Genomic DNA, 71,683 nt, shown 5'->3' on the forward strand with positions numbered 1-71,683 from the left:
CTCCTCCAGTGCTGAGAACCCTCCCCAGCTGGCTCCTTTGGAGTCCTGGCGCTGGACATGCCCTTCGGGAGGCTGAGGGGATGCTGAGCCCCACTCCAACATCAGCACCATCGTCCCCTGGCCAGACGTTCCAAGACAGGAGCTGGGCTTACAGACCACAGGCAGTGTGGGCTGAACCAGAGGAGACATCAGCTTTGTCTTTCTGCCAGTCCTCAGTGCAAGCTACAATGAGCTTTAAACAAGTCTGATTGACTAAAGTCTCGGGACTGATTAGGTGGGAGACTGATTTTTGAACGTTTTTAAATCGTGAAATACATTCTATCTTAAAATGTATATAATATATTTACAGTTTAAAATAATAAAATGAGGAAGCACATACCCACCGTCTCGTTCAAGAAATAGAACATCACCCTGTGTGGCCCTCCCCAGCCCCATTCCCGCCAGCCCCCCCCACCCCCCCACCCTGGTCCCACTCCTCTGGAGTTTCTCTTTACATTCCTTACTTTTTTTCACGGCTTTATCACATCACATACATTTTCCTAAGTTGAATTTTAGTTATGCCCATTTTTGAAATTTAAATGTGTCTACTGTATATATATGTTTTGTAATTTGCTGGTTTTGTTCCATACTTTTTAAAATTCACCCACATTGATGAATATGGCTGTAGTTCATTTATTTCCACCAGTATATATTATTACACAGCATGCATTTATGCATGCATTTATCCAGCTTGCTGTTAATGGAGAGTTGGGTTGTTTTTAGGTGTTTTGCTTTTACAAGTCATGCTGCCATAAACCCTTTTGGACATAGCTTCTGGGGTACATATACAAGTTCTCTTAGGGCAGTGGTTCTTAACACTAGTGCCCCCCTTATGACAAATATTTTGTGATGTTCTTTTTACTATCTTGAAATGAATTTCTTAGATGCTGTACTATAACGTACTTACCCATAGAATTTCAAGCAATCTAATGCTCTAATTGTAATATAAAAGAGAAATAAAACAAAGCAATTTATAATAAAAGAGGGTTGTACCAATATGTAAATTTTGGGGAACAATTACACTAGACGCCAGAATAATGATGTCAAATTCTTTACACCTGTGTGTGGAACCTGCACGATTTATCCAGCTGCAAAAAACAGACAGACATAGGTGTTTTGAATTGGTGACCCAAATACCATGTGCGGGGTTCCCAATAGAGACATGATTTTCTGAAATGTTGACCGATTCTAGGCAAAGTTCCAACAACAATAGCAGAAAGCATAGCCTGTAATTTAGAAGGTAGCTGCATTCCTAGAAAATTCAATAGATCAAAAGTCATGAAAACAACTAGTTTTTTATACGTAAAACACAGTTAGAGTTAGGCATCAGGATCAGATAATCATGGACAGATGCGTCCCCGCGTAATTACAGGTGGTTGTGTGGGACGGGCTGATTCGCCTCTGCGTGGGATTGCCCCACAAGCACTCCTTGCCCCACCTACTAAATGCCCCCCACTCTGTGACATCCACAGGTTTCCAACACTCCCCCAGGGTGCGGTAATGCCCCCTTTGGGAGCCACTTTTCTGGGGTATTCATTTAGGACTGAAAGTGCTGGGTTAGACGTAAATACATGTTTCACTTATCAGGTAATAAGGAGTGGTTTTCCAAGATGGTTGGATCAGTACACTGTGGCACCGTCAGTGCGTGAGCATTTCTGTGGCTCTGCTTCCTGACCTGTACTAGGAATTGTCAGACCTCTGCATTTTTGACTGTCTGGTGGGAGCAAAGTTGTGTTTTGTTGTATTTCCCACATGTTTAAGCATTTTTTATATGTTTATGGACCATTCATGTTTTTTCTTCTGTGAAATTGACTGCTCATGTCATTTCTTGTTATTTGTAAAGGTTCTTTATTTCTATTGGATAGTAATCCCAGGTCAATTATGTTTACACAAATATATTCTCCAAGTTGGTGGTTTTGTGTTTTCATTGTTTTTATGGTGTCTTCCAATGAGAAGTTTGTAATTTTAACTTCAAACATAAATATATATGAAATTTTCTAGTCTTATAACTTCCTCTTGGGAAAGGATCATCTGGTGGGCTCAACGAGCTCACTGTTTGTCCATATTTTTCTGTCTTAGTAGAACATATCATCCTCTCTCGGCCATGTCCCCCACACGTATGCACTTTGCACTTTTACCTCTAGGAGGGAGATTTCCACGACATCCTTAAAACAGCTGTTGGCATGGTGGGATCCTGCTCTCCCTGTTGTCCTGAGTGTTGACTTAACAGATGGCCCTTGGTGAATATGGGATAGAAGTGCTTAGAAATGGAGCGTCTCTGACTCCAGGCCCCCCGTGTGGAAGCGGGGTCTTTTTGAGGATTCCAGGGTTCACTGAACCCTCAGAATCATCCAGCCAGTCTCACACAGGTTCTGAGAGAGGCTATAAGGCTGAAATGCCACTATCTCCAGATGTGTAAGTGGAAAAGACAACAAGTTGAGAGGGGCTTTTGCATCTCGGCCTCACCTTTTAGGCCCAGCTTCCCCGTCTCTGCAATGAAGTTACCCCCTGAGCAAGCTGGGTGGACCGATGGGTTGGTGTGAGTAGGGAATCTGAAAGCAAAAGTCTAGTGAAGTTGGTATGAAGGCAGATTCACCCATTTTTCCTTCTTAAGCTTTATCTCCTGGTGGGTAAAAATGTAAAGCAAGTTGGCCAATTATAATGATACAGACCTACAGGCAGACAACGGCTTCCAGTGTTAGCAGTCAGTTCTAGTCTCTTCCAGAGACCCTGGAACGTTTCACAAATTGACATTTCCTGAGCCACCCCAGGTCCCAGCTCGCCTCTGGTGCCGGGGGCTAGAGCCTACCAGCGTGGGCTGCAGCAGATTGCAACATCACACTTCTCTGACCCCTGCCCTCTTGGTGGGGTCTGACCAAGCCTTTAGATCAGGGATAATTAGATGGATTTGTGCTTAACGCATTTTCCAATCAATGCAACAACTTGAGAATTAATTTATGAAAATTGAATATGGTGACAAAATGCTGTGTTAAAATCCTACTTATCTTTATGGATTAAAAGTTAGTGTTCGGGATAGATTTACAGCCTGCTTGGGAAGCCCACTAGACAATAGAGAATTCTCTTCCCTCTTTCCTTATGGACTGATAGTGTCCATAACGTGGGAGGAGGGCTGGGAAACTGAAGGCTTTTCCTGGGGAGGGGGTATATCTCTTCATTCCAGTATGTTCCAGTGTGTTGCCTCTTATTTTTTATTCCAGTGACAGAACATGGACTCTTGGGTCTCCTAAACCCCACTCCCTCCCTGCCCTATAATGAGATTTGAGAATGCGTCTTAATGTCTGAGCTAATTCCCAGGGAGCCAGCTCTCTAAAGCAAGGCCACTTTCAAGAGAACCTGACCCAAATGGCCAGGGGTCTCCACAGTCCCTCTGTGTTTCCTTCTGGGCAGAAAGGAATCCTGCATCCTAGAGCCTATCCCTGGACTCTGATGCTGGGATGGTGGGTCCAGTAGACCTGTGTTCCTGCTCTCTAAAAGGCTTTAGAAAACAAGCTGACAACAACTCCCCCACCCCTTATACTCCCCAAACACGCAGAAGACCTCACAGCCCTTTGGAAAGCTGCCGGAGAAAAGGGGATGAGAGAAATGCTGGTTTTACTGCACTTTGTTCCTGCAGGGCTGGGGAGAGTGTACAAGAAGAAAGCCCGAGGGTCTTTGTGGTTGACATGAAAGGCAGCATCTGGCAGAGGAAACGCTCCGATAGGACATGGGTGCAAATGCTACTTGACAATTCTAACCCAGGAGTGTTCTCGTTAGCATCCGTGATGGCTGGGATGATGAATTAGAGGAATAATTTTGGTTCTTTGTCAGGACTTGGATGATATCTTCCTGTGATACATCTGTAGCTGTGCATACTTAATTACTAACTAAAGAACAGACAGGAGGCATGAAGCGCGGGCACATCCTTATGCTACAGAACCAACACATGTGTTCAACGGGGTGTACAGTAAAGGAAAAAATGGGTTAGCAAGCTCCTCAGCCAGGGCCCTCCTGGGACCCTCGGATGAGCAGAAGGCCTGCCATTTTAACCTGGAAACAAGGAGGTGGCTTTGATGTGGGCAGGGTTAATTTAGGGGCTGCGGCTGGCTCGCTGCAGCAGCCACGTCTCTGCCTAGGCTCCCTTCAGACCAACTTTGTGTTCCTGGATTCAGACAAACGCATGAACAGTAGGTCTTGTGGAGTCTTGGGAGAAAGTTGACCTGCCTTTTCCCACTCACCTGTGTGTCTGTGTTCTGGTTCTGGCTGAGTTATTGGACTCACACATCCTTCACTTCCTGCGACTTCTCTCCTCCCGACCCCCCACCACCCGAATGGGACTCAGTCGGTTCCCTTGTTCCCCACAGCTGTCAGTGCAAAGCAGAGGCTGGCGTGGCCTTCAGAGGGTGGATGCTGCCTGCGGTCTGCAGGGGTGGTGAGGACCAGTTCCAGGTGGGGCTGCCTCAGCAGCAAAGACCAGCCTGCGTGAGGAGGGGGCAAGTTACTCAAGGGAGCCTCTTCCTGGAGAAACCGGCAGGCAAGTGGAGGCTCTACGTGAGCAGGAGCTGGGAGGCGGGGAGTATGGGCAAGGTAAGAAACAGTCCCCACTTTGGAGACTGTTTTCTGGGGCCAGTGGGAGATGGGCTGCTAAGGCAGTAGAGCCTAGGTCCTGCCTGGTCCTCAGAGGCCCGGCTGCCGGATTGCTCTCTGTTGGTACCACTGAAGAGTCACTGACAGCTCCTGAGCAGACCATCCACTGCTGAGACCAGGCCTTCTGGAAGAGGGTGCAGAAAAGGAAGGCTGGTCAAAAAGCTGTGTCCATGCCCAGTTGGAGGAAATAGGCCTGGAGCAGACGTGGCCAGAGGTGGGAGTGCAGGCTGGAGAGCTTGTTGCAAGCTCAGGTGAGGGGATCAGGGCAGAGTAGGGCGCACACCAGGGGGCCCTGGAGCCTCTGGAGCAAGACAACAGTTGGATGGGTGGGAGGAGAGCCAGAGGAGTGTCAAGGCTGGAGGCTGCCCGGAGAGAGGCCGAGGACAGGCCCCTTGCCGTGCCTTGTTTATGCCGGGTGCAGGCATGAGATCACACAGAAAGAGTTCCAGCCTCTAGAGCAGATAAAACCATCAGCAGATGCTGCACAGCCTGTGGTTGTCATGGGCAGGACGCACATCTAAGGAGCAGTGGGAGCCGAGATGGGAGACCCTCTGTCTTTGGAGGAGGGGATGGTGCACCTGCTAGGAGAGGGGGCTGGAGATGGTCCTTGGAGACTAAGGAGTTTTACAGGCAGAGGGGAGGTGGGGCTGTGGGGAAGGAGGGCATTGTGGGCAGAGGGGACCACCGAGGGTGCAATACCGAGGCTGCTCTCGGGGGTCAGAGATCTGGTTTCAAATGCCTAGTCCATTGTGGTTGGTTTTCTCCTAGAGAGTGAGGGGAACTTATATCAGATCTCTGGTGTCCTGCCCCAGGACCAGGGCTCTCCTCAGACGCATGGGCTCCTGGCTATGAATTTCTCATTTGCAAAAGTCCAGCAGGGGCAGCTCTGACCTGAGCCTGTGCCGAGGGAGCTGACGCACGAGAAGGACGGAGCACGGTGCTCCGTGCGCGACAGGTGCTCAACATTTGTCTCTATCATCGTCGTCATTATTTTGTCAACAGATCTCCAAAAGACAGAGAAAAAGCGTTCTGTGCACATCAGTCCTTAAGTGTCCAGGGAGTTCATGGAAACCATGACACATGCGCCCCGAAGGGATGTGGTGGAGGGATCGCAGTGTTTGGAACACGCAGTTTCTTTGCTTCCCTCTAATCGTTTCTGACTCGTATCAAGGACACGGACGAGAATGAATGCCTCGAGTCGAATAGGGGAGCGTGTGAATGCTGCCGTCCTCCGCGTGTGGACAGCAAGGTTATCTGCTGATTTAGTAAAGTTCAAGGAACTCGCATAACTCTCGTACCACGTGAGAGGAAGGAGGATGTAGCATCACCAAGCACCATGAAACATAGACTTTGGAGCTGGGCTGTCTGAGTTAAAGAGCCAGTGCCACTAGGAGCTTACCCCCGCTCATTGTGTGATCTTGGACAGGTTGTCTCACTCTCTGAGCCTCAGTTTCCTCATGTGTACAGTGGCACCTTATATGGACTAAAGAAGATAGTGTGCACTTGTAAAGTGGTTAGCACACTATCTGGCAATTAGTTGTATGTTTGTTACCTGTGTGAGTAGATACTTTGCTTGTATAAGGTCAAATATTTAAAACCACATATTTGATCTTATATTGATATAAACTGAGATTTAGCAGCAAATGGGACCATCTTCAGGTGTGCAGAGTGGTTGGTGAGGCCCCTCGATGTCACAGTGTTTGAAGGAAGAGTCAGCCATCCGCGGTGGTCTCTGGCTCGTCCACAAACACTCCTCCGACGTGTTTGTCTAGAGGTTTGGTATGTTTGTCAAACCCTTTCCTCTACTTCACTAGCAACCTGACTGTAAATGAATGAGTTTGGGGAAATTTCACGTTAAGGTTCAACAGGGATTTAATGTTTGTCTGCTCTTGACGTGAGGGGTTGCTGCTGCCGCCCTGGTGGGGCCCGGCAGGCTGAGGTGCGCCGGGAGGAGGGCTCCTCCCTTCACTCTTGTTCTGAGCGGTGTTGGGGGCTCAATATTCTTAAGTGCTGGCTGCTCTGAGTGATCATTTATGTGCCAGCTTGGCCAGGGAGGAAGATTTGACGAACACGTGCTTTTCTGAATGAACTGGATGAAAGGCAGGTCAGGCCATGTTCAGCAGCCTCCCCGCTGCCGGGGGGCCGCGTCCGCGAAGGCGGTTAGGGGTAGATGTGTTATCCTGGAGGAACCAGCCGATGGAGACGGGGAGCCCGTTTCCTTATCTTACAGGTCAGACAAGGAGACCTGGGGAGGGGCAAGGGGTTTCTCGAGGTCACAGCCATGCACCCAGAAACATTGTGTGAGCAGCTCAGGCAGTAATTGGCTCTGTGGTTTAATTTTTGCAGTTTTATGTGAAAAGTTGCTTTATTGCCAATGGGAAATTGTCTTCTGGGCTCTTGCAAGTGAAGAAGGTCAAATGGCTACAATTAAAGAAAACCTTAAACTAGGAGTTCAACAACTCACAAAGGGAAAAGTGGGCCCAGGGGGAGCCACGGGCAAGTGGAGGAGGCAGAGCCCCATCCAAGAGACTGGCCCCCACTCAGTGCCAGAGGGTCTGGCCTCAAGGGATTTCAGGCAGAGTTATCCATATCTATAGTACTTCCAGTTTTCACTGTTGCTCTGATTTTTCTACAGAAGCTGGGAATCCAGAATTTTATGTGAAGCCCTCAGTTGTTCAGTGTTGGCAACTCAGTGGGCCAAACAATTCACTTCAGCAGAAGCCCGCCAGTCTGCCACGTCTGGCTGGAACCCGCAGCAGGCTGGCCCGAAGTGTGTGGTGTGGGCGGGTGTCAGGAGGTGAGTAGCTATCACGGAGAGCTCATGCCGTCTCGGTGGTGTGTACAGCTTCCCCCAGCAAAGAGAAGATGGATGATCCCGCATCCCCTCTACATCCTTGTCTTATGTCATCAAAGATGACACTCTTGCCATTGATTCTGAAAGCAGGACTTTCAATCATTCTGAAGAACTCGGAGTCTAGAGTGAGACGGAGGAGCGTGTTTCAGTGTCTGCAATGGCAAAATCTTGTGGAGAAACTTTGTCTTGAGTGCTCCTGTATGCAGCTGGCTTCCTGTGACACCCTGGCTTTGCTCTCCGGCCTTTGCTGCCCCCTTGGTGGGCCTGGGCAGGCTGAGGTGCATCAGGAGGAGAGGTGGACGCTTAGGCAGAGCACGGCCCCTCCCTCTGCTCCTGGTTTTGAGCTGTGTTGGGAGCTCAGTATTCTTGAAATAGTGCCCCAGAGCCCATCTCTGTCCAGAATCCAAACACTGGGCTTCTCTTTCTTATTCCTTATGCCCGAAGGGAGAAGCTGACTGGTCTCAGAAGCCGGTGTGTGCTAGTGGGAAAGGGTAATCACCAGAGAACGTTAAATTGAGGTGTAATTCACATTGCAGGTCAAGTGTGCCCTTCAATCAGTTTTGACACGTGCACATCAAAACGGAATGTGTACCTCATCCCAGAACGGGTCCTTGTGCACCTTCCCACCATTCCCCCCACCATTGTGCATGTACTATAACTTCCTATAAATGGAATCATATAGCGTATACTTTTTTGTGTCTGGCTTCTTTCACTCAGCCTATTTTTGAGATTCAGGTTGTGTGGCTAAGTAGTTTATTCCTTGTAAGTACTGAGGTGAATTCCCCTGTATGAGTACATCACAGTTTATTTATCTGTTGATGGACATCAAGGTTTTCTTAAGTTTGGTGTTATTGTGAGTAAAGCTGCTATGAACACTCTTGTGAAAGGCTTTTTGTGAATACACGTTTTCACTTATTTTGGATAAATACATGGGAGCAGATTTTCTGGGTCATGGGGTAGATGTATGTGTAACATTTTAAGAAACTGCTGAACAGTTTTCTAAGTGGTTCTACTCTTTTATACACTCGCCAGCTATATATGAGGGTCTGATTGCTCCACATACTCTCTAGCAACTGTTTCATTTTGGTCATTCTCATCAACTTATAGTGGTGTTTTGTTGTGGTTTTTAGAACATGCATTTTTAAAAATAGATTTTAATTTTTACAGAAGTTTTGAGTTCACAGCAAAATAGAGCAGAAGGTACAGAGGTTTCCCATATACCCTCTGCCTCCACATATACATAGCCTCCTCCACTATCAACATCCTGCACCAGAGTGGTACCTTTGTTGCAATCAATGAACCTACATTGACACTTCATTATCACCCAAAGTTCATAGTTTACATTAGGTTTCACTCTTGGTGAACCTCATTCTACGGATATAGACAAACGTATAATGACAAGTATCCACCATTATAACATCATATGGAGTAGATGCACTGCCTTAAAAGTCCTCTGTGCTCCATCTATTCACCCCTTCTTCCCCCAAACCCCTGGCAGCCACTGATCCTTTTAGTCTCCATAGTTTTGCTTTTTCAGATGTCATATAGTTGGAATCATACAGTACATAGCCTTTTAGATTGGCTTCTTTCATTTAGTAATACACATTTAAGTTTCCTCCATGTCTTTTCATAGCTTGATAGCTCTTGTTTTTCTTTAGTGCTCAATGATAATCCATCATTTGAATGTAACACAGTTTCTTTATCCGTTCACTCACTGAAGGACATCTTGGTTGCTTCCAAGTTTTGGCAATCATGCATGAAGCTGTTATAAATATAAATATAATATATTAAATATAAAAATACATGCATATTTTTGTGTGGACATAAGTGTTCAACTCTTTGGGTAAATACCAAGGAGTGTGATTGCTGGATCATATGGTAAGAGTATGTTTAGTTTTGTCAGAAACCACCGAACTGTCATCAAAAGTGGCTGCACCGTTGCATCCCCATCAGCAACGAATGAGAGCTCCTGTCGCTTCACATCCTCACCAGCATTTGGTGTTAGTGTTCTGGATTTCAGCCATTCTAATAGGTGTGTAGTGGTATCTGATTGTTGTTTTAGTTTGTAATTCCCCAGTGGCATCTTTTTATATGTTTGTTTGCTATCTGTATATCTTCTTTGACGAGGTGTCCGGGTCTTTTGCCCATTTAGTAATTGGGTTGTTTGTTTTCCTATTGCTAAATTTTCAGTACTTTGTATGTTTTAGATAAGTCTTTTTTTTTTTTTTTTTGGTGAGGAAGATCAGCCCTGAGCTAACATCCACACTAATCCTCCTCTTTTTGCTAAGGAAGACTGGCTCTGAGCTAACATCTATTGCCAATCCTTCTCCTTTTTAATTTTTCCCCAAAGCCCCAGTAGATAGTTGTATGTCAGTTGCACATCCTTCTAGTTGCTGTATGTGGGATGTAGCCTCAGCATGGCCGGAGAAGAGGTGCATCAGTGCGCACCCGGGATCCAAACCCGGGCCGCCAGTAGCGGAGTGCGTGCACTTAACCACCAAGCCACGGGGCCGGCACTAGATAAGTTTTTTATCAGATATTTCTTTTGCAAATATCGTCTCCTAGTCTGCAGTTTGTCTTCTCATTCACTTGACAATGTCTTTTGCGGAGCAAAAGTTTTTAATTTTAATGAAGTCCAGCTTATCAATTAGTTTCTTCATGGATTGTGCCTTTGGTGCTGTATCTAAAAAGTCATCACCTTACCTAAGATCATCCAGGTTTTCTCCTTTGTTATCATCTAGTAGCTTTAAAGTTTTGTATTTTACATTTGATCTATAATCCAGTTTTTTTGAAGGATATAATTCTATTCTAGATTCATTTTTTACATTTAGATGTCCAGGTATTCCAGCACCATTTGTTGAGAAGACTACGTTTGTGTTATTTTATTGTCTTTACTCCTGTGTCAAAGATCGATTGACTATATTTAGTAGGTCTATTTCTGGGCTCTTTATTCTGTTCCATTGATATATTGGTCTATACTTTTGCCAATATCACACTGTTTTGGTTTCTGTAGCTTGTAAGTAAGTCTTAAGTCGGGTAATGTCCCTCCTTCAACTTTGTTCTTGTCTTGCAATATTACATTGGCTTTTTTGGGTCTTTGCCTTTGCATGTAAACTTTAGAATCAGTTTGTTGATATTTAAAAAATAACTTGCTGGAATTTCAATTGTAATTGCCTTGAATCCATAGGTTAAGGTGGGAAGAAACTATATTTTGACAAAATTAAGTCTTCCTATCCATGAACATGGAATATCTCTCCAGTTACTTAATTCTTCTTTGATTTTTTTTATCAGGGTTTTTTAGTTTTCCTCATATAGATCTTGTACATATTTTGTTAGATTTATATGTATTTTTTTTGAAGGATGCTAATAACTGTTATTGTGTTTTTAGCTTCAAATTCCACTTGTTGATTAGTAGTATATAGGAAAGCAAATGACTCTTATATATATTGACTTATATCCTGCAAACTTGCTATAATTGCTTATTAGTTCTAGAAGATTTTTTTTTTGTTGATTCTTTCAGATTCTCTACAGAGACAATCATGGCATCTGCAAACAAAGACAGCTTTATTTGTTCCTTATCAATCTATATACCTTTTTTTTCCTTTTCTCGTCTTATTGCATTAGCAAGGACTTCGAGAACGATGTTGAAAAGGAGTAGTGAGAGGGGACGTTCTTGCCTTGTTCCTGATCTTAGTAAGAAAGCTTCTAGTTTCTCAAAATTAAGTATAATAGCTGTAAGGTTTTTGTAGATGTTCTTCATAATGTTGAGAAAGTTCCTCTCTATCTCTAGTTTGCTGAGAGTTTTTTTTTTTTTCCATCATGAATGGGTGTTGGATTTTTGTCAAATGATTTTCATGCATCTATTGATTATGATCATGTGATTCTTCTCCTTTTAACCTGGTGATGTGATGGATTATATTAATTGATTTTCAAATATTGAAACTCCTTGCATACCTGGCATAAATCCCACTTGGTTGGTGAATATAATTCTTTTCATATTTCTTCGTTGGAGTTGATTTGCTAATATTTTGCTGAGGATTTTTGCATCTAGGTTCCTTGGAGAGATTGGCCTGTAGTTTTCTTGTCTTGTGATGTCTCTGTCTCATTTTGGTATCAGGGTAATGCTGACTTCATAGAATGAATTAGGAAATATTCCCTCTGCTTCTATCTTCTAGAAGAGATTGTAGAAAATTGATATATTTCTTCCTTAAATGTCTGGTAGAATTCACCAGTGAACCCATCAGGGCCTGGTGCTTTCTCTTTTGGAAAGTTGTTATTTATGGATTTGATTTCTTTAATAGATATTGGTCTATTTATTTATTTATTTATTTATTTTTAAAGATTTTATTTATTCATTTTTCCCCCCAAAGCCCCAGTAGATAGTTGTATGTCGTAGGTTCACATCCTTCTAGTTGCTGTACGTGGGACTCGGCCTCGGGTTGGACGGAGAAGTGGTGCCTTGGGGCGTGCCCGGGATCCGAACCCGGGCCGCCAGCATCAGAGCGCGCGCACCTAACCGCTAAGCCACGGAGCCGGCCCGATATTGGTCTATTTAAATTGTCTATTTCTTCTTATGTGAATTTTGGCAGATTGTGTCTTTCAAAGAATTGGTTCATTTCATCTAGGTTCCAAATTTGTGGGCATAAGTGGTTCATAATATTCCTTATTATACATTTAATGCTCATTGGACCTATAGTGATATCCCTTCTTTCATTTCTGATATTAGTAATTTGGGTGTTCTATTTTTTTCTTAGTTAGCCTGGCTAGAAGCTTACTGATTTTAGTGATCTTTTCAAAGAACTAGCTTCAGGTTTTTTGATTTTTCTCTGTTGATATCTTGTTTTAAATTTCATTGCTTTCTGCTCTAATTTTTAATATTTATTTTTTTCTGCTTACTTTTGATTTAATTTGCTCTTCTTTTTTCTAGTTTCCTAAGATGGAAGCTTAGATGATTGATCTTAAATCATTCTTCTTTTCTAATATGTGTATTCAATGCTATAAATTTTGCTCTAGCACTGATATTGTTGCATCCTACAAATTTTTATAAGGTATGTTTTCGTTTTCATTTAGTTCAAATATTTTAAAATTTTATCTTGAGATTCCTTCTTTGACCCATGTGTTATTTAGAAGTGTGTTGTTTAATTTTCAAATATTTTGTGATTTTCCAGCTATATTTCTGTTATTGATTTCTAGTTTAATTCCATTGTGGTCTGAGAGCAGACATGGTATGATTTCTATTCTTTTAACTGTGTTGAAGTGTGTTTTATGCCCATAGTATGGTCTGTCTTGGTGAATGTTCCATGTGAACATGAGAATAACGTGTATTCTGTAGTTGGATGAAGTAGTGTATAGATGTCAATTGTATTCAATTGATTGGTCATGCCATTGAATTCACCTGTGTGCTTGCTGATTTTCTGCCTGTGGGATGTGTCCATTTCTGATAGAGGGGCACTGAACTCTCCAAGTATGACAGTGGATTCATCCCTTTCTCCTTGGAGTTCTATCAGTTTATGCCTCACATATTTTGACACTATTGTTAGGCATACACACATTAAGGATTATTAAGTATTCTTGGAAACTTGACTCCTTTATCATTATGTAATGCCCCTTTTTATCTCTGATAACTTTCCTTGGCCTGAAGCATGCTGTGTCTGAAATTAATATAGCTATTCCACTTTCTTTTGATTAGCGTTAGCATGGTATATCTTTATCCATTCATTTATTTTTGTTTGTTTGTTTGTTTTAATCAATTTTATTTTATTAGTCAACACTTTATATATTTTGACATAGTTTATCAAAAGAGGGTTACATCCTCGTAGCAAAGAAGCTTCTTAATAAATTTTAATGCATCAATTGATAAAAAAAGTTTTATTTTAAAATAAAAATTTAAAAATAAAAATGCATAATTTTGTTTTAAGCAATCACTAGATAATACAGTGTATCTATAAATTAATGATTATATTCTTTTTTTTGGTAGCCATCCTAGCAAATTTTCCAGAGGAATCATTGAAAAAAGGTATTAAAAAAACCCTTTATTGAGGTATAATTGACATACAAAAAGCTGTACATGTTTACTGAATACAACTTAATGAGTTTGGAGATAAGTGTACACCTTTGAAATCATCACCATAATCTATGCCATAAACACATCCATCCCCTCTAAAAGTTTCTTCTTACCCCTTTATTTATTATTTTTTGTGTGTGATAAGAACACAGCATAAGATCTACCCTCAGCAAAATTTTAAGTATGTGATACAGTATTGTTAACTATAGGCACTATGTCTATATGAGTCTTTATATTTAAAGTGGGTTTCTCGTAGGCAACATATAGCTGAGTGCTGTTTTTGGATCCGCTCTGAAAATCTCTGACTTTTAATTGGGATATTTAGGCCAATAACATTTGAAGTGATTATGGATGTAGTTGGATTAACATCTACCACATTTGTTACTGTTTTCTATTTGTTGCCCTTGTTCTTTATTCCTCTTTTTGTCTTCCACTCTTCTTCTGCCTTTTGTGGTTTTAGTTGAGCATTTTATGTGATTCCATTCTCTCTCCTTTATTAGCATATCACTTATAATTTTTAAAAACTTTTTTTAGTGTTTGCACCAGACTTTGCAATATACCTTTACAACTAACCCAAGTCCACTTTCAAATAATGCTATACCAATTCATAGGCAGTGCAAATACTTTATAGAAACAAAATATTCCTAATTCCTCACTCCTATTCCTTGCATCACTGCTGCCATTCATTACACTTATACATAAACATACATAAAAATATAGATAGAAACATAGATAGGTAAGCATAGATAACAATATATTGTTGTATTATTATTTTGAACAAATTGTTATCTGTTAGATCTGTTAAGACTAAGAAAAATAAAAGTTTCTGTTTAACCTACCTTATTACTTTCTGATGCTTTTCCTTTCTTTCTTTATGTAGATCTGAGTTTTTGACCTACAGTAGTCTCCCCTTATCTGCAGTTTTGCTTTCCATGGTTTCGCTTACCCACAGTCAACTACAGTCAGAAAATATAATGGAAGATTCCAGAAGTAAACAATTCATAGTGTTAAATTGCATGCTGTTCTGAGTAGTGTGATGAAGTCTCACACTGTCCAGCTCCATCCTGCCTGGGACGTGACTCATCCCTTTGTTCAGGGTACCTATGCTGTACATGCTACCCACCATTAGTCACTTAGTGGCCATCTCAGTTATCAGATCAACTGCTGCAGTATCACAGTGCTTGTGTTCAAGTAACCCTTATTTCACTTAATAATGACCCCAAAGAGCAAGAGTAGTGATGCTGGCAATTTGGACATGCCTGAGAGAAGCGATGAAGTGCTTCCTTTAAGTGAAATGTTGAAAGTTCTTGAGTTAATAAGAAAAGAAAAAAATCATAGGCGGAGGTTGCTAAGATCTACAGTAACTTTTATTACAGTATATTCTTATAATTATTCTATTTTATTATTAGTTATTGTTGTTAATCTCTTACTATACCTAATTTATAAATTAAACTTTCTCATAGGTATGTATGTATAGGAAAAAGCATAGTATATATAAGGTTTGGTACTATTCATGGTTTCAGGCATCCACTGGGGGGTCTCAGAATGTATTCCCCATGGATAAGGGGAGAAACACAAGTCTTCTGCAGCTGAGAAGCCCTGCCGCCCACAGGTCCACACAAACAGTCAACACAGTCTTGCCCCGTGTGCGCGCCCCGACCACCCGAAGTGGACCCAGTCTCTCCAGGGCAGGAGCCCACACACTCCGCCACTGCCCCACGCTCTCCACCCACTCCTTGTGCATGCCCTGCCCTGCTAAAGTCGGCTCAGTTGCCAGGCTGCGGAGAATCCAGTCACCAATCTATGCAGGCCCACAAGTTGCCTGAGGGCTTGCTGTTGGGTGGGGCCAGTCTCTAGGGTGGGCTGCCTGCCCTGGCTGAGCTCCATTAAATCGGTGCTCTAGCAGGTGGGGCAGACCCTGGGCTAGCAGGCCCCAGGGAGAACTCCAATGGCGTCTGTGTCAGCACGCTCACACCAGGCCACAACAATGGCCGCCGCCAATGTCCCAGTCCCTGGAGAGGTCTCACCCCTCACCGAGATGCACTCAGGGCCTATTAGGTGAGTCTCTTTTCACCACAGCACTGTGCACCTTTCTTTCTGGTGATTTTAGGATGCTTTCTGGAACGGGTGAGTTTGTGTGCGGGCCCTTTAAGAGCCAGTTTTAGTTTCTTTGTGAACCGGGTTTTCTGGGGGTACTCCCCAGTGTTTTAGTAGCAGGCAAAGCCAGATATTATGCCGCTAGTCTCGATTGTGCTGGGTCCACAAAATGCCCACAGCGGGGGCGCTCCCAGCTCAGGGCCCCGGCTCCTCCAGGGAGGCTGCGTACCTGTGGGCGGCTCCCGGCGGCCGTGACGCTGGCGGCTTGTGAAGGCGGCGTTTCCTCTCCAGAAGGGAGTCTCTGCCTCTTCCACCTCAGTTAGGATTGTCCGTTGTTGCAGGACTTCCTCTTATCCAGTTTTCAGTTCTGTCTCGGGGGTAATTTTTCCACAAATAGTTGTAAATTGGCTGTGTCCACGGGAGGAGGTGAGTTCCGAGTCTGCTTACGCCGCCATCTTGACTTCTGTCCCTGCCAAAAATCAATTGACAGTAAATGTGAGGTGCTGTTGCTTTTCAAACCTTAATTTCCAAGATTTTGCTTCTAGTATATATAAATACTATTTTAAAAATTATAGACCTTATATCCTTTGACTTTGCAAAACTCACTTGTTAGTTCTAGTGACTCTTTTTGTGTGTGTAGATTTCTTAGAATTTTCTACTTAGATGACCCTGCAATCTTCCTGTAATGATAGTGTTACTTTTTTCTTTCTAGCTGAAAATGTTTATCATGAATGCTTACTTAATTTTGTCAATAGTTAATTTTTTCTGCATCTGTTTAGATGATTATATGTTTTTTTCTTTTTTAGTATGTTAATATGGTTAATAACATTGACGTTTTGATGTTAAACCAACTTTGAACTCCTGAATTAAATCCCAATTGGTCATGTTTTATTATATTTTTTCATATGTTGCTAGATTCAATTTCTAAAATTGTGATAATGATGTTTTCATCTGTGCATGAGAGATATTGGTGTGCAGTTTTCTTTTCTTGAAACGTTCTTTTCTAGTTTTGGTACCAGGGAAATGCTGGCCTCATAAAATTAGAGGAGTTCTCTCTTCTATTTTTTGAAAGAATTTTGTAGCATTGATATGAATTTACTCTTAACTGTTGGGTGGAAGTCACCAGTGAAGCAGTGAAGCTATCAGGGACTGCAGTTTTCTTTGTAGAAAGAATTTACACTGTAGATTCAATTTCATAATTTAATTTCAGATTACCTATTTATTCTTAAGTGAGGTTGGTTATTTAGAGTAGTTTAGTAGTTCTGTTTCTTAGAAATTTGTCCATTTTATGTGCATTAATTAATTGGTATAACTTTTTTTTTTTTACAATCTTTCCTCCTTTTGTGAGGAAAAAGTCTAACCTCAGAACATTTCCAGATCAGAGGAGCTACTGGGAAGAAGGGAACAGCTCTCTTCTTTGTGACTCCAAAATGCAGAACACTTGGGGAATACCTATAGGAAGGTCTTTTGTCTCAATAATACAGAAATATTTTTCTGAGTGTTGTATAGTTTGACAGTAGAAGAGACAGGAACATGTGGTGAGACCTGCATCACCAGAAGTAATCAAACAGGACCGAGGGGCACTTGCAGGAGTGTTGTATTCCACAACGAATATTGGCCTTTTTTGGGGGATGGGGCCTCGGGGGATGAAACAAACTTTATAGACATTTCCAACTAGGGGAATATATTATATTGGGAGCAGAACAACAGTGTTTGAGGGAAGCGTAGATCATGATGTTGAGGAGGATGTTTATATTTTTGAATACTTATTATGTGTTGTGTAGCTCACACCTATTAGTTTTTATGCTGAGAACAGTTTATGAGGTAGGTGTCATCCAATTTTACAGACGAGGAAACCGAAGCTCCCGGGTAGAGTGTGCTGTTTTATTTCTGTCCTCACTCCTCCCCCCATGCATTCATTCTCCACTCTGCTTGTGACCCTAGGAGGCCGACTCCTGTGAACCACAGTGGCCAACGGGAGAGTATCAGGGGTTGAAGTGTGGGAAGGGAGAGAGGTCAGAGTATTTCTTTTCTGTCTCCTTGTGCTCCTGCACCTCATCTCTAAGAGTGGCTAGACCATGCTCCCCACCCTTGCTGGGCGCCAGTAGCGCTCTTTCCTCCCATCGTCCCTTCAGGCCCATAATAGGTAGTGTTTTCCTGTGGTTACCAGGTCCTGGCTGCCTCCACCAGGGAGGTGACAATCACTTGCTAGCTCTCTTGACCTCATCGAGTCTCACATCTCTGTAAACAATCACTGCATTGAAGTCTGACCAGTTGCACCGTCTGAGTTGCATGATCTGAGTGACAGACCCCTAACTGATATGATAAACAAAGTCTTCAGAATTAGTTAACTAAATCTAGTTGTGGCTGAGCAACTCTGTCCATAAGAGCTGGTTTGGGTGAGCAAACCAGTCCAAAGACAGGGCAGAGAAAGCGTCTCACTCTCTCCTTCAGCAGCAGTGAGGTGAGGTGCTGGCTCCAGCAGCCCCACGATGTGCGCCGGTCTAGAAGGAAGAGGTGGCGGGGTTAGACTAGAGGTCTGGAGCCCTTGGTTCTTGTCCGAGCTTTGATGTCGATTGCAGAATAACCTTGACCTATTCCCTTCCAAGGGCCCTCAGCACTCAGATGTCAAGGGCGGCTTTCCCACCTCTTGGGGTTTCAATGAGTACCTAATAAGGAAATGATTTTGAAAAGCACAAAGCAGAACAAATATACTAGGTAGCTTTGTTTTCATGGTTATCAGTAGTGGCAGCTGCCAGCTGTGGGGTTAACTATTGTTCTGTCCATTCTAGTCCTGAGCCTGGAATAGGGTGAGAAAAGTTAGAGGGGCTTGCCATCTCCCGTTCCCGCAGGGCTGCCCACTTCTCCGCCATGCTGGGTTTGGGGAGGGGGGAATCAGCCTGATGTGGCCTCACATGGCCCTCATTTAAGGCTTGTTTGGGTCCTGCTGGGCAGAGAGGGGGTTTCTAGCTTTTAAGAAGAGGACGAATTAAATCCGCGGCAGCAATGAGCTTACCTTGGCATTTTTCATGATTTTCTGCAGCATTAAAAACTTTTGCCAATGTTTGCATTTAATAGCTTCCACCTTGGCGAAATTAGTGAGGTTCCCAACTGTGATTTCAATGGTTCTTAGAGTAGTGGGGCATTTGTAAATTGCTGCCAGAAATTAATAGCGACCTACGAAAGAGAGAAAAAATAATTGAACAGGAACTAGTGAGTGAAGATTTAAATGAAAGAAAGGAGAAAAAAGTATATACATTTGAAGAGACAGCTAGGTAGATATGGATATATGTATGTATATGTATTCTTTACTTTGATGGTTTTATTTATTTGATATATCAGGAAAACCTGATAGAAAAATTGTCTTGTTTTCTGCTGTGGTGATTATTTCACAAAGGAATGAGAGGAATCCCTGCTTCACAACAGCACCCTTCTACCCCTGACCCCATGCACTTCTGGAAACTAGCCCCAACACCTCTCCAGAAGCTTGCTGGGGCCTTTGTATTTCATATTGATTTTTATTTTTGGTGAGGAAGATTTACCCTGAGCTAACATCCATCGCCAATCTTCCTCCTCTTTTTTTTTAATTTTTTGCTTGAGGAAGATTGTCCCTGAGCTAACATCTGTGCCAATCTTCCTCTATTTTGTATGTGGGATGCCTCCACAATGGTGGCTGATGAGTGGAGTAGGTCTGTGCCTGGGATCTGAACCCATGAACGCTGGGCCGCCAAAGTGGAGTGCGTGGAATTCTAACCACTGGGCAACAAGGCTGGCCCCTGTATTTTGTATTTTAATGCCTGAGTAAAAGGTCAAAAGTCATATGCCTACAAGGGAAGATCAAGTGCCCACCCCACCCCCCAGGCTTCTGATTGGAGTCAGATATCCAGAATTTTATGGAAAATCTTTCATTTTAAAGGTTGGAAACAAATTTTTGTTAAAAGCACACACTATGCAGACCTGGTCAAAAATATTAGGGTGAAGCTATGAAATTGGCACTTTGTGGGGCCATACGTTGGCTGTTTGTCACCTTCTGAGGGGGCACATTTTTGAAACTGAGCTGTAACACAGTAACGTGTGTCTAGTGCACTAACACCGAGTGTGCATCTCCTTGGATCTCACATTTGTACACACCTGTTCTGTGTGACCACTGCTCAGATGGAGAAGTAGAACATCTCAGTGCCCACGAGGTCCCCGTGCCCTCTCCCTGCCAACACTCGCTCCCTCACTGAGGGGATTCTAAAGGGAGGAAATGGCCTAACTGGGGTGGGGCAGTGAGCCTCCCTGGGCCAGACAGGGGAGAGAGGGTTTGGGGGTTAGGGGTGGTGGATGGAGCCCCGTGCTGCCTTGCACATACACTAGGATGCTGGGGAGGGGCAGCTCTGGCATTCCTCAGGAAGCTTGCCAGACATTGGGACCCTGAGTCCGAAAGGGCTAAGGGTTCTGGGCTGGGAGCGGTGTGGAAAGACAGGAAGCACATCCCTTGAGTCAACCTCATAGGTCACAGGAAGGCAGGGAGCCCAGAAAGTGACAACCCTAGGGACTGAGGGCATTTGAAGGTGTGGACTGTGCAGGCACCCAGCGTTCCTGCAGACCCTGAGGGCAGGGAGAGGCCCCCAGCACTTCGGAGGTGCTCTAGCCCACCACCACCAGTCAGTGAAGGAGCTGGTAGGAGGGCAATGAATGAGTCAGATTCGTTTGTTTCTGATAAAACAGGCATGTAGCGCTTCTATTTCTCGCGCTTCATGTCAAGGAGCAAATCATATGTCTTATATTTGCTTTGCTTGAATTTTAATTGGCAGAGCCTAGCCTGCCTGGCTGTGTGCCAGGTGGTGTTGGCTGGAGTTCTGGCCCAGCCCTGGGTCAGCCTGCGGAGCGGTTGCATGAATGAGGCAAAATTTCAGCTGCCTCTCAGCCCCTAGGTGAGCTGGCTTCCAGATTTTGTTTTTTCCCACAGGTCTTAGAGGATTTTGTTCTCATACACAGAAGGGAGGATTTGGGGAGGGGATTCGAGCCCATCAGAGAAGAGCCACTAAGGGTTGCAACTTTTTCCTGATCCTGGAGGGAGTTGGCACTCGGCTGTGGTGAGAGAAGACACAAATGCCTTTCTCCCCTGTGAAGCCAGCAATGGCCACAGAGAGCCCAGTTTCACCTGGTGACTGCGTGCGTGCGCTGGGTTAATGATGCTTTGGAACTGCTGTCTGAACTTCCTCTGGTTGCACACTGGCCTCTGTGAGCCGCTGGGATGAATGGTGGCTTTGTGTAGGTGAGTGCGAGTGGCTCTAGGTGTAGCTCTGTCCGCTTTCCTCTTCTCTCCACTCGCAAGGAGCAGACTTGGAGTCCTGTGCTCTCATTTAACGGGACTGAGTCGGCAGTGTCTCCGCTCTCAGGGAGGCACCTATAGGGAGGCTCTCCTGACCTGGCCAGGTAGACGGGCCTCTCTCGGGCCGGGTCCCTCCAGCCTCACTCTCTCTCTCCACTGGCATCCCGTGAGCATGGGGGCTGCCCTGTTCACACGAGGACCCCAGCCCTAGATCGAGTAGCCGCAGGCATCCTATTCCCCAGCTTTGAATGTCAGGCCCTGTCTTTGGGCAGGGGTGGTAGGAGCAGGTCCTCGACAGAAGTGGAATAGGATTAAAATGGTCACGACGTGTGGGCACATGGGGTACACAGTGGTGGGCCGTGCCCTTTCTGTCCTGGATCACATCAAATCCTTGCACAACCCTGCGAGGAAGGTGGTTTCATTTCTTTCAACAGATGAGAAAACTGAGATTCGAGCTGCCCAATAGATAATTTGCCCCATAACTCTGAGCTCAGATTTTGAATCCAGGGCCCTCTGCTTCCTGCTTCCACGTGCTTTCCAGTTCACCAGGAGCCATAGGCACAAATGCACACAAAGGGGATGCCAGGGCTGGCGGAATAATTTGTGAAGCCCAGTGCCAAATGAGAATGCAGGACCCTTTGTTCAAAAACGGAGATAGTGGCGGCAGCCCATTAAACCAGGCACGGGGCCCTGTGAGCCTGCACAGGCCGCGTGCTGGGTGAGGCAGCCGGCTGGATATGCACACACACGAACAAGCAAACAAAATACTGGAGGGGCGCTTTCTAAGGGGAGAGGACAAAACTCACCTCCAAAGGACTTTGCCGTTGAGAAACGCAGGCCTTGTATTATCAGATCTTCTCAATTTTAAAGAACCCAATAGAAAGTTGCCTAATATTTAATTGTTCAATTTGGCTAATATCCATTCTCCTCTTCTTACTTGATAACAGAATCACAGTTTCTTCAAGGCAGAAATACCCTCAGCTAAAAACTGTATTTCCTGGACTTTGTTGTGACGAGAGTGGTCATGTGACATGGTCTTGGCCAGTGAGATATCAACAGATGTCTGCTGGGGACTTCTGGGACAGTCACTTTCCTGACATAGACACCACTCCTTCCTTCTAGGTGTTTCTCTTCCCTTCTGTCCTCTCGACTGAAGTGGAGCCAAGGAATACCTATGAAGATGAGGTGGACTTGAGAAAGAAGCACAAGCCGAGGATGGTGGGATGGAAAGACAAGGGGCCTGGGGTTTGGGCAACGTCTTGGAGTCACCATTCCAGCCGTAAATGGCCTTCCCTGGATTTTCTGTCACACTAGAGAGATAAACCCCTGTGGGTTAAGCTGCGTTAGTTGGGTCTCTGATACATGCAGCAGCGATCTCGAGCAAACACAGCAGCTGGTGGAAACGATTTTAAACTCAGGCAGCAAACGAAACCACATGCTGCCGTGGGCTGCATTCGTCCCACGGCTGTGCAGTGGGGGCTCTGAGCAGGAGTTGTAGGCTGCGTGTCCTCCCCTTTGAGCCCCATATCCTCACTGACCCTTAAATGGCAGCCTTGCCCTTGAGCAGTCACACGTTATTCCTGTACCCACCAGGACAGACATCACTAGAGCTCACCCACACTGGTCTCCTCTCTGTCTCAGCACAGGAATGATGCACTTCCTTGGCCTTTTGCAGTTGGGCAGGGCCCTGGGATGACATTTGGCTAATCAGTGTAGGTCACATCAGGGCTGAGGCTCAGAAGAGTGGACACGAGAGGTCTGTGTGAGTGTCCCCTGATGTGGCACCTGAAGGAGGCTTGTGTGACTGGTGGATTCACAGATCAGGGCAGCCTGGATCGCTGAGTCACCTCACAGAGGACAGCTGTCCCAGAGTTTCCTGGACTCATAGTGAACTTCGCCGGGGTGAGAAATATCGTGTCTGGTATTTTCTCCGTGAGCGTCTTTGTGGTAGACACAAGCATTGTGTCACCACCATCTTCACCACAAGCATTTTTGCTGCAAATATTTTTGTCGCATAACTAATTGGCCGTAAGTCAATTTTGCTGTAAAAGATAAAATAACAAAAAATAAAAGAGGGACATAAGAGAAATACATGTGTTTTAAGCTGCTGACATATTGGGGTTCTTTACTCTCCCAGCTCAGCCCAGTCTAGCCTACCTAGTTCATCCTCTACCTCCACTGTAAAATCTGTCCTCACTTGCAGGACTGCGGAGCTGAGGTGAGAACGAGCCCTCTCGGGTATCCTCCTCACGTGGCTGCCTTTCCCTGACTGGTGAGCTCTGGGCAGCACGAAGGGTGGGGGTTTAGGAGGAGTGACATGTTTTCAGGTATCTCTCACGTTGCAGGGACCAGTTATGAGCTACGGGCCCTGAGCTCGTGAGCTGGGCCTGTGCCTCCACCTGTGCCCACACCAAGCTCTTTGCCTCTAGTTACTGTGTCATCTACCCATCGTCACTGTTTAAAGTGTCAAGGCTTTGCTTAAACTGGCTGAAGCTAGAAAGGGAACAAATTGACTGACCAACAAAGAGGTTCCAGGTTTCAGGTATGACTGAATTGAGATGCTCAACTGATGTTATAAACCCTCTCTCGCATCTCACTTCTCCTCAGTACTGTTTCCTTTTGGGTTGGTGTCCCTCTCGAGCAGGCTTTCTGGACACGGTGGCTCTCAGCAGCTCCAGGCTTTCCTCTGACCAGCGTTAGAGTCACCACGACTTCCCCACACACCTTCACATGAAGGGTGCCGCCAGCCCCTGACACCAGTCAGCACCAGACACATGGATGGCCCTGTGTCTGGAAGCCTCCTGGCACTTCCAAGCCACAGAGGGCTCCTCCTCCCCTGAGCATCCTCCAGGTTTCCTTGTGGTTCTCCCTAGCCCTCTCCCTGTCCTACCCAACCCTTTTACAGGGTCCTGATTAATCAAGGGAAATATGAATGTGACAGGTGACCGTGCTGCTCAGTTAACCAACCTGTGGACACACTGGGAAGCTACCTGCTACACTGTGCCTATGCAGATAGGCACAGATGGTGGGCCCAGATGACTCAGCTCTGTGCTTGGGGACAGTCTCAGAGCAAGAGGGATTAGGTTCTGGCATTAGACTCATGGAAATGTTTCCCTGGGGCCACCGGACATGACTTAGAGGGGAATCACCTATGCTGTGTCTGAGGGATGTCCGCTATCTCTCCCAGGAGTGAACCGTGTGTGTACACATTGGCATGCACGCGTGCGTCCACCTTGCAGGGACTTATGCACTGCTTGTGCTTACGTAGCCAGTGTTGCCCCTTGGTGGGCACTCAGTAACAGTGAGGCAGCAATCATTGCTGGGCCACCGACTATGTGTGAGGCCATCCATTAGGCAGTAGACAGTGATTTAGGAGGAGCTGTTCCCCGGTAAGTCCAGGGGGAGGTGGAAGTGGGGCTGGGAAAGAGGATGTGGTATGAAGCCAAGGCCCATGGAAGAGGACTCTGGAGACAGTGTGCATCAGACCTCAGAGCTGCCCAACACCAGGGCTGGAGGCCAGGTGCATCTGTGCCCATTACACCCCACAGTGGCAGGGGCATAAGGGTGGGCGGGGTGAACACGAGGCAGGTGGCCAGTAACCATGTGTTGGTGGCTCTTCTACTTGACAGCAGATGCAGCAGATTCCAGGAACCTGAGGGGAGCCATCCTACTAAGAGACAGAGGCTCTGGCCTGGGGCCAGTGAGAGGACAGGCCAATGGTAAAGGGATCCAGGGAATATGGCTGCAAGGTGTTATTTAATCCTGAGAAAATTCAACCCAACCCAACCTAAGACACTTATGTCTAATGTTTATTATTCCCATTACGTGTATGGGGAAACTGAGGCTTTGAAAGGTGAAGTAACAAGATGACACAGGTGGAAAGTAGAACAGCTGGAATTTGGACCCAGGCTCTCTAACTCCCGACTCTCCGGGAGCCCCAGGAGAGGCTGGTCCATGGGGGCCGACCTTGTCTGAGAGGAGAGTGAAATGATGATGCGTTGTGTTCTCACACAGACCACCAGCATTGCTCCAGTGCACAGAGGATGCCCAGGGCAGGCCCCCAGCTCTTGGATGTGTAAGCTGAGGTTGGGCCCCATTGCACTTCCTAGACTGGTCCCTGGAGGTGGGACTAGGCACAGGGGAGGATCTGGTCTTTGTGAATAAAGTCTGGCGTCAGAGCTCAGAGTCTGGTGGGCCTGGGGATTGGATGGGAGAGCCTGGCACCCAGGCACACTCTTAAAGGAACAGTCCAGAGTCCTGGGCTGGGAGCTCGGCCCCCACCTCTAGGAAACACAAAGTACAAACAGGGAAACAGGTGCAGAAAGGCGATGGAGATGGCTCCAGGTCACGTAGTTGCAATGAGTCCATCCTCTTTACGCCACGTCACACATCTCAAGAACAGACAATGTCCTGAAAGCTGGTTCTCACCAGACCCTTGTCAGGGATGTCAGTCAGGGGAGGGGCAAGGTCGTCAGTGGCAGAAACTCCTCTCCAGGTGGCTTGAGCATTTCCACCAGCCAAAGGCACCGAATCGGCTCACACAACTGAAGTCCAGGACGGACCCAGGGCTCAAATGCTGTTGTCACACATCTTTCTCACTCTGTTACTCCGTGTGTTTGCTTCTGTGGTGGCCCCAATTGGGCAGAATTCTCCTATTTGCAGGCACGTGACCTTCAAGCAGCCTCAGGCTTATTTCTTGCAGATTAGCCATCTCAGTGGAAAGAGGGGGGCACCATTTCCCAAGGGTTCTAGCGAAGCCCCCAGGGCTGAGGCTCACTGGCTCAGCTCCTGTCACATGCCGGTCCCTGGACTCTGATTGTCCAGGCCTGGCTCAAACGGCCCCCAGTGGAATGTGTGTGTATGCGCATGTGCACTATGCCCAAACTTTATAGACTGGGAGGAGGGGAGGTTTGATTCCCCAGAGGAAAGGCAGGTACTGTTACTAGAAGAAGGGAACATGGATTCTGTGCTGGGGGGAACCGCAGGAGCCCATGCTTCAGGTGTGGACCCATAGTGTGGGCTCCCGAGGCTTTCAGGATGAGGGCAAGCCCGTGGTCATCAGAGCAAGGGTAACTCTTGAGCCTTAGAGCTGCAGGGTATCCTAGGTTGGGTTTTTGGAAGCAGTGCCTGTGATGAGGATTCTCATGCAGGAGGCAGGATAGGGAAAGGGAAGGAGGGGAGGAGGCAGGACAGGGAAAGGGGAGGAGGGGAGGAGGCAGGACAGGGAAAGGGAGGAGGGGAGGAGGCAGGACAGGGAAAGGGAAGGAGGGGAGGAGGCAGGACAGGGAAAGGGAAGGAGGGGAGGAGGCAGGACAGGGAAAGGGAAAACGCTACAGTAGAGGGTGTGGGTGCCCTGCTCAGCTCCCTTTAATGAGCTGGGATATTGATCCCTCAGCTGCTGTGAGTGTGGGCTGCTAATGACCCCCAGGTGTCTGGGGAACTGCCCAGGGCTGGCACATTCTACACCCTGGGGGTTGGCCCACAGTCAGGGACTAGCTGATATGGGGATATAACAGTCCGGTTTCTTTGCCTCAAGATAAGACCCTGTATGATCAGATGGAGGGCCAGACGTCAGCTGAACACGCATCTCTGCCTGCTTCTTCCCCTGCACCTTCTGCTTCCCTCTGACAAGACTCTCTCCTCCACCGCACTTCAGTCAGGCCCCTCTGAGCCCTCTTTTCAACTGAGACTCATCCTTGGGCCCTGTCTTTAGCCTTCCTAGTCCACTTGTAGCAAGAATCCTGCTAAATCAGTTTGGCGAGAATCCCCCACCATGAATATCTGATTACTATTGATATCTGATCAAATTCCTCATCCTCACCCCTGTATCCAGTCACTCTGGCCTGCCTTCAGCAAAAATCCTAAGTCGGTTTAGCAAGAAGCTCCTTAGGCTTGCTGTCTTCTCTTTGTAATCTCCCGTCCGTGGACCCCCTTGCTCTGCTTGTTGGCTACAAATCTGCACGTCCTTGTTGTATTCAGAGTTGATCGCCATCTCTCTCCCCTATTGCGATAGTCTTAACACCTGTCACAATTGTCCCATGTAGTCTTCCTTACTGTTTTAACAAGAGTCAGAATAACCCTTTCTTTAACGCCATACTTCCCTACAAGTTCCACCTGAGAGCACTTCCTCTATAAAAGACTTGCATGAGACTCCTTCCAGACTCTACTTCAAGGGAACCAGACCTAGCAAGAAGCTAAGCACGCTGAGATCTCAGGTGAGGCCTGGTCCTAGCCCCATTCTGCGGGGAGCTCGGGAGCATAAATCGCACCCCAGAGTTTGCCCCACCTTAAGGCAAAAGACACTCACACCAGTCATTGGCTAAGGATCACTGGGGGTGGGGGTGGGGAGCATGACCTCCTAGGCACCCCTGGCTAGGGGGGTGAGGGGGCTCGAGAGCCCCCAGGCAGGGTGCCCAAAGACCACTGCAGGTAGGAGCCTTTGGTAGTAAAGTCCAAGAAATAGGAGATGGGCACATGGAACCAGTAAGAAGGGGTTCAAAGGGATTGCATGGGTTAAACTGGTATCAGCTTAACTATCAGCAGCCATAAGAGTATCCTAATGAGCTGACAACAGGTTGCTGTTTATCAATTAGTTGCTACTTATGTAACTAGAAGTACAGAATACAGTACTTATACATCCTTGTAATGAAATATTTCTCCTTTATTGATAGCAGTGTTTATATAGATGCACATTAGTTTAAACTTTTTGACCTCATTTGCATTCTAAAATTATAGCACCATCATTTCCTTTTCCCAAATGCATTCACTCTTAGTTAATCTTAACCACTCTCAAGCTTTCTGATTTCTATTATACCTATTTAAAGTTGAGAAGACTTTTAATGGGTCTAAATCACATATTCAAATTAGTTTCTTTTTCTCAAGTTATAATGCCTTGAAATTTTATTTGATTTGGGCCCAAACTATTACCTGAAAAGTAATTTGATTGTTTTACAATTTAAATCATCTGTGTGGAATAAAATTCAATAACCTTATTTACATGTGTGTAAAAATTATGACACTCTAACCAATTAACATTTTTTAAAAGTGTGCAGTATTTTACAGCATAAAGTTTTTACTGCAGTTCTGTCATCTGAACCCATTTAGCGCCAGAAAGCTGGGGTAGGTGTTTATTTCCAGCTTTGGCTAAAACTTGAGTAATTTAGTCGTCTGCCCAGTGTTGCATGTGGAAGCCGTGTCTTCTCTCCCAGGGCCAGAGGGAGCAGTTGCCCCCTGAGGCCCACTTCAGTATAATCTTCCCGGGACCGGGGCGGGGGGTGGGGGGGGTTGGGGGGGTGGGGGGAGGGTGGGCAGAGCTGACCCCACAGGGCCTGGTCTGGAGGCCATAGGTTGTGAAATGTCAAACCTTGGGTATAGACTCCTTTCCTTCAGAGCCTCGCTCTGGAAAGGCACAAACTTGCTGTTCTCTGGACAGCCCTTCCTAGCCATAGAGCTGGAGAGCCTCTCTCAAGCAGGCTCAAGGAATGGACATGGCAGTTCATGGAGTGGGTCAGACATGGCACCCTCGAGGCTCAGTTAGCGCATCCAGCTCAGCCTTGGGTCTGAGTCCAGGTTTTGACACTTGCTGCCCATGTGATACTCTGGTTCAAATCCCCTGTCACCTGGACTATTGCCATGGCCTCCTCGCAGGTCCCCTGCGCGCATCTGCCCTGACCTCCAATGTTTCCTTCACTTCATAGCCAGGATGACTATTTTGAAGCTTGAGGCTGATTGTCAACCACTTAATAAGCTTTCCACGGCTCCCTAGTGCTGCCTGTATAGACAGAAGCCCTTACCTTGACTAGCAAGGCCTGCCTCCTCCCCTGTCCTCAGCCACACTGCCCTTCCTTATCTGTATTTACCATTCTTCCTCATGCTTCCAAACTTTTGCAGTGGCTGTTCCTCCTCATGGAGTGTCCTTCCTCCCTTCTTTGCCAAGTCATCTCTTACTCATCACTCTGGTCTCAACTTGAGGGTCGCTTCCCCTTCCCTGACTGGATCAAGTTCCCCGCTGCAGGCTCACGAGGAGCTCCTATAGAGAGCGGCCGACATCCTGCTCACTCCTGGCCCACGTCACCGCCGTAATTGTTCATTTGCTGTTGTGATTGTATCACCTCTCCCCTAACCGAAGGCTCTGTGAAGGCAAGGGCCAGTTGGCTCTTTGCTTACCCATGTATACCCACCACCTAGCCGATGTCTGGTCCTTATTTAGTGTATGCTGAATTAATGATGAGCAAGTATGACTCCACAGTGTCCTCACTTTAAGACAGAGAGAGATTATTCTCACAATATCCCTGTGAGGTCAATAGTAAATGAGAAAATATATGTCAGGCATCAAGCACAGACCTGTGCCCCTAGCTGTCCCCTCCTCCCTTGGGGATGTTTAGGTTTCTGAGGTGGGAGCCAGCAGTGGTAGGGCAGGGCAGGAGTCCAGTCCTACCCGATCACAGGAAGGAGTGTGAGGGAACCACACCACAGTGCCTGCCTCACCTCTGTCTTTCATTTTCTGTCTCTCACACTCTGGTCAGTGGATCACATCAAGAATGAACAGTGAAGGGAATGAAAACAGTTCACTGCTCTTGGAAGCATTGTCTCAGGTTCCTCTTGAGGTCAGAATTACCCATTTGAGGTGAGAAAGCTGGATGAATGTCTCCTACCCAACAGATGCTGCCCCCCAGACCCAGCCTTTCCCTGGGTTCTGGATAGAGCTGAGCCCCACGCCGCTCTGGGAGCTGGGTCACTGACTCAGGAACATGACTGACGAGGAGTTTCTGCTATTTCCTTGGCTTTGGCTGAGCTCACATTTTGGCTGTGCAGACCATGGGAGTAACAGTAACAGTGAGTCCTTGGAAGAGTCCCTGCAGTCTCTGGTCCTCAATTTCCTACCTATCAACTCCAAGAGTGATACCTGGCTGGTACCCCCAGGAAGCTCAGGAGCATATTTGGGGGGAAATTTCTGCGGGACAGACAGAAACTCTGAAGACTGTTAGTCTAGGCACATCACAGAGCCAGGCAGGTTGCACTTTCTTTTAAGAGGAAAAAGCAGCCCGAGTGGTCCTGGCTCCACAGAGGACGTGGCCCCAGCCGTGTCTGCCGAAGACTAGATGAGGGACTCTGTGACTTCGGCCTGTTACCTCCTCTCTCCCGGCCATGAGTTTTCCTTTTGTAAGATGAACATGCTCATGTTGGGTTAGATCCTCTGAAATCCCTTAGTTGACTCTCATTCTCCGACATCCTCTGACCCTGGCCATTCCACAGTAGTCCAGGAAGTTCTGGGCCTTTGGGAGCTCTCCCAACCCGCTGCTTTTGTGGGTGAAGGCTGACGCTTTTCATTCACAGCCTTGAGCATGATGGCTTTATTTCTGCTAAGATGTAAACTCCCTGTTCTTTTCTGTCAGGGGACCCAAAGCAGCTGTTTCCCATCGGGCCCCTCTCCCTGGCCCCTGCCGGGGCTGGGGACGAGAGGCGGTGAGCCCGCTGCTGTTCTGCACCATGCCCAGGACACGGGAATTCACGCAGCTCGCTGAGAATGAGGTTCAATAGCAGCCCTTTCCCATCTCCTGCGCCATTAACTCGGCGCTAATGCCTGGCGGCCCCGCTCCTCGTCTGTTTGCTTTGCTTCTGTGTGGCCGAGCAGAAATCATGAGCCTGAGATCTCACTGGCATTTCCAGGTCTTCATTAGTCCTGAAAATGCGACTGCTTTGCAACTCAGCACAACAGAAGCCTGAGTTTCTCCAAGCCTTGTGGCCCATGGGTTAGAGGGAGGTTGCAAAATAATAATAATTCAGACATCACCAGCCCTGTGAAAGACCTTAGTTCTCTGAAAACTTGCCTCCCGAAGCAGTTTGGCCTTCGAGAAATGCCTGCAGTGTGCCCCACAGTGAGCTGGGAATATTCATCCGTGTTGGCATAGTTGAATACTGTCCCCCCAAACTCATGTCCACCTGAACCTCAGGATGTGACCTTACTACTTGGAAATAGGGTCTTGGCAGATATAATTAAGGTGATGTCCTGCTAGATAAGGGTGGGCCCTAAATCCAGTGACTGGTGTCCTCATGAGAAGAGAGCAGACACAGAGAGACCTACAGAGAAGATGTGAAGCCGGAGGCAGAGACTGCAGTGATGCCGCCTATGGATTGTGGTTCTGGCCTCCACAACTGTGCGAGAATACATTTGTGTTGTTATAAGGCACTCAGTTTGGGTGATTTGTCACGGCCTCCCTAGTAAACTCACACAATGTCCTTATGCATCAGCCCTGCATTGATGTTCTCTGTCCACAGATCCACTTGAGGGTGGGAGCCCCTGAGGCCGGTGTTGTCATCCTCTGTGGCAGCCCTACCTCCCTGCTCTGTTAGGAAGTATTTGGTTGCAAGTAAAGTTTCCTGCGATAGCGGTAGCTTAAACAATAAGAATTTACTTCTCTATCATGACAATAAATACAAAGGTAGGAAGTTCTAGTGGATTTTCAGCAGCTCAGAGGTCTCTAGGTTGGCTTCTCATGGTTCTCTTGATCTTCCCTCTGGTTGCAAAATGGCTGCCAGGATCCAGGCATCATGTCCTCACACAAGAGCAATTGCATGCAGGAAGGAGTAAGGGACTTCCCAGTCATCTCTCTCTCTCTCTCTCTTTTAATCAGAGAAGAAAATATTATCCAAAGCCCTTAGAAATTCTTTAAGTCCCCTTGACCAGAATCTGGTCACATGCTCAAGGCCCTGGTTACAAGGGAGACTCAGGAAGAGACGTTCTATGGCTGACAGCCTCTCTTGCGGAAGGTGGGATGCTTGCACACAAAAGAGTGGAGGGATGGCTTTTGACTAGAACGCAAGTCGCTGCGTGGTGGTTGCCACTCCCACCCTGGAGTTGCCTCCCAGGACTAGGTTGGGGCCCCGCTTCCTGTGGACCCACCTGTGCTGGGCTTGCTGTGCTCCAGGCAGAGCTGCAGAGAAGCTTCCTGCTCATGCCTGCTCATGAGAGCTCTGTAGTAGTCTGAATAAAGGCCCCCAAAGATGCCCACATCCTAATTCCTGGAAACTGTGAATATGTTACCTTACATGGCAAAAGCGACTTGGCAGATTTTGTTAAAGTGAGAGCCTTGAGATGGAGATATTATCTTGTGGGGTCCAATGTTACCACAAGAGTGTTTATCAATGGGAGGCAGGAGGGTCAGAGTCAGGAGAGGTGACTACGGAAGCAGAGGTTGGCGTGATGTGGCCATGAGCCTCCAGAAGCTGGAAATGCAGGCCGCCTGTAGAATCTGGAAAAGGCGAGGAGCAGATTCTCCCCTAGAGCCTCCAGAAGGAACACAGCTCTGCCAGCACCTTGATTTTAGCCCAATAAGACCCATTTTGGACTTCTGACCTCCAGAATGGTAAAATAATAAATCTATATTGTTTTAGTACACTAAGTTTGTGGTAGTTTGTTATAGCAGCAATAGGAAACTAATACAGCCCTGGAATCATGCTGCCTAGGTCTCTGGGCCTCACAGAAGGCCTGGAAAGTCACCCTTTTTTCCTCTTTTGGAACCTCCCTGAAGCCCTCTGCATGTCCATAGAGCTATGCTAGAAAACGGGTACATGCCATCCTCCCCATCTCCCCATCCCCCATCCTCCACCCCATCCTTCATATCCCTCCCATCTTCCCCTTCCCCATCCACTCCATCCTCCCCTCCCCATCCTCTCCACCCCCAATCCCCTATCCTCCCCATCCCCCTTTCCTCCCCATTCCCCCTTCCCTCCATCTTCCCCTGCGCCCATCCTCCCCATCCTCCTTATCCCACCTTCCTCAGGCTCCCATTCAGACCTGTGTGCCTGCTGAAACCTCCGGGGTTATTCTGGTCTGCGCAGGGTGCTCAGTCGGGCCTGCCTCTCTGCTGGGCCCACCTGGGGACCTTGTACCCCACTCCTTTCCTGTGGGAGTCTGACCCCCTCCCTCTCATCTTCACAGTAAAGGCTTCTCATTGATGTGACTCCCCACCACAGCAGAGAGGCACTTGCGACTAGAAGGCCACCAGGGCTCGGTCCTCAGTGGCTGGGCAGTGATGTGACGGGTAAGCAGCCAGGCCCACAGACCTTGGCTCTCCTGTAAGAAGTGGTCAGGGCGGAGGAAAGCTGCTTTCCAGCTGGGCTGGGGCCTGAACACTACGCACCAGGAGAGGCACATGCCGAGGGGAGCAGGACAGATCACCTTCTCTGCTCCTCCCCTCCACCTCTGGGTGAAGAAGAGTGGCAATCCAGCAGCTGTGGTGCTGAGTATGAAGACAGTGGTGGACTTCCCAGCTCTGCAGGAAGAGCTTTCCTGGTTCTGCGCGTGAGACGAGGGTCACTGGCAGGGGAGCGGAGACAGTTTCCTCGGGCCCTGCTGGCACCTCCTCTGCTCTGTGGCCCCCAGGAACAGCGCTCTCCCAGTTAGAAGAGCCTGATGGCCCCCCTGCTGCCGCAGGCAAGGGCGAATCTCTTGAGCTCTCAGCTCATGGCATCTGTGTCTGGGAAGCCGCCTGGGTAGCAACTGTGCCTCTTCTCTCTCACAGGCTGCTGGGCTCTCTTCTTCAAACTTGAGCTTCATTCTCCTCTCTGCTTACTCACCACCTATTCCTGGCCCCAAGTGGAGGCCAACCCTGGGGCCTTTCTAAGTCCTAAGTGCTTTGCTTCAGGTCCCACCGCCGGCAGACTCAGCCCTCACTGGCCCATGCAGACTGCAGCTGAGGGATTTGACTAACCCAGCTCACGCGCCTGTGAGGTCGGTGTCACTACCCATCCCGTCACTCATTGCCAGGAGACCAGTACCCAGCAGGGCTGGTGGGTGGGAGCAGATTTTGTGAAAACGGGCTGTGCTCAAGGTCGATGCCCTGACGTATGTGCCATACAAAGATTGTCCACCAAGCCTTGCCCAGAAAGAAGGCGAAATGTCCAGAGAATGGGCAAGTCTCACCCAGGCTGACTAGAAGATTAGGGAATTTATCGGTCTCACTTAGGTATATTAAAAGTAAAGCAAAAAAACCCCAACAAACAAAACTGAAAGGCACCTGGGCCAGGCAATACTTATCCCAAGAATATCCACCATGCTTTTCTCAGCCAGTGAGCTTTTCTCCTCCTTCTTTCCTCAAAATTCCACCTTGTGTGAAGTATAGTTTATCCTAAGTGTTGAAGCCCAAGTCTAGGGTGTGGTCGTTTTTACAGGCACGCCTGGACATACTGCCGGAGCCCTAGAGAACGTCCATAGAATTCCAGCAACCAGGGCCTGGGGGAGGTGGGCAGACCCTGCGTGTGCCTCCCAGACCCCTTCCAGCAGCGAAGGAGCGGGAGGCAACGGTAAGGTGGTCCTCAGCTGTGCCTTTAGGGAGGGGTCTCGACTGAAGAAGATGGCCTTGCCCAGGGTCATGCCCCTTTCCCAGAGCAGCCCACATAACGCCTGATCAGCGGAGGGATGAAGTCCCAGCCCTCATCCTCGCCAGGAACACCTCTGCAGGCCCACAGCTGAGGCCTCGGTTGCTCCCGTGTCCCGACCCACTGTTTTCCTCTGCCTAATCCTGCTTCTTTCTCCTCCCTTCAGACAGATGTTGATCCCAACAGTTCCCCCTAATCAACATTCTGCCTGTTCTTCCCCATCTCCCAGTCTGCTCCCTGGGGAACCCAATCTGTGAGAGTTCCCCTGGGTTTGCAGTCTGAGTGCCATGAAGTCAGACCCACGCTCAGATCAGCCCAGCATCACTGCAGACTCCTCTGAGCTGAGGGACAGAGATTGCTGCTGGACAATAGGCCTTGTCCCCGAGGCTTACCTTCTGTCTGGCTCCTTCCATGAAACGCTCAGAAAGAGTGATCAGGCAAGGTGCTGCTGGAAGGGCTGGCTGCCCAGGTCCTATGGCGGGGACACAGATGTGTGGTCTTGTGGAGAAACACAAGTTTGTGCTGCAATGTGCAACACCACGAGTGTCCGAGGAAAAGGGTGGTGGAGGCGAGATCATTCTGCTTCACGTAGAGCCCAGGTGAGCAGAGCTTCGCCCTCTTCCATGGGATGACCCCTGGCCAAAATGCTGGCCTTCCCAAGGAATTGTCCAGCTCCTGGAGGTGGGCACGCGGAAAACTCCATGTAGAGAGCACTGGGGGGGGGTACTCCCGAAGGACCCCAGGAGTTGTTTTGGTGGGAGAATCCTGGCCTCTCCACTCTGCTGATCACAGAGAATTAAACTTCTTCTTGCCTGCCCACTGCTCCCCCCACACTCCGAAAAAGAAAAGAAAAAAGAAGCGATAAAGGCCCAGGAAGAATTCTCCATTCATGCTGCATGATTTGCAAAATCAAGGTAAGGGCCACCAAGGGTCTTCGTTATTTTTATGTGACACCAATAAACCATTTTGCACTCTTCTCTGTCACCCCCCAAGCTCACAGCCACTCATCTTTTTGCACAGAGAAGCAACTTTCTGGCACTTCATTCCTTTACTATAAACAGAAGCATTAAACTGCTCCCAGCTGGTCTTGGTCTTTAAACATCAGTCTTTGGTTTCCCACTTCCTGCAGCATCCTCCCCTCTATTTCAGGTTGAGGAGGGCCATCACAGGACAGTACACTGGAGGCGAATCCTAATTGACTGTGGCTTTCTAAGGATTTTCATTTTAAGATTTCCCCGAGCTTAAAAAGTCTGAGCCCTTATGAGACTGGAAAGATATGCACCCAGAGCTCTGGGATCCACAGCCCTCACTGAGATTTGAAGACTGGTTTCTTCAAAGGCTGAGGCCCTGGTTAAAGGTAGCACCCTCCAATCCGCTGGCCTTGGGAGCACAGCCACCATTCTCCTTCTGACCTGGGCCTTTTTCTTGGGAAGTGTGTTAGTCTGGATTCTCCAGAGGGACAGAATCAATCGGGTACATATATCCTACATACAGTATATACTATATACATTACCATGTACAAATTGCTATAAGGAATTTGTTCACGTGATAATGGAGGCTGAGAATTCCAAGATCAGCTGGAGACTCCGGAGAGCTGATGGTATAGTTCTAGTTCGAGTCCGAAGGCAGAAGACTGATGTCCTGCTTGAAGACAATCATGTGGAAAATGAGAATTTTCTTAGCCTTTTATTCTACTCAGGCCTTCGACAGATTGGATGAGGCCCACCTACACTGGAGAGAACAATCTTCTTTGCTCAGTCTACCAATTCAAACGTTAATCTCATCCAGAAATACCCTACATAGACACACCCAGAAAAAATGTTTAACCAAATATCTGGGCATGCTGCGGCCCAGTCAAGTTGACACATAAAATTAACCATCACAGGAAGGAAGAACTGATCATAAGATGAATGATTCAAAGAACCCCTGATATGTGCAAGTGCCATGGCCAGACTGGGACTAGAGAAACAAAGAGCTCCTCATGTGAGGAAGAGGCAGGCTCTGAGGCTGTAGGTGAACAAGCAAGAGTGTGGTGGGTGCCTCCCGGTGCTTTCAGTCTTTGGAGAACTGGCAGGCACTTCCCAGGCTCAAGCCCGTCTTCAGGATCTGCATGCCCTTCAGCTTCTCTGGCTGAGAGTCCCTTGCCAGCTCCTGGCCTTGGCCCATGATCCACAGCCAGAGCGGGATTTTCCCCTTTTCTAGGTTCACCCTGGCCATAAAGAAGACATGGCAGCTGGGGTCCTCCCTCTAGGGTCTTATAGAGAAGTTGAAGGTCAAGATTTTCATTTGGGAAAAAGGCGTCAATAAGAAGGCAGGCATTGATGGATTCTTTAACAATTAGAAATTCTGGTCGGCTCTGAATAGTTAAGACTTGAAAAACAGTGGCCAGTGGCTTAAATAACACAAAAGAACAACAACAACAACAAAAGACAATATTTTTCTTTCAGGTAATGAGATGTAAACAGCCCAGGGCTGTATGGTGGCCCCACACTGTCATTAAGGACCTAATCTCCTTCCATCTTGCAGCTCTGCTGATTTCTAGGGAAGGGTCCTCAAGTTCATAACTTCAAGATGGCAGTCACTCGTCTGTGTCGCAGGCAGAAGAAAGAGAGCTTGGGTGTGCCTGGGCAGTGGGTGGGTGTAGGGCAAAAGGAGCCTGCCACCTCCATCAGCCCCTCCTCTCTTTTAAAGAATTTCCCAGAAGCTCCACCTCACGACTGCGGCTTGTATCCCATCAGCCATCCACGTTTGTAAGGAAGCTGGGCACTTGAGGTAAAGCCGTGATGCTGCACATCAGTCTCCCAGCCACCTGCTTGCTGCTGCGTATACTCTACAGGGCCACCTGACCTTCCTCGCCCTCTCAGCCTCTCATTTTCCTTAGCAGAAGTTTTAGAGTGTTGTCAGGCCCTTTGTTCTGTCCCTTGCTTGCTCAGAACATATCTGTGTTTTAGTGATAAGGGCAGAAACCTCACACAGTACTTGAAGCCGGAAGGGTAAGCTGCTGGGTTAAGCAGCCATACTGTGGAAGAGCGGAGGAGGAGTTCTCCTTAGTCATTCCTGGAACCACAGACTCGGAACCCATCTAGTCTCTCTGTCTCTCTCTTTCTCTTGGCTTCCCTTTCCATATCGACTTGGACTATGTTGTGTCCTACTGAAATCACTCTCTTCACACGTCAGAGGTCAAGGACCAGGGGGGCACACAGACTCACATGCTTACCACTCCACACCCAGAGCAGAGGGGCCGCTCCCCACCGGCTTCGGTCTGAAAAATCCTGGTGAAGACTGATGGGCCCAGCTCGGTCAGATGTCCTTTGTCCAATCACAATGGGCAGGAAATGAGGATCATGTAATAGGCTCTATTACCCCTCTTCAGATCCCATTGCTAGATCACTGTCGAGGAAGGGAAGTCAGGAGGGAGTCTGATTAAGGGATCCCAAAGAATGAGGGGATGGCATAGGCATAGCTATTCAAGGAAGGAATTGTATTTGTTAGGCAGCAGCCTCACATCCTGTATGCCGTACCTTCCTGTGTCAGCCTGTGCCTGTTTCCCATTGATTAATATTTTGCTATTTGTTAGGCAGCAGCCTCACATCCTGTATGCCGTACCTTCCTGTGTCAGCCTGTGCCTGTTTCCCATTGATTAATATTTTGCCCTTCCTCTGCTCTGCTCTGTATTGCGGAGATCTACCAGAGGTCTGACTCCTCAGGCTGCTTTCTCCAGACTTCCATCTTAGCTTCCAGCTGGGTTCAGCCGATGGTGTAGACTGGAGGCTGGGAGAAGTAGGTGTTTCTTCTCTTCCTCGCTGCCCTGGGCTGTTTCTCTGGCAGCAGTTAGTTCCTCGGCGGCTTCAGTTCCGGCAAGAGCAGCCTCTATGGTTTGAGTTTCCCAAGGATGACTGTGGTCCCAGAGCTTCACAAACTCTACCTCCTCCCTAAGTCCCTCAGCCTGGGGGAAGCAGGGACTTCCTGCCCCTGCTAATCTCTGTTTGCGTCACTTATGCAACCACTTGGCTGCATTAAATTCTCCTGTTGTAAAAGCATCAAGGGAGCTGTTTTCCTGGATGGACCTGATTTATGTACAGACCACCTTTCTCCACACACTCTTCCTCCTCCTCCAAGGGACATTTGCAACTTTTTCTCTAACCTGGAAACAAAAGGTTGTGTCTCCTGCAGATGAATTTTAGACTTCAGGGAGCAGCTGCAGGAAGAATTGTCTGAAGGCGATACCCCGCCCCCACTAGGCATTCACCCATTCAAGCGCTTGGGAAATACCACCAGTTCTCCATTAGCTGTGAGTGGAGGTGCCTGGAGAATCCGCAGGGAGACCTCTATTCCCCACCTGTCTCCACCTGCCTGCCAGCAGGAAAGACGACTTTTTAATGTGAGCAGAAACAAAGCAAAAAGCAGAAAGTAAACCAGCAACAAAACAGCCAGTGTGTTAAGGAAATCACAGCACAGCCACTCAGGGTTCCTGTCTGACCTGCATTCTCTGTTACACAACCAATTGCGAGTTGACACAATAATGGATTTTTTACCTTTAATTGCATATACCCTGGGATATCAACCCAGGTAAAGGTCCTACTCCTGTTGAGCTAGCTGGAGAAACAATACTAGACTGTTTTTTTTCCAGCAGTCGGCTTTGGGGAAAGAAAATGGTGCTTATACTGTTTTTCCCTCTGGAATATCACTACATGTGAACTTATGTATTTTCTCAACATCAGACCCCAAAACTACCTTAAATTATGTCCCTCATCACCTTCTTCCTTCTTGTTTTAATTAAGGGAGGACTCTGTACCAGTCAGGATAACCCAGTTTCTGCTGTGGCAACAGCATCCTGCACTCCTGGAGGGGTATAACCATAAAGACACTTCTCACCTGTGGGCCACGTCCCTTGAGGGTTGGGGCCCCCACTGCTCCAGGTGTCCTCATTCTGAGACTCAGGCTAACAGGGCAGCAGCTGTCTGGAATATTGCTGGTTGCTGTGGCAGAGGGAAGTGACAAACATTGTTCTGACCACATTTCAAGGTCATAGAAGTTACATGGTGACACCCAACTTCTTGCAATCATTTCTATTTTCACCAAGTTCTAGCTCTAGCTTTCTGTCTTGGTCTCAATTGAAATCTCTGCCTTGTTTTACAGAAATCTCAAATGTAATGTCAACAAAATGGAACTCTTGATTTTCTATGCCTCTAATTACCCCCATCTCAGTAAATGACACCACTTTCTACCCAGTTGCTTAAGTCAGAAATCTAGGCATCATCCCTGATTTCTCTCCTTCTCTCAGTTGCCACATTCAACCCATCTGCAAGCCTTATTGGGTCAACCTTCAAAATAGTTTTAGAATCTGCCTACCTCTCCCCATATCCACTGTATCCATTTGTCTTAGTTTAGGTTTACCCGGGATGTAGACCTGATACAAGGATTAAAATGCAAGTCATTTTTCTGGGAGGTGCCTGAAACACTGATAGGGGAGTAAGAAAGTGAGACAGGGAATAAAAGGTCAAAAAAAGGAGAGGGGTTATTATCAAGAGAAATCCAGCTGCAGCCAACTAGAGCTTAATCTGGCAGCGAAGCCCTGGGAAATGACGTAGACAGATGTCTTAGTGCTAGTCCACTGGAATAAGGGGTGTATCATCAATGGAGAGCTGCTCCCGGGGGAGACCAATTTTTTGGCCTTCCAGGCTGTACTGCAAGCAAGCAAAACGTCTTCACATGGCTTTGGAGAAAGTCTCCCAGAAAAAAGACGCAGGAATTGGTAATTTGAAGTCAGCTGCCTCACTGCAGTGATATAACCAGAAGGAGGGGTACGGGTGGGGAGCCAACAGCGTCTGCTACGGTCCATCCCTTGACCTCTCAGGTCCACTTGTGACCCACATTAAGCTTCCCCTTATAACAACTGCTCTTCAGGCTGGTGGCCAGGCACAGTTAACAAACAAACAAACAAATATAAAACACAATAGGAAAGTTCGTGGGACAAGTTGCAGTTGGTCAGCTGGACCTGAGGTTGGCTCTCACTATTCATCATCTCACTCCTCCACCACCACTTCTAGAATCCCTTCACCCTCTGCCAGCGTTTCAATGGGCATAGGCTGCTTTCCTCATAACCTAGACTTTCATACTTAATGGATCTGAGCATGTGGTTATCATACCCTTGTCAAGCCATGGTTCTGAAGTCACCCATTTGCAGTTATTAATAAGCAGGTAATCATCAAGAGTTGCCACTCAAATAAATTCCCTGAGTTCCAGAGAAACTCCTTTTGTCTTCCATTATGTAGCGGCAACTGTTATCATTCACGATAAGCTGGACCAATTACTCCACCAGGTCAGCAACTCCTCTCTTTGCCTACAAGTATGCTGGTGTAAGGAACCCCAAATGACAAGGCAGCAGCTATAGTTTTAGGTTTAGTGGAACCCATACTGTGTCCCCAGTAGAAGTCTTCTCTCTAGGATTTCTAGTCTGGCAGAGCCTGAAGTTTTGGGCACAGGAAACACAAATTCCCCCAAGTGGGCCATTGGGCTTAATAGGGAGAGGGGTCACCTCTTATTTTCACTCCTTGGTTCCCAGAAAAGTATACCTTACCTATTGTGGACACAGCACCATCCAGGGTCTTTGGTTCAAAATTTGTATTGCTTCTTGAAAAACACCACCCCTAAGCCCACAAAGGGCAGTTCCCAACCTAGCGTCTACTTGCTCCTTGAAGCGGTCATTCCAATATTCTCTGAGGCTGCCGTAGCTCTGAGTGATGTAGCATATTAGCACCACTGGATTCAGTGGTATGTTGATAAATTGGCTTGTCTGTGTGGGAGGGATGTCTAATTTCTATATTTTGCCTGAGTTTTGTTCTGTAAATACTTTCACTATGGCCAATTTCAGTCTACCAACGTTTTAACAATTGCCTCTCAAAATTCCTAAATACTTAACAATCAGCTCTCGAGTCAGGACTAGCTGGCTATAAAAAACATAACACTGGAGCCCTTGGTCATCTGCCTCGTTGAGCCTCTTTCATTATAAATTGGTTCCTTGGGCAGAGGGGATGTTATGTGGGATTCTCCTGACGATCAGTGTGGTGAGACTGCAGGCAGAGCAGGCAAATCCTCACCAAGAATCGGTAACGGTCGTAGGGTGAAACACTGCTCCCTCCACGGTGCGATGTGCCTGATGCAATCAACTTGCCACCAGATGGCTCGCTGGTAAGTGGCAGTTATGGAGGAGCCCTGCTCGGACCTCCCTTAAAGAGATGGCCTGTGGGTAATTGACAACAGACTCCACCTGCGGGTGCCTTCAGAGTTTGCCTGTTTTCAAGCTGAGGGCACCGATTTCTTGGGCAGTGGTACAAGAGCTCACAATTCCTGACCAGCAATTTTTTGCCCAAGCGGTGCCCCTTGGGCTGGTGGAGACTTCCTTCTAGTTCACCTCAGTCTGAGTCTCTTCCTACCGGCTCTTCCCTCCTTCTCCCTCTCCTTTCACTGGTGTCAGATTTGCATCCCAGTTGGCAGGCTCTTCCTGCTTACTCTACTCCCTTTTATCTTTCACAGGCATAACCCCCAATAATCTATTATATTTCTACCTCTACCTACTTCCTGGAGAACCCACTGACATAGTGTCCTTGAGGTGTGGTACATACTTAGGGCCCAGCCATGGTATCTGCTTCTGATCTGTCCGACATTCAATAATGGTAGTGGCTAGATCAGCTCTGGTGAGAAACAGCCCAAGCTGTTGGATCCTTGAGTAACCTTGACCAACTACCCCCATGGCTACTCTATTCCTGGGTCCATTGTGCAAGCACTGGCGTGGCCAATCATAAGTCATCTGGTCTACCTGGTTAAGCAGTGCCTCTTCTGTCATCTGTGCTCTCTAGTGGGTATTAACACGTCATGCAAAGATCCTTATACTTTGAAGCCACTCTCATATATCCATTGCTATGCTTCTTCCTGAGACCTCTTTGTCTCCTCTCTTCCATCCCCAACCCCACCCAAAGTTCCTGAACAATCAGCTAAGCCATTAACAACAGATAAAAGTCCTGAATGTTCTTATTTCTGGCCACTTCTTGCTCCAGTCCAAGATAATAACCAGATGTACTGCTTAAAGCCCTAGTCACCGAGAAGTTTTCTGTTTGCCACCTCTGAAATGGTACTACAGAGTAGCAGTGGTCCATTTTTGGCTTGCACCAACATATTGTGCTAATCTATTGAAGAACTAAAGGTTTTTCTTCCTTTTTCATCTAGGCAAAATGAAAACTCATAAGGCCATAGGTATGGAATGAAGGAGACTCATCTGTGTGACAGAGACTGGTGATGTGAGGGTCTGGGTCAAGTGTTAGTTTATTTGTGTCCTCCGGATCCACTCTGTGTGATCCCAAATGTATCATTGCCATTATATGATGAAATTATGTTGTGCCTGCCCAACCTTATGAATTGGTGGGGCTGACAATACGTGGGTCAGGAGGCAAAGCTCAGATCATGTTGGGAAGCAATTTGAGGTCCCATAATCAGGTATCAAGTCTCTACTGGGGCCTAGTAGTATTCCAGGAGCTGCTGGTCAAATGGTGGATAATTTTCTATTGTGGACATGTTATGAACTGAATTTTGTCCCCCAAAATTCATGTGTTGCAGCCCTAACCCCCAATGTGACTGCATTTGGAGATAGGGCCTTTAAGGAAGTAATTAACACTAAAGGAGGTCATAAGGATGGGGTCCTAATCCAATAAGTGTCTTTATAAGAAGAGGAAGGGAGACCAAATATCTCTTTCTGAACGTGCATAGAGGAGAGGCTATGTGAGGACACAGAGAGAAGGTAGCTGTTCGCAAGCCAGGAAGAAAGCCCTCACCAGAAATCAACCAAGGTGAAGGTACCTTGATCTTGGACTTCTGGCCTCCAGAACTGTAAGAAAATAAATTTCTGTTGTGTGAGCCACCTGATCTGTGGTATTTGTTACACCAGCCCTGGTAGACTACTTCAGGACACCACGGACTTGCTACAAAACCCTGGGGGTCTGCACTGGGATTCTTCTACTGGGACTGCCTGAGACACAACACTGTGTACTTGTTTACAGTGGACACTTCTAGCAGCCTGTCATGTAGCCCATTGGCAGGACTGACAGTATTGCAACATGCATATGCTCTAGAGCTCTCTCTTGCCCTGAGTTCCACTCAAAACTGGCATCTATCTGAGACATTCAATAAATGGATTGTTGCAGTTTTTCCAGGTGTGGCATGTGCTACCTCCAAAGTTAAGAGCCTTATTAACTGTTGTGCATTTTTTTTGATGGTGGGAGCTACAGGTGTTAAAACTTCCCAGCAGTCCTCATATCACCTTGAATCTACGTAGTGTTTATCTCCCACCCTCTGGTGTACCCATTGTACTTGTCACTTCATACTCTCAGGTTCAATTAACATTACGTCATTGATGTAGAGACTGTGGAATGTCATAATGACCAAGGTCTACCTGGACCATATTGTCCAGAGCAGGAGAGTTCATGCGGACTCGTGCTAAGACTGTGAATGAGATTGTGAACGTGTGCTGCTGTCCATTCTAAAGGAATGAGGATGTCGTTTCATTGCTTGTTGTGATAGGAACTGTAAGGAACGCATTCACTAGGTCAATACTCGTTACTTATGCCAGAGCTTGGGTTGATCTGGTCTAGTAAAAATATATCTGCTACAGCTGCTATAATCAGGGCTACAATTTGATTAATTTTTGGTAGTTGTATTAATTTCCTATGGCTGCTACAACTAATCGTTACAAACTTGGTGACTAAAAACAACACACATTTATTCTCTTATAGTGTTGGAGGTCAAAAGTTTAAAATTCATTTCACTGGGCTGAAAGCATGGTGACGACTGGGCCCTGCTCCCTCCAGAGGTGCTAAGGGTGAATAGTTTCCCTTGCCTTTTCCAGCTTCTAGAGCTACGTTCCTTGGCTCATGGGACCTTCTTCCATCTTCAAAGCCAGAAGCATGGCATCTTGCTTTGTCACATTGCCTTCTTCTTCTGCAGTCTAATCTCCCTCTGCCTCCTTATTATTAGGACATTTGTGAGTACATTCAGGGCTCACTCAGACAATCTGGGATAATCTCTCCATTTTAAGAGTCTTAATCACAAATTAAGTTAATCTGTAAACTCCCTTTGCACTATAAAATAACATTCCCAGGTTCCAGAGGTTAGGACTGGATGTCTCTGGGGACCCTTTTCAGCCTACCACAGTAGTTCTCTCTCCTCTACCGTGATGAGCCGGTTGCTGTTTTTTCCAGGCCCTGTTAAAAATCAGGGTAAATTCCAGGTGAATTAAGACTCAGGGATGTGAAGGGAACCACCGTCGCTGCATCCTTGACCGTCCGAAGCAGCACTGATCCCCCTGTTCCACTCAGAACGGGGTGTTGCTTCTGGTTCACTATCTTGGCTGAAGAGGTAGTGTCAGGAGTTTGCATCTGGACTTCCCCACCATACACTTAATTTGATCTTGACACTGAGGCCCACATTTTGCTGCTAGCACCCTGTATTTAATTTCCACCCAGGTTTTAATTTACTCAGAGGGAATTTCTGTGCTTGAAGAAACTGAGGATATGCGAGTTTTACGCTCCCTTATATTTCCTCTAAATTCTGTTTGCAAACTGAGCAGTTCCTTCTTCAATTTGTCCCTCTCTTTCTATACCTTACAGAAATATACGGATTAGAAATAAAAAGCCAACTGATACATCCCACACACTCCCTGGAACTCTCCTTAGCCCTATCTACAGGTTCACTGGGTATATTTTCTCTCTACCAACTTACCACAGGTGAGTCTTTTCAATTACCCACCGCTACATAACAAGCGTCATCCTCCCTCCAGCTTCCTACGGGAATTTTCAGCCTCCAGCAGCAGCTTTCCAGAAGCCACTTTTACAGCCTCTGTCTGCTTCTCAGTCTCAAAGTTAACGCCACACGTTTTAGGTTTTTATTAAAGCAGGAGACCATTTCTGATGTGAAATTGAATTGTCTCAGTTTTTGCTTTTTTGTTTCTTTTGGTGAGGAAGATTCACCCTGAGCTAACATCTGGGCCAATCTTCCTCTATTTCATGTGTGGGACGCCTCCACAGCATGGCTGATGAGTGGAGTAGGTCCACGCCCGGCATCCGAACCTGCAAACCCAGGCCCTCGAAGCCCTGAGCGTGGGACTTTAACCACTCGGCCACGGGGCCGGCCCCTCCGTTAGTTTTTATTGTGTAACAAACCATCCCAAAATTTAGTGGCTTAAAATAATTTTTTGTCTCATGATTCTATGAGTTGTTTGTGTTGTTCCTTTGCTGAGTTCACCTGGGATCCCTCATGCAACTGAATTTAACTGGAGTGTTAGTGCAATGGGCAGACTTGCAGTCGACCCCCATTGGTCTCCTGTTCCTGGTATTCGCATCTTGGTGTAATCTTTTCCCCTGGAATATGGGCTGGGCTAGCAATTTGTAACTTGCTTCTAACCCACAGAACATGGCAAAGGTGATGTGGTGTCACTTGCCTGATTAGATTACAGAGATTGTAATTTCCATCTTGCTAGCTGACTTTCTCTATTGACTCTCCCCTTGCTGGTTTTGATGAAGCAAGTTGTCATGTTGGGTAGGCCTATGTGGCAAGAAACCAAGTATAGATCAAGAGAATGGTGTCCTCATCATCCTCACCACCATCACCATCATCCTTACCACCATCACCACCACCACCATCATCCTCACCACCATCATCCTCACCACCATCACCACAACCACCATCATCCTCACCATCACCATCATCCTCACTACCAACACCACCACCACCATCATCTTCATCACCACCTACACTACTCTCCTTCATAGCCTTGACTCTTGATGGGTCATTCTCAACCATTGACTGACCAGTGGGGCAGAGCTATGCTGAGGATCTTTTTGCTCAAGCCCTGTCCTCCTAATTCAGCTGATTCTGGAGCCAAAAGGACTTGTCTCCAACTTGCTTCTCACTGATCTACCTTCTCCAGCTCTGAGGAATCAGCTCTGGATGTGGCAGCCAGCACCAGTGGTTATCTAGGCTGCTGGTCTCCCCTCTCATCTGTCAGGCCTGTCTGAGAGCAGATCTCCAAGGCTCCTGGTCTCCCCTTCATGGGCAGTAGAGGAGGTGGGTGGTATAGTCCAGTGCTTGGCTAACAGGGGAGATCAGGCTCTCCCCTAAAGGGGACCAACTTTCTGGCCTCTCCTATGACCCTTTGTATAGAGAGACTCCCAAGGAATTCCTCCATATGCTTGGCGTTTGTCTGTTGTGACCACGTGACCCAGCTTACTAGCAGTGCACCTTATCTATTGATTCACCTGCCAGAGAGAGGAAGCTGGGGTTCTGGATCTGAGCTGCCCTACCCTGAAGAGGCTGGGCACACAGCTGTGCTTATGCTGAAGAAAGGCATTTCCCTTTCTCCCCATCCCCCGGTCTTGGAGACCTAGTGGGTGGGGTGGGGAAATGTTTTGATCGGGCTCTGGGAGTGAGGAAGCAGGATCCCAAAATTGTGTAGGCTGGCCTAATTTTGCTCCAGTGTTGCTCAAAGAGCCTCTAGAAATCCTTTCTTCCATCTGCTGCCTGCAGGCGGGAGTGAGCAGCCCTCCCTCCCCACAGCTGCTGGGAGACCCCGGGAAGGAGAGGCTGCTGTTCGCTTCTTTAAGAGGACATCTCTCCCCACAAATCCCGCCCCATCTCCCGCTCTCTGTTTTTCCTCTGGATCTCCCTCTCTGTACTGCATCAGACAGAAAGAGGAGAGAAAAACAGCCAGCACTGTGCAAGAGAGACAAGACGGGTGCCAGAAGCTAGAAACAAGTGTGGAGCGGGAGCCGAAAGAGCTACGTGAGAGAAGAGCGGGTGCGGCTGATGTGCCACCAACAAGGCTCCTTCATGGATCGTCAAGGAGACCGAGGTCGGGGCACCATTTGATTTGGGAATAATTCAAATGGAGTTTTTCATTATTTTTTAAAGCAAGTCTTCTGTTGGAATAATAGGACATTACTAAACAGACTGATATAATTAACATCAGCATAATCATCCATAAACCTAGTTTTCGAAGTCATGTGTTCTTGATCTTCTCTATGAAAAGGTTCAGATGTTCTTGGTCTATTTGTAAATGAATGACTTGTCACTCACAGACCTTGCTGTACCAGGTTGAAGGAAAAGAAAGTCACCAAGCGGCACCCTTTCAACGGGGCCTCCCTTGAGCACCCTACTCAGAGTTGTGTCCTCAGCACTCCTCACCCCGCACTAGGGATCTTTAGCTGGCTCATTAATGTAGCCCAAGTGCCTGGACCACTGCCTGGCATACAGTAGATATTTAATGCATGCTCTTAAGTGAATGAGTGAAGAAACTTTGAGAAAATATTCTACCCCTAATTATGCAGATGAGGATACCAAGAGTTAGAGAGTTGGCACAATGCTGAGTGACCCGTAGCTGGAGCCAAGTCGAGGAGCTGGTGTCCTGGCATCTGAGCTGGTGCTCTCCGTGCTATGCTGGCAGGATTCTCCTCCCTCCCTGCAAACCCTGGTTCGCCTTCCCTATCACCATGGTGATCATGCCCCATGCCACACACTTCTGGGCAATCTAAGGAGTGAGAAGGCCCCGTCTGTGCCCTGAAGGCAAACACCTACTTAGCTGGGATGCGGGGAGCTTCTTCTGAGCACATGCCCCCAAAGTGACATCATTTCAGTAATGTGTTCGAAGACAGTGCATTGCCGTGCTGATTGTTATGTCTGTGATGAAAAGTCTTGAGGAGGCAGAATGGAACAAAGACCAGGAGGCCTAGAGAGGACGGTCAAAGGGTGGTGTTGACCAGGGCGGTGAGATCCCAAAGCCCTCACCAGGCCTGTGTCCCCTGACGGCAGAACCTGGTGAAGCTGCTGCTGAAATCGGCCGTCACTGCACGCTTCTCAGCTCCGCTGCCCCCACACTCCTGGGGCATCTGCTTCCTCTCGTTACTCCGCATCCGCTCCTCACCTTCTGTCCCTGCTCTACCCTAGCCCTGTCTGGCAAGCATGAGCCACCTGGAAGAAGGAGAGGCCTCCCTGGGCAGCTGTGCTTACGGGGTGAAATGGACCCATTTTGGGCTCCTGGTCATTTCCTCCTGCAGGACCTACAGCCTCACACTGCTTCCCCCGGGGCTGATTTCTCTGCTGGGAAGATGCCCCATGCCACAGCATGCTGCTTATCGTGCTGTGTGCTCCATGACTTATTTATTTTCTTGACTAGTCTGAGAAATATTTGGGTGTAGTTTTCTAAAAGCTTTAATGAAGTCTCAGTCTACTTACCCTTCTGTGCCCAGCCCTGAGCTAGGTACTGAGAGCAGCCGCTGGCCTGGCCCAGAGCTGGAAGTGTCCCGGGCAGGATGAGGCAGATAAGCAGTGTCCACCAAGAACTAGAAAGGAAGCAGGGAGAGGTGTGAGCTGAAGCAACCTGGGAAGGCTCCCTGGGAGTGGTGGGCTGCCACGAAGCTCTGATTCAATGTGCTGGCTCTCCACAGAAGCTAAGGCTCAGCAGGTTTAACCATGAAAGTGAACATCACCAAGCTTAGTGCAGCCTGTTGGTTCCCAGCACCTGTGCTGGGGACCTTGGTAGGGCTCTCTCTGTCACCTCAATAGAGGCGTCATGGGAGGGTGTGCAGAGGGGCAGGGCCGTCTGAGGTTGGGGTGCTGGACTGTAAAGCTCGGCTGGGGAAGGGTCTAACGGGCATCCTGCCTGCTCTGAGCAGCTGCAACATCCCTGTGTAGGCTTCCCAAAGGGAAGAGCTGACACGGTGGCTCAGGAGACAGTTGCTGAGTACATTGTGGGATGTGCAGGAGCAAACCTGTGTCCATGGATAAGTCCTTGCTGTCTATCTGTCAATCTAGATATTTCTGGTCTACCAAGTAGCTTAAATTATACCCACTCCTGACGATTTGCATCCTCTGCAGGCTTTATTTTCTTTAAAAACAAACAAACAAATTGTGCTGCAATCTGAGGAACACTTATGCAATGTCTGTGCTATTTGTTGGTGGATACGAGAGAAGGAGTGGACTGTACACGTCTGTGGTGGGGCTGCCGAGCTCTCTGACAGGCAGCAGGCCCTGCCCATGGCCCACACCAGGGGCTCGTGTCATAGCAGGGCGGGGGCACTGTGGGAGGAACCTGCTCTGCATGGTGGGTCTGTTCCTCAAGGGGCAGAAGGGACCAAGTTAAACAATTCTGCTCTGTGGAAGTCAATAACCATATTTTGAGACCAACATCAATTCTGTATAGTATTTGATTTAAAATACTTTGTAGTTCACTAAATATTTTCCTAGAATTTCTCATTTGTTCCTGACAACTAAGGGTGAGGGAGTTAGAGGAGAAAGTATCGATCCCATTTTATGATGAGGACGTGGAGCCTCGGAAGGGCTCTGTCCAGCGGAAGTGGAGCCAAACCCAGACAGCCCAGGTTCCCAGGTGCTGGGGTTTGAACTGAGCCCTGCAGGGGATGCGGATGAGACTGGGAGCCAGGATGTGCCTCTGGCCTCGAGCAGCAGTCCCAGGGAGGACCTCGCTAACAGACACTGATGACAACAGGGCTCTGTCTGTGAGCTGTGGTGTGGTGATGGCGCAGTTCCTGATTTTCATTGTCTGTGCCTTTTCCTGAAGGCTGTGTCGTCGGGGGAAGCACTGGGGCTGAAGCTCCCTGGTCGTACCGACAAGACGCTCCTGGCCCTCAGGAGCGGGGGCTGCCAGACTGACTTAGCAAATAAAAATACAAAATGCCCAGGTAAATTTTCATTTCAGATGAATAACGAATAACTTTTTAGTATACATATGCCCCAAATATTGCATGGGACACACTTATAAAAAGAATTCTTTGTTTAGATGAATGTCAAATTTAAGCAGGCATCTTGTAGTTTATCTGGTAACCCTATCAGCAGGTTAAGGCATTTAAAGAACATTGTTTTTCTAGCTACCCGCTACCCTATCTAGTGCCCCACCTTCTGGGCCTGCCTCACCAGGGCCAGGCAGAATATCCCACTTGGACAAGGGCCCTCTACAGACAAGACAGCATAGCTCAGAGGAGAGAGACCCACGGTGAGATTTCAGGCCAAGGTAGCTGGGGGAGTGCAGGTTCTCAAGATCTCGGGTTCCCATCAGAGGCACAGCAGTGGCCCTGCTGCCTTCTGCCCAGTGGACCCTGGTGCGGCTAGGCAGAAAGGTCTCTGCAACGGCATGGTCATACATCTGTCACTTTTTCCTTTCTCACTCCTGAAACCACTGGACAGACTGTTTTTAAACACATGCCATCTAGAATTCCAGGGACCTCAGCAGAGGTGGGTCGGGCATCATGGCCCGTGTCCCCTCCCCAGACACCAGCACGTGTGCCCTCCGTCCAGCAGGGACCCCCACCAGCGTAGGCATACCCACTCACTCGAGCACCTGCTCACCTTCCATGCCTTGCCAGCGGCTGGAGGGGCTGGCCTGTTCTCACATGTTCTTTCCATTTACAGGTTTAATTTAGATCAACATGAAAAAAGTCGTGGACTGCTTTTTCTGCAGGCTGAGTGAACGCTGCTTAATTTCTGGGAGAAATAGGGGGAGCTGTGAGGGGTCGTCTTCCTCTATGGTCTAAGGAAAGGAAGGAAGCTGGGAGCTCCTGGGATGATTGCTGTCCCCCTGAGGTCTGCCCACACCCCTGCTGGACTTATCAGAGTAGAGTTCCTGAGGGTGCTGGCAGGCTGGGCCCTGGAGACAGAGCAGTCACGGACAGAGGAGAGTGTTCTGTCTCTGCAACGGCCAGGGACTCAAAGAGGCCTCACAGTGGACAGCCCTGACGCTGGGCTGGCAGCTTCCTAGCTACTGCTCTTCTCCAGCAGCCTCTGTCTCTACAACTGGGGCTCACATGGTTGGGCCCCAGCAGCAGAGGGGCTGGGACATCAGGGCAGAGAGAAGTCACAGCACCGGCCCCTCCTGGCTGGAGGCACACGTGACGTGTGTGTGGCTCCTCTCTCTGGAGGGGGGCCTCTGGACGTTGAGAAACCTGTCCTCCAGCGGGGAGAGCATGGACGCTAGCCTCAGAGGCTCCCTGCCTCAGCACAGTTGCCAGTGGCCAGCGTCTTGGTTTTCTCGTATTATGAATTATTCCTGCCGTCTCCTACACAAGAAGGGTGAAGGAAAGTGAAGTAAGGCTTGTACCAGTGCCGGCCACCCCTCCTCAAGGCCTCCAAGACCATTTCCATTCTGATCAGTGTGATTTTGAAATGCAGCTGTGTTTTCATTCCATCCTGTAATCTTCCCCCACCCAGATTCAATTTAGATTAAGAAGAACAAAGGCAGGGTATGTTTGCCTTCAGCTCCATCAGCGGTGCCATAGTTCAGCTGTCACCTCCCCCCACCAAGCCTCTCACCCTGCCGTCTGGAAGGGAACAGAAACAGGGAGGGCCTCCTAGAGCAGATGGGGTGGGACGCCGTTGGAGCCATCGCACCCTGAGGTTAATCCTTTCCTCCTGGTGTCCCTGCGTGTATTCTCGTCACCCTTACCTGTCACTCGGGGTCCGTGTGCCTCCTCCAGGGAAGGAGTCTCCAGGCGCTTGGCTTCCTGAGTTCTGCAGCTCTGAGTCCCTCCACAGTCCTCTACCATCTGGTTTTCCTGCACAAACCAGAATAGGAAGGTCTTGCTTGGTGAGGAAGTCACAGCCTCCTTGCGCCTTCTGAACACCCTCACCACTTCCTGCCACCACCCAGAATCTACACTCTTCAGCTTACCTTCTTCCTCAGCCCTCCACCTGTGTCCTCACCTGGGCCCTGACTCCACAGCAGCCGTGACAGGGGATGGCTGGTACACAGAATGCTAGTATGTGCCCGGGGAGACCCTAATGTGTGGTGACTACGAGCGTGGGCTCTGAGCACAGGTTGTTCATGTGAGACTCCTGGCCCCACACTTGCAAGCTGTGCAACCTTATACAGACCACTTACCCCCGGGCCTTCTTTTCTGCTCTGGCCTCTCCACTTCTCATGGGTGAAAAAGCTCGAAGGGTCAGAGGGGATACGTCCACCAGAAGCCCATGCTCCACTTCCAACCCATACTCTGTCTACTCAGGTCCTTGGAATTCCCTGCTCAAGCAGCTTCGAGCCCACTTCCAGGGTCTGCACAGGTCACTTCCTTGGGCCTGTCCTCTTGAGTGTGGACTGCTCTGCCATGTGCATCCTCTTAGGCTAAGGAAGGACACAGATTGGACTAGGGTTGGACAGGTGGTCTGCAGTATCCACACACATGCATGTGAGACCCTCCTCCCACACACACAAAGCAGCAAAACTGGGAGTGGAAAGAGAGAGGATACAGACAGGGAGAAGGGGACGAAGGTTGGTGGCCAATGCTTCCTGCCTGCACTACCATGTTCCTTCCAGCGTGGAGTTCTGAGGGGCCCAAGAATTCTAAATTCAACCTGCCCTCCAGATCATGGGAGGATAGAACATCTTTTGTACAACAGTTTGTTGGCTTGCTTTATAATTGAAAAATATTTAGACATACGGTCTGTGGATGTCTACGTGTACTCATATCCTGGTCTTTGACTAGGATATTCCCCACGTGTTATCAAGGGCTTCCCTAGTCCTTGATAAGTAGGATGTTTTGCTTCCACATCCCATCTGCATGTCCTGGGGAAGCCTTAAATTTCCCCAAGATTTGTAGTGAAACCCAAAGATTCAGGTTCTTAGCTTCTTAAGGTGCTCTCAGTCCTTAGAGACTCAGTTTCCATCTCAAGAGGGCTTCCCATGGTAGTCCTTTGTGTTGTGATAAAAAAAATATATATTTGATCTTTGTCCCTGGTTCACGACAAAGACCTCCTAAAACTCGGGTAATTTCCTGAGTGATGGGGACTACAGGAGGATATTTTCTTCTTGACACAGAGCCCCTAAAACCCTTGGGATTTCCTGGGTGATGGGAGCCTCTTTTGCTCTAATGGAGTGACTCTGGGGGGGACTCTAGACAGCTTCAGGATGAGGGTTGTTTGCCAGAAAGACCAAGCCTTGATTAGAAGCCTAGAACTTCCAGCCCTGCTCCCCTCAACCTCCAGGAGTGGAGAGGGCTGGAGACTGTTAATAATTGATCATACCTATGTGATGAAACCTCCAAAACAGCCCCTAAATGACAGGGTTCAGTGAGTCTCCAGGCTGGTGAATGTATGCATGTGCCAGGAGGGTGGCTCACCCCGACACCATGGGAACAGAAACTCTTGTGCTCAGGACTCTCCGGACCTCGCCCTATGTACCTCTTCATCTGGCTGTTTATCTGTAGGCTTTATAAAATTCATGATAATAAGGCTATAAATGTAAGGAAAGTGCTTCCCTGAGTTCTGTGAGCTGTTCTAGCACATTACAGAACCTGATGAGGGGGTCATGGGTTGATTTATAGCCAGTCCATCAGAAGTACAGAAGGCCCGGGACTTGTGACTGGCATCTGAAATAGGGGCAGTCTTGAGATGCTGAGCCGTTAACCTGTGGGGTCTGATGCTAACTCCAGGTAGTTAGTGTCAGAATTGAATTAAATTGTGAGACACCCAGTTGCTGTTAGGAGAGTTGGAGAATCGGTTGTTGGTGTGAGGAGAAACCACACACATGTGATGTCAGACATGCTCTGTGGGTAGGAACAGATCATGGTATCCTTCCACACAAACAACTAGCCCTCTGACCCGGGAATTCCAGCCAATAACTCCTTTTGCATCTCATTAGGAAAAGTTGGGCCTTTGGGGCAGAAGAAGTGTGGTCCAGAAAGGAGGAAGAGGTGCTGGAGGGGAAGCCGGAGAGCACTTCCTCTCCTCCTGCTCTGAGCCTTGGTGTCCACTGAACCTAGAGACACCCTGGGTAAAGCCCTTTACTGCCTGCTGCCCTGCCCGGTCCTGAAAATTCTAACCCCTCTCGCCCTGGCTTCTCGGAAGTATCGAGAGGCGGGAAGGGTGCAGCCCACACACTGCCAAGCAAGCGGGCGGCCTTCTAGCATGACCGTGTGTCGTGGATGGCCTGGCTGCTCTCCCCCTGCTCTGTAAGCTGCTGGCAAGCTGGCCTGAGTCATGTCTGAGCATCCCCATCCCCACTGAAGGGGCGAGCATAAGACCCTTCGTGGAGCGACGCTCTTGCTTTGAGCGTGTGTGACTTGAGCACGCACAGTTAAGTCTTACCCCCAGTCAGGCTGTACACGCCCAGCCCAGCACAGGGAGGGCCCAGAGCACAGGATGGCCCTACTCTTTGGGTTTTGAGACCTCACACTCTGAAGAGGATATAAAATAGCTATATCCAAATTTCACAGACCTAGGTCCAAATGATGGATATTTACATCCAAAGTTTTTAACTCCCACAGAACATTCTTTCCCTGCTCCAGTTTGCAGATTGGAGTACGAGGAACATCTCCAGGACAGCAAGGAGAGGGGAGGAAGGGGGTGGGGGGCTGACTCAGTCTGCACGTAGTCAGGGCTTCTGCCTTTTGAGGACTAGAGATTCACGATAGATTAACGCTCGTGGCTGCTCTGAAGGGAATGGAATTATTAATAATCTATTCCTGATGGAATAAGGCTTTGCTTCCCTCACCCCGCCCTGTCACTGGCTGAGAAAGGCTGGGGGGGCCCCATTAATCACCATGTTCTGATGTTCCTGCCTGCTCTATAGTCACAGGAATGAAGGTATTGCTCAGAAAACACGTGAGGGATTCTTACAACACAGACACTGTGAAGGCATTATTTTCATTGTCATGTTGTTTGATGGTTTCACAATTTTAATAAAAGAACTGGGTTTTAGACTCGAAGGAGCGATTAATAAAGGAGTCCACAGACGCATGGTGATGGTTGAAGTGCTCTCCCCAAGAGCAGGCTGAGCTCTTGATGGGTCTGAGGGCCGCAGTGCCTCCCCTGCTCTCCAGGACAGAGGCCTGTGCTCCTGGCTCAGCCTCGAACCCCTCCTCCCAACCTCACAGGCCACTCCTGCTGGAGGTCGAAAGGTGAAATATTTGCACCCTCTAAATGGAGAGAAAAATGAACAAATAAGAAGCTTTTAACTACTTGCCTGTGTCAGGCCTTTCTCAGATGTCGTGACAGAAACCCAGCTCTGATTTAAGACAAAAAGAAGTGGGGTGGGGAGGGACAGACGGATTGGCATAAAGAACTGCGAACGCCAGGAGGGTAGGAGTCCCTTAGGGCATGGGCATGGCTCAATCCAGGGATGCAAAGTCCTTGGGACCCCACCATTTCCTTCCAGCCCCTGGCGCCGCTTCCCTCTGTGCCGGTGGCTTTCTCCGGCTGCCCCCAGCCCCCAGCCGCTGCAGCCGCACCTCTGCTGCCTGAGAGGAGCCTTCCTGGAGCTGCTTTGCTCCTGAACCCTGCTGACCCCTGCACTTGTCTGTTTGTGTCTGCCTCCCCCTGGCGAGAGCAGGGCTGTGCCGGTTCACTGCTTTCTAGCTGGAGCCTCCAACAGAGAAGGCTGTCACCTACTGGTTGGATCAATGAATGAGCCCCATGAAGTAGTGTGTTTGTGATCTTCACCTTCTGGATAAGGAGGCTGAGATTCAGAGAGAAGGTCACTCAGCTCACACGTGGCAGGGCCCAGGTTTGAACCCACATCACGTGACTTCGGACCCTCCTATTATGACCACTGCACGGGAGAGCGCTGGCACTCAGCACCCACCTGAGCTGGGGCTAGGAGGCCCTGGAGAGAGAGGGAGGGAGGGAGGGAAAGAGAGGGCAGGGGAGAAAGGAGAGAGAAGGAAGAAAGAGTGGGGAGAGAGAAGGGAGAGAGCTGAGAGAGGGAGAGGGAGGGGAAAAGAAAGAGAAAAGGGAGGAGAGGAGAGGGGACAGGGTGAGGGAAGAGGGGGACAGAGATACCAGCTGGCAGCTCTGCTGGCTCAGCTGGGGGAGGGAAGGTGGTACCCGGCTCCCTTTCACACAGCTGCACTGGGAGGCACTAGGCGGGGAAAGCTAGAGAGGGAACCCATTAAAGGAGCACTTAAAATCATTAGCAAAATCTGATTATTGAACAATTCCATTTTCCATGGGTCCTGCCTGATGGGTTACCTCACGGCAATGATTCATTTTATTTTTACCTTATTAGGAGAGAGCAGCGGGGCACCCCGCCCCCAGCCCGGCGCCTCTCTCGGGTCTGCAGGGGCTCCGGGGGTCGGGGCTGGGTGGAAGACAGCCCAGAGATGGCTCACCCCAGGCTCACTTAGCCGGCCCCAGTAGGCTGATGGCAGAGCGCGGGCTGGGCGCCTGACAGGCTGCGGTCGAAGCCGGCTCTGCCCTTCTTGGACTCGCTGTCTTCAACCTCTCCGTGCTTCAGGCTCTTCTTCTGCAGGCCTGTGGAGGAATAAACAACACAGTGCGACACGGCACGTGGTCACCATGTTACTCCTCTTGTTGGGTGGCAGTACCACACGTAAGCGAGGGCATGTACATGGGGACACCTTCACTGGGCCCTGCTGACGAGGCCGTGGCTCCTCACTGCACGGTGACGGGGGACATCCTCGGAGTTCTCAGCTTTCCCTCCCTGCCCCAGCGTAGCCACGGAGTAGGCGATCTCATTATGTAGCCATTAGAGGCACATAAAAGTGGCTGCTACGAAGCCCATTAGTTAATTATAAGCTAATCGCAAACACACGGAAAGGAACATCTGTTTGATTTATTCTAATTGCTTAGACATGCTTAAGTTCTCCCAGCTGGAGTGTAGGCCTTAGTCGGATGGCAGCTCCCAAGTCCAGGGCCCCGCAGTGAGCTGGGATGGGGGGTCCCAGGGCTCATGGACCAACATAGTGAGGTGGGCAAGGATCTGGCCTCTGGTGCAGCACTCACACAGCCCTCTGTGGCTCTGGGGTGGAAACTTCTTTGGGGTCTGCTGGTGCCTCTGTTTGGGCTGCTGAGCAGGTGCCAAGGGTAACGTGTGGGACATGTGGAGAAGGAGTCCCAGGGCACACAGCCAGCCCCAGCTCTGCTAACAGAATCTGGGCACCTGTCCCCACCCGTTCCATCCCACACCTGCAGGCACAATTCTTCAGACACCTTCTGAGTGAGTTTTCTCGGGCTGTTGTAACAAAATGCCACAAACTAGGTGGGTTAAAACAACAGAAATTTATTCTCTTACAGTTCTGGAGGCCAGAAGTCTGAAATCAAGATGTCAGCTCTCTCTGAAGCCTCTAGGGCAGGATCCTTCCTTGTCTCTTCCAGGTCCTGGTAGCCCCAATTCAATTCAATTCAATTCAATCCGTGACATCTTCTTACAGATGTCATATTTGTCACAACAAAAACCATTTTGCGCTCTTTAGAGCAAAAAAGGAAAGGAAATGCTCTCACAAGTGCCCCCTGACACCCAGAATGTTCTGAAGGTACTGTTTCCCAAAGTGTTGTTCCCCCCTCCTCTCCCTGCCCTCCATTATGCCCTCATCTGTAACGTGGAGGCATTGATGAAAGCCAGCAGCTGGAGGGTTCCGGCTTCAAGATGCTCGGCCCCACTGCCCAATGCCAGGACATTGTGGCTCAGTGTCACATGGGGGGTATGTTGGGCTCTTGGTTCACATGACCGTGTAAACCCGGCCTCCCCATGCTGTTGGGTTGGACGCCACCTCCCCAGCCCCCCGGAGGTCCCTGCGTCTGCTTCCACATCCACCACGGGAATCCGAGAGGGAGAATGGGACCCTGCAGCCCTAATAGACTGAATGCCCTGCCTCGTCCTCATCACCTGGCACTGCCAGGCTGGGCTCCAAGAGGAGGCCGCTTCCCACTGATGGTCTTAGAGGGGTGATGCCATGGCCGGCTGGCAACGTGGGTCCCTCCTTAGAACCCAAAGGTCGGATATCAAGTGTGTTATTTTCCAGAATGGGTGACTCTTCAATTAAAATCATCACATTACTTTCTTTTTCTTTTCTTACACATGACCTGTCTTTGGAATGATGTTGCAGAACAGAATAAGGGTATCTCCACTCCTGAGAAATTAGCTGCAAATTGACTTGTATTTTCTCATTGACTTTCATTATCAAATCAGAGATGTGTTCTCTCATCACCTATCAGGCCTATAGATTCCTCATTTCTGCTTCTTTATTTCCCTTCTATGGCCTTAGTTTTTGGCTCACATGTAGTCTGGTGAGATAGCCTTCAAACAGCCCTCCCTCTTTTGCCAATTCTGTGCTGTGCTCCCCCCAGCTCTGGCCTTCCCGTATGGCTTTTCTTATGCCACCCATACACCTGCAACCACAACCTGCAGGGAAAAGGGCAGACTCTCAGACTAGTGTCTCCATGACCTGGTGCTTTTGTGTATCAATAAGTGGTGCTCTCTCTTTCCCAGCAGGACCTCATGGCGCCAGTGTGAATGCCTTCTTCACTATACCATGGATGTGCCTTGGGAAACATGCAGTTTTCTTTGCCTGGATTACTTTGCTTCCAACCATCTGAATTCCCTTTGGATCCTTCATAAAGTCTTTGATGACCACCCCAATGACAAGGGAATTCCCGCAGGCCCCAGTAGGTGGCAAGATGAAACATGACCACAACAGGTGACAGGAAGAAGACAGAGTTGGGCATTTGGTCTCCTCCATCTTTGAGTGGGCTTGGTGCCTCTTCCCATTCCTTCCCCTCAAGTAGAAGCATCTGCAAAGGGAGCAGTGGGCTACATGGGGTGAGATGAAGGACCAGGTCTGGCCAGTAGGTTCCCAAGGCAAACAGGTACATCCTTGGGCCTTCACCCAAAAGTGCAGGTTTCCTTCCCAGAAAGGAAGCAGCCCAGGTTAAAGGGTGAGAGTCAAACATTGCTCTTAACAAAATTATACTTTGAGTAGTATGGTCTCTGGGCTGGTAATGCCAGCATCAACTGAGAGCTAGTTAGAAAAGCAAATTCTCAGGCCCCTCCCAAGAATCTCTGGGAATAGGGCCCGGCAGTCTGTGGGTAACCAGCTCTTTGGATGATTCTCACAGCATGGTCAAGTTTGAGACACGCCAGTCTGGAAAATCATACAAAGATTAAGCACTGCGTCAAGGTAGCAGCATCTAATCAGACCACAGTTGCTAGGTCCCGTTTCTCACCCACCCCCATTACCATGGCCCCTCAGCTCTAATTGATGCCCATCCACCCCCTCCACCTCCCATTTCCTAAAAAGTTTATGTCTTCTCACTGTTTGTCTAGGCCTGGCTCGCCCAGGGCCAGGGAGACATCTCCCCTACGTGAAGAAGGAGAAGAGTCAATGACTACAGAAAGAATCTGTCAGATTTCAGCACTGTGGGCAAGCAGGCATCCCGGGGAGGCCCCTCAGGAAGCCTCCCATGTCAGCAGGTTAGGCCACTGTGGCGGCCATGAGAATGCGCCCAGCAGATCTCCAACTACAGAATTGGAACTAGTTGCTGTGCTCTGAGCAGTATTTGCACCAAAGCTTCCAGGAGCTGCTCCCATCCAGTGCTGGAGCCGGGCAGTTATCCCAGGGCACAACAGTCCCCAGGAAAGCAAGAGCTGGGACTTCTTTTACAGCTGACTTTGGCTGGGGGACTCCCCAGTGGCTTGCTGGACACTCCCTAGAATGCACTGCAGTCTCGTACGCTCCCATCCAAACTTCCTCCTGGAGCCGGCCCCGTGGCTTAGCGGTTGAGTGCGCACGCTCCGCTACTGGCGGCCCGGGGTTCGGATCCCGGGCGCGCACCCACGCACTGCTTCTCTGGCCATGCTGAGGCTGCATCCCACATACAGCAACTAGAAGGATGTGTAGCTATGACATACAACTATCTACTGGGGCTTTGGGGAAGAAAAAAGGAGGAAGATTGGCAATAGATGTTAGCTCAGAGCCGGTCTTCCTCAGCAAAAAGAGGAGGATTAGCACGGATGTTAGCTCAGGGCTGATCTTCCTCACAAAAAAACAAAAACAAACAAAAAAAAAAACAAACTTCCTCCTGCTTCTCTTCACTTAGGGGCAGATTTGCATCATTGTCTGATGACTTTCCCAGCTTTTTCCACTCCTTCCCCATTTTCTCTCACAAGTATTGCCTCTAATAAAATCCTTGCACATAATCCCATTTTGGTGTCTGTGTCTCCAAGGACATGAACTAACACAATCTCAGACTAGAAAATATCAGAAGAAAATTGGTGGCATGTGAGTGTGTGTGTGAGAGAGAGAGAGAAGAGAGAGGGGAGAAAGAGAGAATACAGTGGCACAGGAGACCTACAAGCTGAGCTCAGGATAAAGATTCAGCCTAGAGTTATAGAGCAAGGTGTCATCAGCATATTCAAAACCTTGGGGAAGGATTGAATCACCCAGGGAGAGCACCATAAGGAAGAAGGGGGAGGCTGGGGATGGAAGGCTGATGATCACCAAGTTTCACAGAACAGTTATGGGAAGATGAAACTCGGAGGCCACAGAGGAAGTGGGAGAGAGGAAAGAGGCAAAGCAGGAGACAGCGGGGTCAGGGATTCCTGGAGGAGGGTGGAATTCCAGCTTCTGGGGCAGATGCTGATCCAGTTACATGCATGCTGACAGCGTCTTTACTGAAAGAGCAGGAGGCTTTGAGCTACCTGTGGGGAGACGTGGGGACAGCAGCCAGGCTGCAGTGAGGTAGGAGGTGGGTAAGGAGGGAGCCCTTCTGGAGGTTTGACTTGGAGGCGGATGTGGAGTGGCTTTCAAGGTGGAAGATCCTGAAGCCCATTTAGGAGCTGGTGGAAAGGAGTCGAGGTGGGCGAGAATTGGAACATGTAGGGAGGAATTAGCCTTAATGAGGAGGAGAGGAAGCGCTGCTTTGAGACAAAACCCAAGGAGAAGAGCTTCACATGGTTACATGTTTGCAGGCAACTCCAGAGACACGGGAGGCAGAAAGCTGAAGGGATTGTGGTGGTTAATTTACGTGTCAACTTGACTGGGCCATGAGATGCCCACATATCTGATTAAACAGTATGTTGCGGGTGTGTCTGTGCACGTATTTCTGGAGGAGACTAGTGTTTGAATAGGAGGACTGAGTAAAGCTGATGGTCCTCCCCACTGTGGGCGGCATCATCCAGTCCTCTGAGGGCCTGAATAAAACAGAAAGGCAGCAGAAGGGTGAAGGTGCTTTTTGGCTTGCTGTTGAGGTGGGACATTGATCTTCTCCTGCCTTCAGTGCTCCTGGTTCTCAAGCCTTCAGACTGCACAACCAGCTCTCCTGGGTCTCAGCTTGTAGACGGCAGATTGTGGGACTTCTCAGCCTCCACGATCACATGAGCCAATACTTTGTAATAAATCACTTATATACATAAATATATCTCCTATTGGTTCTGTTTCTCTGGAGAGCCTAACTCATACAGGGATGTAGCAAGAACCCTGGGCAGCTTGGGGGGTCTGGGTAGGAGGTTCCCCTGAAATCACTTAGTGGGTTTGACTGATGCAGGAGTAGGCTTCCGGTGAGGGGGTGTGACAGAAAGGCAGGGTCTTCACAACAGAGGGTTGACATGGCGGACCACAGGCTCTGGAGTGCAGAGGAAGGCTGTCAGTCCAGGAGTGGCAAAGAGGGAGAAAGCAGAGACCCGGACAAGTGTGTGTGTGGGGTGGCCAAGGAGGGGAGCAGGAAGGATGGGAGATCGTGGTCTGAGGAGGTCTTTTGGGGAGAGGGGCACTGCTGGGGTGGCTATGTTCACTGTACACCCAGGAGTGATGTCGCGTGGGGAGATGGGAGGGCCCTTCGGGAAAAGCATCCTAAGATAGTGCTGCCCAGGCAGTGCTGCGGTTCCTAGGGAAGCTTCTTTTCAGTCTCGTGTCCGGGGTAAGTTTCTGAGTGAGGAGGAGCCACGTGTCTCATGTCTCATGGAAAGCCTTCTCAGGGCTTCCATGGCCCGTTGCTTCAGGTGGAGTATGGAGTAATTATTTTCTTATGATTGTTTGGAGGTATAATTGTATCCTCCCTACTCAGGAATTTATGTTAAGAGAATAATTACTATTGGATTAACTGCACTGAAAATCTTTTAATTCTACTATCAACACTGTGTTGAAGCTGAGCTTCGTCCTTGCCAATCTGATGTGTCTGTTACAATAAGCGATTCAACTCAATTAGTGTCTCAGTAACAATCAAATTATCTTTAATATGATGTGATTACTTTTTTTAATTAGGCTAAACTGAGGATCCTGAGCAGTGAATGTCTAGCATAGCTTTGAGAAGTGATTAAAACAAACCCAGAGGCCTTTCCAAGATAGGAGAATATTTTCTAAAAGTCCTATTTAAAACTCTGATCATCCACTCAGGACCTCAAAACACACGCGTTGTGCCAAGTCCCCTTCCTAACGCAGCCACCTGCCTGTCCGTGCCTCCCCCAGTGGCCTCCCGGCCCTCGCTGGGGAGCTCCTGTCTGTGTGCCCCTGCTGCCTGCCTTCGGAGCTGCCTCAGGCCAGGCACGTGGGGACCTCCCTGCTGGCTGAGCTGGCAGGTTTGTCACCCCAAGAGGGATGGCTGTTTACCGAGCTCCTCCTGTGCAAGGCACCATTGTGGACTGAACCGTGTTCCCCCAGTCCCTGTGTTGAAGTCCTGAGCCCCAGCACCTCAGAACGTGACCTTATTTGGAGATAGGGTCTTTATAAGGGTAATAAAGTTAAAATGAGGTCATTAGGGCAGGTCTTAATCCAGTATGACTGGTGTCCTTATGAGAAAGAGAAATCTGGGCACAGACGTGGTCAGAGGGAAGACAACGTGAAGACACAGGGAGAAGCCGGTTGTCATCTATGAACCAAGGAGAGAGGCCTGGAACAGACCCTTCCCTGCCAGTCCGCGGAGGGAGCCAGCCCTGCCCACACGGCTCCTGGATCCCGGACGTCCAGCCTCCAGAACTGTGAGGAAACATGTCTGCGGTTTAAGCCGCCCGGTCTGTGGTTCGTGGTTGCAGCAGCCCTAGGGAACGAAGGTGGGCGCGGACCACGATGGTGAAGACCGGCCCGGGGATCCGGTGCCCGAGTCTGCGCCCCAGCGCAGCCACTTATCAGCAGGGACAGTTGAATGATGAGTAGGACAGACGTGGCCCCTGTCCTCACGGAGCTCAAATCCTAGTCGTGTTGCAGATAATTAACAACAGCGTGATATGTTTTGAAAGTTAAATAAAAATACACCGCGATAATTGTCAAGAAACAAGTAATTAGGGTGAAGTGATAGTACTTCAAAGGTATACTTTATAGAGGAGGGCTGGGAAAGGGTTCTGAGAACAGGATGCTATACCCGCAAACGTCAGAAGGATGAGCGTGCCCCCGCCGTCCGGATTGTTCCCAGGGGGCAGAGGTGGGGCCCTGGCCCTGGTCCTGTGGCAGAAGGGTGGCAATGTAAGCGCAGGGACAGGACGCTTCTGCCTGGGGCTTCGTCGTCCTTAACCTTAACTTTCCATTTCCTCAAGAGGATACGTAACTGTTATTTTTACCATTTTCAGTGTTTTTCAAATCAGAAGTCTAATGTCAGCATAACATATTTGAAAATTTTCTATTTTCCAAGTATTTTGTTTTTTTCTTCAGCCATACTAATTAGCTGTATATTGGATCTCTGTTGCTTTTACTTCACATCCATCATTTTCTCTTTTTTTATTGATCTTTTCCTTTTATTTCTGTGTAATTTTCTCAAGCCTGTCCTCTACATTATGGATTTTGTTTTCTCTGATTCTGTTTTCTCTGATTCTCTCTTCCTTTTCACTGCTTCAAATGCTATTTCATGTTCTCCAGTAGTGTTTTTTCCCCCTTAATTTCTTGCCTTTCCTTTGCCACTTCTCTTTTAATCTTACATTTTTGTCATATTATCTCATCCTTCATTGCTTGTATTAAAGCATTCTTAATATTTGCAATTTCCTTTAGAGATGTAAGTAATTTTCTTTTTTATCTTTTTAAATTCTTTCTTTTTCTTTTTTGAGGTATTATTGAGGTGTAATTGATAAATAAAAATTGTGTACGTTTAAGGTGTACAACTTGATACATATTTATTATGAAATAATCACCACATTCAAGCTAATTAACATCCCATCACCTCTCATAGTTATTTTTCTTCCTGCGTGTGTGTGCTGAGAACCCTTAAGACCTACCCTTTTAGCCAATTGCAAGTAGACAATATTGTTAGCTATTGTCACCATGCTGTACGGTAGGTCTCTAGGACTTATTTGTCTTGCATAACTGAAGCTTAGTACTCTGATCAACATCTCCCCATTTCCCTTCCCCCAGCCCCTGCGACCACCATTCTACTCTGCTTCGATGAGTTCGATTATTTTAGATTCCACATGTAAGTAAAATCATGCAGTATTGTTTTTCTGTGTCTAGCTTATTTCACTTATGTTATGAGAGGTTCGGGGATTCGATCGGAGACGTAAAAGACACTTTTCACTCCAAACAAATGGACTGAAGGTATATTTTATTATATAGAGGATAGTAAAGGCGATAGTCTGCAAACAGATCTGAATAGGTCAAATATTAAGAGGGAAAAAACATCAGCCGACTGGAAAGGGAAAACACCCACATCGGCTGAAGAGAAATGACACAAATCAACCGGAAAGAGAAACACCAGGTTGACCGAAAAGAGAACACATCAAATCAATTACTTCATATCAAATCAATTACTTCACATCAAATCAGTTACTCACAACATCCATGCCCCACTGCCGGGAGAGCCCTGTCAATCGACGCGGCTGGGCAAGGATCACATGTCCTGGGCAAGGTGTCCCTTCCACAGGTGGAACTCTCTCTAGGTGGAACTCTCTCTGGCTCAGTTTCCAGCAGTTTTTATACCATCAGTAATTTTCAGAGTAAGCAATTACAGAGTTTGCAGAGCAAGCATTTAGTGTTCCCATGCACAAATGGTTATCAGTGGCGTACGTGCACTGAGCCCCCTGGCTAACGGCCCAGCCCAGTAGTTGCATACGTGCATTGTTCTCTTTGGTTATCGTCCTAGCCCGGCACAGATGGCCAGTCCATTCCGGGCCACGACGCTCCAAGAGCCTTGAAATGTTACAACTTGCAACTCTCTCCGTGGGAGAAAGGCCAGTTCCCGGGAAAAGGCCAGTTCCCACCACACAGAAAGCAGCTTTGTATTTCTTTGTTGTGCTGGTGGCTGTAGGTCAATGGAGCGGCCAAACATGGCTGTACTCATGTCCAGACATATTCGGCCGTGGCCGTCTTTATTAACCATAAGATACCATACGCATAGACAATGAACTTTGTACGCAAGTACATAAGGCACATCCAAGAATCCAAAATCCAATGACTACAATAATTATAAAACTATCTCGCAATAAAGGACCCAAACCCCAAGGTAACCAATCAAACAACCCCTTAGAATATGAAATGTTATTAACTTGATCTTGCAAATCATGTACAGTATCAAAGATAACATTAGTTTGATCTGATACATTGAAACAACACATACCCGGTATTTTAGTATAAGGTGTTTGATGAAGAAGAAACAAATAGTCTAAAGCAGCTCGTTGTATAAGAGTCTCTCTACCAGTTTTTGTAATTCTTGAGATATAGCCAAGAAGGCTCTAACAGTATCATTTATTACATGTGTCAACAAGCAGGAAAGGTGTTTAATTTGACGATGGTTGTCTACAATTAGGCCAGGATCAGGTAATAGAAGGGCGGCCAGCGTTGCCACAGTAGAGATGGGAAGAAGGTTAACATGAGGGTCACAATCTGCAGTGAGTGCTCGTTTCATTCGAGAATTCTTGGTAGGGAAAGCGGCTATAAGGGGAACTATTGGGCCAATACCACATGCAGCAGATGTGTCAGTTGGAATGTGTGAATACGCAGCATTATCACATAACCAGAAATATCCAGCAGGTAATCGTGAGGGGGTAGGAATACTAACAGAGATAGTCTTATTATAATAGAATGGAATATATGTACAATTAATATAGTAACATGTAGTGGAAGTCACTCCAGATATGGGCATCTTTACTAAAGAATGAGGGATAGTAACTTTAGCATGTAACACATTAGGTAAAGTAACACCTAGACCCAACAGATTAGCTTGCAGAAGTCCAGAAGGATTATTACTGTTTCTGAGATAAAAAGCAGTTTCATTAAGAACTGTATGAGCTAAATGTAACCATAGATTAGTGTTTTTAAGAGGACTAGTGGCATTAGGAAGGATGCTAATAAATCGAGCTTCTTTAAGAAACGGGGAATCTGGATTTCCCTTCTTCCATTTAATACAAGAATACCAGCCCCCATCACGGAGGGTAACAGAAGACAGAGCAATGGAGAAATTATAACTAGTTCTGCGTGACTGATCAGATATGGGCTTGTACCGAGAGATTGCTTGATGTTTCTGAGACCAAATTTCTCGGCCATTTATAGTCCAGGTTATAGGTCCCACTGGTGTAGAGCAGTTGGTCCAGCAGTGCAGGGTCAAAGGTTGTCCTACGGAGACATTAGTTGGCATGTAGGTCTGCAGCAGACATGGAAGTGCAGCACAGCATAGCAAACATAGCAGGAATATCTATTCACGCAAAGAAACAGAATTTTTAGGAACATGATATAATTGTTTATTTCCTGGATACATTACTATGAGCGTTGTAGTGGGCCCTTGGGCCACTACTTCTGCGGCACGTGGAGCCGCATTGGGTGGATATGTCACCCACATCTTTGCTCCAGGTTTTTATCCATCTGTAGACCCAAATCCTTGCATTCCTCTTTTAGTTAATTTACTTGGAGGTTGTCCTTGTGACACATTTGGAGTCAGGAGGGGAAGCACCAATAATTGTCCCACTCGTTCCCCAGACTCTACAGTTAGTACTGTGTCACTACCATTATATAATATAAATTTTATTTCTCCTTGATAATCTGGATCAATAACTCCTCCTAGTATATCAATACCTTTTGCTGCCAGTCCAGAGCGTCCTTTTAACAAACCAAAGGTATTTTTGGGAAATTGTACCCCTATCCCAGTAGGGACTATAGACTGCCTCTTAGGGGGCAATTGAATAGAATGAACAGTAGATAAATCCAATCCAGCCGCTTCGGCCGTGGCACGAAAAGGCGGTTTAGCAGACTGAGTCAGGGGCCAATAGGTTAAGGTCATAAGCTCATGGGTGGCGGCTGCCACTTCTGTAATCTTTGCTGGTAACAACCTTGACAGAGGAGTCTCATTAGGGCCTAGTGGCCTGTTATTTAACACATTTAGAGCAGTACTTAGATGGTTGTGCCACCCCTTTAATGAGCCATGACCAAGTTTCCTCAATTGTTGTTTAAGCAATCCATTTATTCGTTCTATGAGGCCTGCAGCTTGGGGGTAATAAGGTATATGATAAATCCATTCTATATAATTTTCCTTGGTATAGGTTTGAATCAACTTACCTGTAAAGTGGGAACCGTTGTCACTCTGAATTTGCCTTGGTGTTTCATAATATAACTTGATTATATCTAATAATTTTATGGCACTCTGTTGGGTGGCCACTTTAGCTGGTATAGCCAATAAATAACCAGAATATGTATCAACAGCAGTGTAGGCATAAGTATATCCACAAGAATTTGGCAATGGTCCGATAAAATCTATTTGCCAGGTATGGGCGGGAAATAATCCCTTTTGGATATGACCTTGGTAGGGGTGTGGAACTCCCCGTTTATTTAACTGTTGGCATAACTGACACTGTTGTACTGCAGTGACACTATCGTCACGGGTGCCAAGGATCCCCCTTTGTAGTGCCCACCTGTCTGCCGCCTGCTCCCCCAAGTGTCCACTCTTTGTGGACCCATTGTGCTAAGCCTGGGTTGTGCGTTGCACCTAATCTGCACCAGCTGATTAGCATGAGAATTATGCTTTCGTTCTGCAGAAATTAAAGAACTGTGAGCATCAACATGAAATACAGTAACAATTGTATTTTGACACCATAACCATATGTCTTCCCATAATTTCTTTCCCCATATTTCTTTATTATTAATTTTCCAATCATGTTTTTTCCATTGTGGCATCCACGTTGCCAAACCTTGTGCCACTGCCCACGAATCAGTATATATATGACATTGTTGCCCCTGTTCTTGTTGAAGTGCCTGATACACCGCATAGAGTTTAGCATATTGGCTACTCATATTATCTCCGGTGGTGACAATTGTTTGTTGGATGGATGGGTTATAGGCAACTGCTTTCCATTTCCGTGAGCTTGATATCATTTTGGCAGAACCATCTGTAAACCATGTATGGTTTTGTTGTTCTTCAGTCAATTGATCATATGAGACACCCTATTTAACAGGAGATTCTGTTATATCAGTCTTAGGTGACACAGTTGGCTCACTGCTATATTGAGACACTTGTTCATGCAATAGAGACAACCCCTTTGGGCCAGGTTTGGCCCGGTCTTGAATATACCATTTCCATTTGATAATGTTAAATTCTTGTGCTTGTCCAATTTTATGAGTAACAGGCGTGCTATGAATCCATTGCATGATGGGTATTTGAGGTCGCATAATTACCTCATGTCCCAGGGTAAGGCTTTCTGAGTCTATTAGAGCCCAGTAGCAGGCTAACAACTGTTTTTTAAAAGGACTATATCTTTCACTGGAACAGGGAAGCTTGCGACTCCAAAATCCCAGAGGATAACGTCGGGCACCTTGTTTTTGCCATAGACTCCAGCTGGCATACTGATCAATGACATCTACCTGTAACTCAATGGGTCCCGGTTTAATTGGCCATAGATCTAAAGCAGTCTGAATAGCATGCTTGGCTGCTTCAAAAGCTTCTTTTTGTTCCATTCCCCATTTAAATTCATATTTTTTCCTGGTAACTTTATATAAAGGTGCAAGGAGCCGACTTAAATGTGGAATATGTGCCCTCCAAAATCCAAATAATCCAATAAATTTTTGTGCTTCCTTTTTGTTACGAGGTGCTGCAAAATCTAATATCTTTTGTCTGGCTTTAGGTAAAATTTCTTGTTCTCCTTTATTCCAAAGTACTCCCAAAAATTTAATATTTGAACTCGGGCCCTGAATTTTAGCTGGATTAGTTTTCCATCCATCCTCCTCAAGTGTGTCCATTACTTTTTCTAACTGTTGTTGTACCTTTTCTTCTTCATTTCCTTGGATCATAATATCATCTATATAATGTACTATTTGGACATCATCAGAAGCAGGTACCTTTGCCAAGGTCTCAGCAACCTGTCGATGGCAGATAGTGGGGCTATGCACATATCCCTGAGGAAGTCTAGTAAAGGTATATTGTTGTCCCAGCCACGTGAAAGCAAACTGTTCTTGGACACTTTTAGGTATAGGTATGGTGAAAAAGGCATTAGCCAAGTCTATGACTGCATACCAAGTGCCTGGATAACATTGCACTTTTTCTATGAGAGTAATCAAATCAGGGACGGCTGCTTGAATAGCCAGAGTCACTTTGTTTAGCTCTCTGTAATCTACAGTCATTCTCCATGTCCCATCACCTTTTTTAACAGGCCAGATAGGATTATTCCAGGCTGTAGTTACTCTGCGAAGGACTTTTACAGCCAAATAATCTTCTATGGTCTCAGATATTTTTTGTTGTCCTCCAGGGATGCGATACTGTCTTTGATTGATCACTTGCGTGGCAGGTGGAATTTCTACTTCATGATGCAAACATCCCACAATTACAGCATTAATATGAAAAGACAAAGCTCTAATAGCAAATTGGTATTGTCCATCAGCCAAATTTAATGTCAATCCTTTTAGAATATCAATCCCAATTATATATTCTGGTATTGGTACAATCATAACTAGATATGTGCGCCGGGGTAGTTGCCCAATTTGCATAGAAAGATTAGTGGTAACTGCCTGGATTTCTTTTCCTCCCAATCCAGTTATCAGAATTGATGTACCTTGAAACTTAGTTGGATTCCCATAGATAAGGGAGGCCTCTGCCCTGTATCTACAAGTGCCTTCACACTAGTTGTAGATCCATTCTTCCAAAATATTTTAATTGGTACATGTGGTCTAATATCTTTTCTTATAGTGGCACTAATCAATACAGAGGTTTGGCCTTCCCCTCAATCACATAAGTCAGCAAGAAGAGGATCCAAGGGAGGAGGTGGTGCACTAGGTGCAGTAGGCACTGGGTTGGAAGCATTCTCTATACTGTCCCTTCTGTTCACTTGTTTTACATTCAGCCCTTTGTCTTTATATAGTTTCCATAATTCTCTAGTGTCAACTCCATCAATCTGGTCTTTAGGTACTCCTGCCTGGAGTAGGGCCAAAAACATATCACCTCGAGTTATTTTATCTTTTTTAAAGAATGTTTCTCTTTTTTCTCTTCTTGGAGAGTTTTCAGTTGTCTGCCAGTCTCCCAAGTCTGCTAGCTGCATAATCTTATCTGCAAGTGTTGATATAGGGCTTTCAGTTTCATTCATGAGAAGGGTTGTAATTATTTGTTTGTATGCCGGAGGTGCAGTTTTTATCAACTTGTTTCGCACCTGGACACTTAAAGTCATTTCATTTAAAGCTTCACCACACCCCAGAAACACAGCCCGTTTCATGGTTTCTTCTCTCATCTTTTGGACACAATCTTTTAAAGTATACCAGGGTCTATTAGTGTCTGGCCACATATCATCCGTGGGGTATTTATCTTGAGCTCCTTTTACTGCAAGAGCCAATAAAGTGGTACCATCAGTGTCTTGTCCACGATCATTTGGGGGGTGAGCATTCATGCTCCAGTCTCTGAAAGCTCCCCGTATTACTGGATCATTGGACAAAATTACAAATTTAAAAGCATCTCCTGCATCCAGATTAATTCCTGTAGTGCCCATATCATATAGGCGAACAAGCCAGGTTATGATGGCTTCTCCAGGCTTTTGTGTAGCCCGGGCTAAAATATCAGAAATTTCTTGCTGGTTAAAATCCTCAATCACATCTTTCCTTACAGGATGATTACCATCCATTTCCATCCGCCGCCGGCGAAGAGGACGTGCCTCTGTGCGTTTGGGCGGTTTTTCCTCTTCCTCATAATCAGTTTCAGAATCATCATCCCAGATATCAACTTAGCATAATGTCCTCTAGGTTCATTCCTGTTGTCGCAAATGGCAGGATTTCCTTCTTTTTGAAAGCTGAATAATACTCCCAACAACAGTATACAAGAGTTCACTTTTCTCCACATCCTTTCCCACACATTATCTCTTGTCTTTTTGATAATAGCCATCCTAACAGTGTGAGGTGATATCTCATTATGGTTTTTATTTGCATTTCCCTGAAGGTTGGTGATGTTGAGCACTGTGTCGTGTACCTGTGGGCCATTTGTACATCTTCTTTAGATAAATGTCTATTCGATTCCTCTGCCATTTTATTTTATTTGTTTTTTTTGGTGAGGAAGATTGGCCCTGAGCTAACGTCTGTTGCCAAGCTTCCTCTTTTTCCTGAGGAAGATCGGTTCTGAGCTAACA

General features: G+C 47.5%; 2 long non-coding RNA genes across 3 annotated transcripts; one reads left to right on the forward strand and one right to left on the reverse strand.

The window, feature by feature from the left end:
* Nucleotides 1-5,157: 5,157 nt before the first annotated feature.
* LOC147912928 (uncharacterized) lies at nt 5,158-15,982 on the reverse strand. The gene is made up of 3 exons (XR_015549531.1): nt 15,928-15,982; nt 14,441-14,557; nt 5,158-8,015 (listed from the first exon to the last, which is right to left on the reverse strand). It is a non-coding gene; the product is annotated as an uncharacterized LOC147912928 (long non-coding RNA).
* On the forward strand, nt 15,399-60,456 carry LOC147912929 (uncharacterized). Of its 2 annotated transcripts, none has more exons than XR_015549529.1 (3): nt 15,399-15,659; nt 58,676-58,883; nt 59,510-60,456. It is a non-coding gene; the product is annotated as an uncharacterized LOC147912929 (long non-coding RNA). The 2 variants fall into 2 exon arrangements; XR_015549530.1 differs by having other exon boundaries at nt 15,402-15,659; nt 58,676-58,851.
* The last annotated feature ends 11,227 nt before the right edge of the window (nt 60,457-71,683 follow it).

The sequence above is a fragment of the Ceratotherium simum genome, chromosome 33 (genome assembly GCF_057802395.1).
Source record: "Ceratotherium simum simum isolate JZ-2026a chromosome 33, ASM5780239v1, whole genome shotgun sequence".
Classification (NCBI taxonomy): Eukaryota; Metazoa; Chordata; class Mammalia; order Perissodactyla; family Rhinocerotidae; genus Ceratotherium; species Ceratotherium simum.